The sequence below is a fragment of the Psittacula echo genome (assembly GCF_963264785.1).
Source record: "Psittacula echo genome assembly, chromosome: 8".
Classification (NCBI taxonomy): Eukaryota; Metazoa; Chordata; class Aves; order Psittaciformes; family Psittacidae; genus Psittacula; species Psittacula echo.
Genome location: NC_137744.1, coordinates 23,714,675 through 23,785,132, shown reverse-complemented (window position 1 = coordinate 23,785,132; position 70,458 = coordinate 23,714,675). Strand labels below are relative to the sequence as shown.

General features: G+C 47.9%; 2 protein-coding genes across 2 annotated transcripts; both read left to right on the top strand.

The window, feature by feature from the left end:
- Positions 1-24,942: 24,942 nt before the first annotated feature.
- SLC6A14 (solute carrier family 6 member 14) lies at positions 24,943-38,715 on the top strand (the record flags this gene model as incomplete). The annotated part of the gene is made up of 14 exons (XM_080625102.1): positions 24,943-24,990; positions 25,489-25,657; positions 27,450-27,581; positions 29,150-29,311; positions 30,110-30,245; positions 31,148-31,280; positions 33,173-33,313; positions 34,912-35,140; positions 35,225-35,350; positions 35,441-35,559; positions 36,628-36,727; positions 36,933-37,042; positions 38,072-38,239; positions 38,566-38,715. 14 exons carry the CDS (start codon positions 24,943-24,945, stop codon positions 38,713-38,715), a joined length of 1,923 nt encoding a protein of 640 aa, XP_080481228.1.
- Positions 38,716-50,040: 11,325 nt separating this feature from the next.
- Positions 50,041-54,191, top strand: LOC308224749 (protein FAM162B-like). Its single transcript, XM_080624931.1, has 4 exons — positions 50,041-50,194; positions 51,929-52,034; positions 52,560-52,668; positions 53,261-54,191. The coding sequence occupies exons 1-4, from the start codon at positions 50,056-50,058 to the stop codon at positions 53,366-53,368; spliced, it is 462 nt and encodes a 153-aa protein (XP_080481057.1). The 5' UTR covers positions 50,041-50,055; the 3' UTR covers positions 53,369-54,191.
- The last annotated feature ends 16,267 nt before the right edge of the window (positions 54,192-70,458 follow it).

Below are 70,458 nucleotides of genomic sequence, written 5' to 3'. Positions count from 1 at the left end.
TAACCCACAAGACATCCATCCATCCAACCGTCCATCCAAACATCCAACCATCCATCCATCCGTCTATCCATCCATCCAACTGTCCATCCATCCATCCATCCATCCATCCCTTCCTTCTCTCCTTCCTTCCCTTCCTCCCTCTCTGTGCCCAAGCTGTAATCCTGCCCCCTTCAGCTATCAGCCCTTACATCTGTCAAAGACCATAGATGGTGGTGTAATTCCTTCAGTTTCCAAAACCAGCTTTTCCAGCCTTGCTGTCTGCCACTGGGAGTGTTGTGGGGCAGGAAGCCAGCAGACAATTGCACAGGGCTGGCTAAAATGCTTCTGGACCTTAGTCTTGGACTGGAGAGCCCTGGGACAGGAGCAAGCCAACATCTCTCCTTGCCTCTTTCAAATGTTTACTTTCCATTTCCTCCTCAGCTGAGGCAGGATCTGGGTTTGACTGTATAAACTCTGCACAGAACTTTGTTAATCTCCAAAACATTTTACAGGGACAAAGCAGAGGGATATGGAAGTGGATGAGGGTCACAACATTAATTTCCCTGCTGTGAGATACATCCAAACTTATCCCCTCTCCCCCATGACAACCAGTAGCTTTTAGTTGAAGCAAACACAAGTCTGGGAAGCTCCAGTCCACAGCACAAGCAGTTGCAGGAAGCCTGGATCCAGGGGGAGTTTGGGATTTAAAGATGGTATATTTAAGTATTGCATTGTTTCTATAGCAGACAATCAGCAAGACCCAACCCAGTGAACTGAACAGTGCAAACGTGGCTGGTCCAACAGCACTGCCAAGTGAACAGGCAGCTGAAATGAACCAGAGGACAAGGCTGTCCCTAGGAATCAGTCACCTTGGAACATGTAGGAAATCTTTCTAGCAGGATGGGAAATGGTATAACCCTTAAAAGGGTTAATGTGTATATGATTTAATGTGTATATGAGACACAATTACCATTGAATAATGCATGAGAGAGCTTGCAGAGATTTAATGCAATGAAACGGGAAGATATCACATCCATATGATATATCCTTAAGGAAACAGAACCAGAACGTTATTATAGCTGTTCAAACTGTAAGAGTGTCTTCGGCATTCCCTAGGGATGCCTCTGAGGTTGTGCTCCGAAGCTCTCTGCCCACAAATAATGCAACTCATTCATCATGGAAGGAATTCCATGCACATGAAGGTGCTCCCTGTGCTGGAAGCAAGGGGCTGAGCTCTGAAATAACTTGGTGTGCCCTAAGCTTGCCCCCTGGTGCTTTGCTGCAGGATGGCTTCTGAGCCCTGCCCCAGGCTAGCTGGGATGCCCCCGCTAGCCTGGATGCTGTGCCAGACACAACGCACACCCTCCTCCAAGCAGCACAGCAAAACATCTGCGTTAAGCACTGGGACAGCATCCAAACATGCAGCTCTTTCGCAAGGACAGGAAGGTGAACATTCTCAATACAGCATGTGCTAGGCAGGCAGCTGTGTCAGGGCACAGTGGAAGGGATGTCTCTGGAGGAAACAAAGCACTTCATCTGCAGTCTGAAAGCTGTTGCTTCCCAAAATCTTTGATGAGGTGGTGCTTATGTGGCGTGCGGCTCTTTAGGGTCTTCGCTTGCAGGGGAAGACGGTAGGTTTCCTTTGCAGACTAGAGCTGCATTGCTGTGTGTTGTTTGACCTGCTCCAGGAGTGTTTTAAGGAGCTTCACACACAATTAAATAGATCTCACTACTCTCATGCTGCTGATGTCTTACATTAAACCTCTGACTGCAGTAAGACTCCTTCCAAAGTAAGCTCAGCGCAACCTGGCTCTCTATCCGAATCTCTCCTGTTGTGAACTCCAGGGTTTTAAAGCATCGTGAACCCCTTTCTGTCATAACACCCTTGTTTTACTGTATTAACAGTCTCCTTCTAGATGCATAGAGTGTGCAGAATTTGTTCTTCAAAGTGCTTGTGCTCTTTTGGAAGAGGATTCCTCCATGCTCAATTCAGTATGCAGCAAGTATGTTTGACAAGGATCTACTTAAGAATGTCCTTTCAGACCCAGATAGACTTTGTAATGTAATCAACATGTTTAACAGTAAAAAGATTTGGTTTTCTTTCAAATCTGTGGTGATGGACTTCTGCAGTTTGGAACACATGGGCTTCTATTAGGGAAATGATACAACCCAAAGGAGTGGTTCTCAGGGACAACTCTAGGAAAAACAGGCTTTAGAGTACGAGACTCAATGTGCTATATTAACTGAGGAGAGTCCTGTGGATGTCCCTGGCTCTCAGCCTGGGAGCTGGCAGTCTTTCATTTGATTTGATTTTGATCTCCATCCCCTGCAGGAACACAAAGAGATGTTTCTTTCACCCATGGAACACCCAAAACCAGAAGCTACCCCCGAGAGTCAGGAATAGTTACTTCCTCAGCTCCGAGTCCAGCCTGGATCTGAACCACAAGAAACCCAGATGCTTTTCTAGCTACCGGCTACTTTTGTGCTGAGATTTCACACTTTGCAGGTCACTCTCTCTAGGATGAGCTGGAAACAAAAACAGGGAACGAAAACAGGTAGGAAAGGTTCAGTGTTGGCCTACCCTGTAGCTAATGCAGATGCAAGAGTGCCCAGAGCAGACTTTATGCTGAAGGCAGGAGCAGATTTTGTTCATATTCAAGCTGGGTGGGAAATGAGATTGTTGTGGATTGCTACGGCAGCACCTGGGTTAAGCAAGACTCTCCTGAGGCATAGCATTGGGAAAGAAACTGCCGTCTGAAAACCACCAGAGGTTCCTGCAGAGCAAACAGGGTGGATTCAGCATGAGGGGCTGTCGAAAGCCTCTGAGCAACGACTGAGGAATGCCCACAGGTCTTCCTTGGGTCACAGAGCAGGTGACAGCACCGAGGGCTTGTTTTGGTGCGTTGGGACACTGGTAACACGTGCGCCTGTGAGCCAAGGTGGATGTGGCTGGAGACACGTGAAGAATTGAGAGGTTGTGCCCAGAGCTCCTTCCTGCTGTGGATCCTGTCATAAATCTCTGCTGTGCTCATGTTGCCATCCGTGCCTCTCCTATCACCTTTTACCATAACATTACTGCAGGTAGGCTTGTTAAACCAGCTGAAAATAAACCACTAAATTCATTTAACATCCTTCTTGAACAACTTTTGGTAGTGTGATGCTGACAGTTAACATCTACTGCAGTTGGACAGAGCATTTCCTCTGCCCTTGCCCCCTCTTGTGTCTCCAAGCTCTTTATAGACCCAATATTTATCTCCCCAGGGAAGTGGTGGATTCCGCAGTGTTGGACACTTTTAAGTGTCCATTCAGCTGGACAGGGTGCTGAGCCATCTTGTCTAGACTGTGCTTTTGGCAAGAAAGGTTGGACCAGATGATGCTTGAAGCCCCTTCCAACCTGGTACTCTCTAATACTATGATTTAGTGAGAGCACAGAGAGGAAATCTGTCTTCAGCTTCATGGGGACCTTAAACACTGGCTCAATAAACAAAATACTCCAAAGAAGCAGTGGAGATAAGTCAGAGGTGCAGCAGCACAGCTGGGTGAAGGACACTAAACATTTTCCTCTTCATGGGGGTGTCCATGTTCCTCCCCAGGGAAGCAGACTGTTGCAGATCACCCTTGTGCTGTGGCTCTGCAGGCTTCAGTCTCCATTCTCTGCCTTGCATGAAGCATTTACCTGCTCTGTAAACAAATTCATCCCATTTCTACTGACAGAGGAAGTTGCTGTTCAGCCATACCATGGCAAAACAGCCTTCATTTCCTCATCTGAGCTCACATAACTGCACATGTTAGCATAAAAGCACACAGCTCTAAAGGCTGAACGTGCTTGGAGGCATTTGTTTAGCACAAAGCTTATCCTGCAGAAGGACAGGGATTTTGCAATGAAGTGATTGTGCTTTCTGTGGCTGGGAAATGCTGAAAGGCAAATTAAGAACCCCTGCCCTGAAGCCATTGTGACAGAGGCTGCAGCAATGCCTCATTTCCTCCTCAGCCTCTTCAGGACTGTTAAATGCTCCAATTAAAATCTGATGTGCTGGTCTCTGCATTAGAAACCTCAATCCCATTTGGGTTTTTACATCCATGAAGGTCTCTTTAATGCTCCACGATTAGGCACAGCTTTCTGTGCAGCAAGAGGACCCACTACTCAGGTGGATGCACTCCATTCAGGGGACGAGGTGAGGCTCTGATTGCTGTTCTGGATCTCACCTGGGGAAACTTAAGCAGAGTAGAGAAAGGAGCTATTCAATCTCCACCTCCCCTTCCCTTCTGTGTACTCTGGCATCTGTAAGTTGGGTGAAGGGATGCTGTGGGTGGTTGGGGTTTGGTTTAGCAGTAAAATACTGTGTGTCCCTCCTTGGAAGCTGCTGTGTGGGTAGCACGTTGTTGAGGGCTCAGGCTGCAAGCCAAGTTACAGACACTCGATTCCATACTCTGAGTTACAGAGAATGCATTCCGGTTAGAAAGCAATGAGCTGTTTGCAATATTCATCTTCAGCCTCTCCTGGACAACGTTCTGTACATCTTACTACATGATTTTGGTGAAGTCCTCAGATGATACAAGTCAGACCTTCTCTGGAAGGAGGAAGAGGCCACCTAGTGCCCAATTACAGGCTGCTGTAGGAGCCCATTTGCTTGGAAGGTATGAAACCAGGATTTCAGGGTAATAATAATCCTATTTGTGTTTGTTTGGCTGGGTTCGTTTTAACAGACAAGTTTGATGGTGAAAATCCCATTGCACTCAGCCATGCTTTGAACAGTTCAGCATGTCTTTTTTATGAGTACATCTACTGCTTATCATGAAAGAGTGATAGTTGGCAGTCCTGAAGTGAATTTTTCTGCATTGACTTGTAAGGGAGTTTAGAGCTATTGGTATGTTTGGAGGACGGGTTAAACTTGTGGGGTTTTGACCTAATGTCCTTTTGTTGGCCTCTGGAGATGCTTGGCTTCTCATGTACTGTCTGCACAAGGAAACTGGGCTCCAAGCTGGCTGTGCTTAATCTTGCTTGGATGACTAATGCAGATGACACGAATGGCTCCCCAAGGCATGTATGGAGCATCTCTGTGAAATGTTGGTCTTGCAAGCTTTAGGTGTTCAGTCAGGCTTCCAGTGGCACCCTTGCTTTCAAAGGGAATCTGCTGTATAGAGAGTGCAGGCTCACCTGGGTATATAGAACCACTGTAGGAAAATGCCTGTGTCCACCTGGAATGAGTCTGTGTCTGTATAACATGAAACTGCTTCCCTGGGAGAAGAAAAAAACACTTTTCCATGTCCCACTCCGAGCCATGGTGGCGTCCAGAAAGATGGCTGAAACAAAGGTCTTCAGCTTTAGATTCATCCTATTTTGGTGCTTTGTTTCTTGTGTTAGTCCTGGCAGCTGGAACCTTCTCAGAGTTTAGGATTTGAGTGTTTAGTATTTGAGAATTTAGTATAAATTTCCAGATTAACCAGAAGGGAATCTTCCATCTATGATTACCCATTGATGGAATCAGCTTTTTTCTGTGTTTGAGGCATTTTGCTGCAGGCACAAATGGTATTTTCCCAGATGAGATGGGAACAGCAAATACAATAATAATAGTTTTCAAAAGCTGCGTAACTTCAGAGCAAAAGGACAAAACCCCATTTAGAGGGCTCGTTGTGACAAACTCCACAGGTATGAGTATTGCTTTATACCTAAATGAAATATTTCCTATGCTTCATGTGGCAGTTCCGTCTCTTCTGCGTATTGCAGGAGAAGTTCTAAGTCAGTCTGGTACTTATTAATGTGGGTATTAAATTAATATCAGAGCAAAGCAGTTTGTTTTCTATTTGCTGGAATCCAAGTTAGTCATAACAGGAACAGTCCCCAGTGCCTGGAGTAATGCCTTCCAGTTGTTTGGCTCACGTCAAATGTGCCCCAGGTGTGCTGTTAGCTATGTCCTCTATTCACAAACAGGACAGGGCACACAGTGTGAGCTGAGGTTTTCCTCTGTGCCTGTCTAATAGCCAAAATGCCAGGATTTCCACACCGGAGGGATGTTTATAATTGTCTGTTCCTATCTCCTTCACGGAGCCTGGTGAACTGAACCTTGCTGCAGCCAGGGCTTGTGGTTGAACTTACTCAGTGGTTTTCTACCTCTTTGGATAGAGGAATTCTGGAAAGGCATCTTATGAAAGTGCAAGCCCAAGAGAGCAGCCCGAGCAGGCTGTCAGTTTATGATTGTTCTTTGTAGATCCTTAGAAGTAGCCCACTGGTCTGCAGGGTTGTGGACAAGACTGCAAACCTCTGAGCTGCGTTTTCCAACAGACTGGAAAACTGTGATCAAATATGATCCTAACATGCTGAAAACAAGTGTGCATGTATACATATATCCAAGGGATACCCACCCAAATACCAGCATTATTTCCGAACCACTTAGGTTAATCATAGAGAAGGAGAACATCCTCTGCATGGAGCTCCTCAAAAGCTCTCAGTATTTAGGGAAATAAGGTGTTCTTTGCTGGCAATGACCTATCTGGTAGGGAATTTGGTTGGTGGTTCACAACTCTGAAGGCAGAAGCAGCCTCTATCTCTATGACCCCAGCCAAAACACAGCCTAGGAATAAAGAGTGCACTGCACTTAGAGCCTACAAAGCGGTGTGCTCACCAGTGTGCTCAGTGCAGCAGCAGTCCCTCCTCTGGGGAACGTCTGAGCTGCAGCTCAGTGGTGGGGTCCGAAATGCCTACAGTCACAAGCAGCAAACGTGCTGTGTCTGTCGCATCCTTACAAAGCGCTGCTCCCGCTGCTGTCTGAAGCAAAATGATTGCTTGAGTAAATAAACAGCACCGGGTAGGTTTATCAGGAGCTCTCTTTCCTTTCCAAGTCCTCCGGTGTTTTCTGCCTTGTGCAATAGAGGAAATGTTCACAAACCCTTCAGATAAAAGAACTGTAGGAATGCTCCAGAGCTTTTCCGATAAGCTCCAGCATTCCCAGGTAGTGTTAATGTCTTAACTTCCCAAAGCTGCAGAAACAATACAGATAACAAATTGCATACAGAATGGACATGCACAGACAAAAATGTCCTGTTTCAGCCAAGAACAAACATTCTTCTGTAGGGCTTTTTCTAAGAAGATACTGCCACATTTTTTGCCATTTCCAAGAAAAACTAAAGCTAATATTGAGAAACCTCATTCTATGCATTCGGCTCATTCTCAGCAATAGCAGCATCTGATGAAAGAGAGGAGCACCCAAAGAAGCACCAACCTCTTCCTACCTGGCTTACAGCTCCTACAGAGCTTGAGCGCTGCGTTCCCCAGAGCTGGAGTTAGGTTTTGTACCTGATTTTCCTTGTCTCTTGCCTCCTGTGCTGCGGTTGCTCTCTTCCTCCTGACCTTGGTTTCAGCAGAACTGATGAAGCTTTGGTTTTGTTCTTCTGACAGAAAAATCACGTTTTGAAGTGATTGTATTTCTGAATGCAGCAGGTTGGGTACAGTCAGCCCCAAGGGGTGCTGGTTTACATCGAGTGTCTTCCAAAGCTGGTAACCTTGTCCTCTTCATTCCCTCAAACCCCATTTCGCAAGTGACCGGAGCAGTGCTGGGATGCTCCCGGTGTATGTAACTACTACAGACCTCCGCCCAGGTATCCTGCCTTGTACTCCATTAGGTAGACCAGCACATCACCTCCTTCTGCTGTCAGAGTTTGCTGCTTGAGTTGATTTGAGGCTATGGCTTCTTTCTTTCCTTCAGCTCCTGCCTTTTTTTAGCTTCAGAAACTGAAGTTTCTTGCTGTTGGGAGTGCTTGGTAGTACCAGTAAAGACAGCAGGTCTTCTTTCAGAAGAACAAGTGTGGGTGGCCTGCCAAGGCACCCTCTACCTTTAGTAGGTATGCCTTCCAAGTAGGAATGCCTAGGAATTCCTTTAGTAGTAATGCCTTCCAAGAAGGGCTTGTAACAGAGCTTCCTCAGGGAAAAGCATCTCCTCCAAAAGACTTGCAATGGGAATTTTCTTTCTTATTGACAAATCCATTTCTCTAAACCACTGCACTGAGATAAATCCATGGAAAACCCCAATCAGCCCCCCAGGAATTATGCCTCATCCTAATGTATCCCAGGCTCTGTACTGGAGGAGACACCTCCCCTGAGGATTTCTCTTTACTTCCTCCTAATTGCGTTACTGTGTCATTAGTTTGACCACTGCCCGAGGCAGGAAGCCCGGTGGTGTTGCCCGAGACTTTTGATCCATCAGCTTTCCAGAGATCAACTGTGTTATTTAGGACCTTCTAAATGCTCTTGTGTGGGTCACAGAAAGCAATTAAATAATTGTTTAGGTATGACTCTAGGTCCATGCACAGGAACACTGCCCCAAAACTCTGCCATGAGGAACCTGTGAGGTACTTCCTGAGAAACTGGCCAAGTATCACTGCGGGCCTTGGTCTTCTGAGCAGGTTTTGCTCTGATTCTCAGCTGTGTCCTTTGGGATGCCATCAGCACAGTGACAGCGCTTCCTTTTCCTTCTCCCGCTGGCAGGTGGGAGGTTTTACTGTCACTTCTTTTATTCAATGGGAGGGAAACTGTTTCTGGGAGCACCCAAAGGGGGAAAAAAGGCTGCTGTTCTATTTACCTTTGGATGGAGGGAGGGAGAGGGACTGGCCAGTGTTTGTTGTTAACCAGGCAGCCAACGTGTTCCTGGTTTTGTTCCAATTCCTTACAAGCTTTGTCTCCTGCAACCACAAAACTCTCCCTATGGAGTAACAGCTTTGTTCCTCCTCTGGAGCAGAACTACCTTGTAAAAGTGTGCTGGGGCACAGAGAACCACAGGACAAGGGACAGCAAACCCAGCATCCACCTCGGGCTGTTCAGTGGTGGGATGTGCTGGGAGCAGCCTGGAGGGGGGATGCTCTGGTCCATGCCTGTCTGTGCTCATTCCAGCACCAGTGCAGCAGAGTAGAGCCTGCTGTGACCAAACTGGGGGTGATTCCAGACCAGGCTGCCTCTGTTCCCTGCTCCAGGCAGGCCAGTGTTGGGGCACTGCTATGTGGGAGCAGGACCTCCCATGGGATCTCAGATGCCACTGTGAAAGGAGAGCCAGTCTCTAAGCACGAGCTATCTCTGGCACACACACACTCCCCAGCAACACGCGTGAGCTGGATTTACACTGTTCATTCTGACTCGTTTCAGCACACCAAGCCGCCTGCCCCACGCTGGTAAGGGTTGTGTAACTCCATGAAGTGTGGAAAGGGAAGCGGAAAACGGGAAGTGGCTGCAGGTGCCCTGAGCAATGGAGAGAACTGAACAAAATGTTGTGGAGGCTAAACCTCATTTCCACTGAGTGTCTGAGGGCTGGAACTGGATGATCTTGAGATCCTTTCAACCCAAACCATTCTGTGATTCCATGAGTGGGAATGCCTCTTCCCAGCTACAGCTGAGTGAGCCAAAGGAGGACCCATGGGTGCTTGCTGGTTGAGCAGTCTGAGGAGGAACCTTTAAGGGAAGGATTTCCTACATAGGAGGGAAGGTCCCTGTGTTTTCTCACTGCTGCATTACAGCAGGGAGGTTACAATGTGCTGGCACTCTTGGTGCGCTCCGTACCAAACCCTGCCATGGTTTAAGACACATCAGGTGAGCTCAGTCTAGTGGAGGCAGGCCGAGGGGTTTTAACTTACCCAAGGTGCAGAGCCAGAGGGGAGCCCTGAGAGGGGGTGAATGTGATGGGACAGGGCTTGGGGAAGGAGGAGGAAGTTTCAGCCTCACCTTTACCTTCTGCTTCAGCAGAAAAACCTTTATCTTGTGGTGAAGTCTTCCCTTTCCTCCACCCTTTCAGGGAGGTCACTGTCGCTGAGGAATGTGTACATGAGTTTTAGGAGAGAGAAAAACACCCCTCTCCCACACCCAAAAATAGCCCTTGGAGCCTACACTGTCCTAACACTTAATAGCACGTCACCTGCTGGTATCATCACCATTTAATGCAAGATTAAACACTGTATGCACAGGATGCTCCACTCCTCCCCTGTCTAGTATGGGCCTGATGCCAACGACAGGGAGACTGCCGCAAGTTCAGCTCTGTTGTCTTGAAGGGCTGCAGAGTCTACAGGCTCTCTGCTTGTATGTGAACCTTGAGCAGGCATCAAGTGAGAAGCTGGCGGCTGGGCACGCTTTGCTTTCAATGTGCCCGGAGCTGACTGGGATCTGCTCCCAGCCTGGGCCTGAAATGACAGATTCCAGGGCAGACTGGGGAGGAGAGGGAAGGGGGTTAAGGAGGTGCAGGATTTGGTTGTACGATGGAGAGCATCTGCCTCTCTCCTCGCTGCTCTCAGAGGCAGGGATGTAGAAAGAGCTCTGGGCTGTGTTTGTTGAGGCACATCAGCTGTCAGGGCTGAGGAACACACACATCCGTGGGAGCAGCTTTTTGGAATCACCCCATGTAATCTTCAATACTGCACTAGTCCTGTTGATCAACCCAACAGGCTGGGGTTGCTCTGCACTACAAAACACTGCACAAAGATAATCTCAGGTTAGATTCTCCCAGTTCTAGACAGGAGGAAACAGAAAGTCTAAATCACCCTCTCGTGTGTCCGCATTCCAGGCATGTCCCAGCCTCCCACTAGCTCCCTGACAGCTGTGGGTGAGACTGAAGATGGAAGCTTGGCAGCACTGAGGCTTTGTCATACTCTGGATGAGCGCTTGTAGCTCGGAGTTCCCTGTCCTGTCCGGCAAGCTGTGTGCCTTTAAATCTATAAGATAATGCACTATAAGCCATGAGAAAGTGAAATGATGCCAGTAATTCCATTCATCTCTCTGCCTTTACAGTGGAATAAAACTACAAGAATGAGGCTGGTGGGCTCTGTCCCTCATTCTGAAGTCTCTAAGGCAAGTAATTTTTAAAGGAACATGGAATTAGGGGCATCTTTAGTGGGAAGTGCCACAGCTTCTCGTAGCAATGTGGTGAATAGAGACATCAGATTGTGGAGGACTTTGTGGAAGAACATTGAGTTCAGAGGATTGAGTTTGGCAACTGACAGCTATTTCTAGAGTAGTTTCAGAATTCACCCTTGAAACTACCATGGGCATGGCATTACCGGAGCTGCCCTTATGGGAAGGGCAGATGAGTGGTTTCTCTCCTGCAATTGCCTTGGATCCAGCCACGTGCCTGCAGGGCAAGAGCGGCTGTTTTGGTATTCCCGGTGGGAAGGCTCTGTCTTTTCCTGGAGGTGATGAAATCCCGATCCTGCAGTGCCAGTTCTGCTTGCAGCTTTCTGGTGTGTGCTTTTGTTTGCCAGCCCCTTGGCCTGAAGTCGTTTCCACTGACCCAGGCTGGATTCTGACTACGCTGGGGAATTCTCATTCTCAAGAGAACGAATGCTTTGGACCTGACAGTTATTTCTGGGTTTATTCCTTATTTCTTTCCTGGAACTCCTCACCTTGCTCTTTCCCTGACGTTGCTGTTCAGTCTGTGGTGGTCTGTGACCTCTGGAAGTATTTCCTTACCAAAAGCCAAAGCAAATTCTCCTTCCTCCTTCAGTAACAAGTTCTTCAGCCAATGCAGCACTTCAGAGTCTGCAGTGATTGTCAGCTTTGTTTTAAGCTGCTTTCTGCCCACAGCTCTGCACGTGGCTTCAGACAAGGTTCTTGGTCAAATAAGATTCCTTATCAGGTTTCCAACCTAATCACAAATCTATCCATGGGAATGCACCGTGAAGGAAAGACGGACTGAAACCAGCCCCAGGCTGTGGGTTACACTTAGGAGCTCTGGTTCTGAATTTGTCCAGTAGCTCCACTGCTTAACTTGACCTTGTTTCCTAGTTGTTCAGATGAACTGGCCGCCTTAGAACATTTCAGCCCTTCAGAGAATAAGGGAGAATACTCTTTCCTCTATGTGCAGTCCTTATGTGCTTTGGAATCCAAAGCTCAACTTTCTTTATAGTCCTGACAGCCGTCCTCATGAATCTGGACATTTATTGGAGTGCGTTCAAGATGAAAAAGGAGCACTGTGCTAAAGCAATCATAAAGTCAGTGCTCAGTAATCTTTGGAATACTGATGGATTTATCTTCTTTTACATGTTATTTAACCCCAAAAGTTATACAGATGGCCTTTAGACAATGCCAGAAGCATGGAAATACTGCTGGAGTAACAATGAGTACAAAATGTCTTCACAACATACAAATCATCACACTGCTTTACAGGAAGAGCAAGTACCTCGTGGCAAAGTACACTTTGGACTGAGAGCTGAAATATGGGCAATTAGCAGCAAGAAGATACACATAAGACCTCGGCAGAAGCATGGGCATTGCCTCACAGGAAATAAGGGGATTTCATTTATGTTTTGCACAATAGAAGGGTTTTCACAGATTGGAAATCACTGCTTGACCATTGTTCATTGTATAATGGGATGCCCAGTCCCATTTCCCAGTTTAGCTCCCTCTATCTTCAGCTAAAGTGAAATATCACTTGAAAGTTTTACTAAATCTCAGGCGTTTCCATCTGCCTTACACGTAGCAAGATTTACAAACAATATGAAGCAGTACCTTTGCATTAGAACAAGAGACTAGAATTGAAATTATGAGGAGAAGCTGGAGCCTTTGCCCATTAGGTTGATGTGATGATAGATTCCCGGTCCATAGCAAGTTGTACCTGGCTAAAGGGGCTGACCTCCATGTGCCTCATTGTAAGGTCAGGGTCTCCTGTCCCTGAGGTTTATTTCTGATGGTGTTGCTGCCAGAGTCCCAGTCGGGAAGCTGTATCTTGAGAATCCTATGGAATAACATTTGGGAGAGTTATAATTAACAGTGAACTTAATGACTAAACAAGCTTGATGGCAAAGAAAACTTCCTGATTAAGAACTCTGTAGCAGCTTATACAAGATATGTGTTTTGTTTGCATATTCTACTCTCAACAGTGTGCATGTGTCTGTCTTCTTATATGATTTTTATGGTATACTTCAGACAAACTATCTTTGTATTTCATTGACATCACATTTAAGTTCAAGTAATGCTTTCCCTTCCGTATGTACACAGAGTACGAACAAAAATCAGTGTCAGAAGCAGAAATACAACTGAAAGAGCAAACAATCAAACTCCTGTAATGATGTTGCTACATTTAGTAAGGTAAGCGCAAGGTGCATAATGACCTTGACCTGAATGCTGCAGGGATGGTGAGCACAGCAGAGGGGCAGGATCCCCTCCCTGAGCTGCTGCTCACACTCTCGGGTGCAGCCCAGCACATGGGGGGGGTTCTGGGCTCAAGCACACACTGAAGCCAGGACATATCCAGTCTTTCATCCACCAGTACCCCCAAGCCCTCCTCCTCGGGGTACCCTCAACCCCTTCATCCCCAGCCAGCTTCATGAGGCTCTGCTGGCCCCGGATCTTTGCAGTCAGATGCTGGTACCTGCTTTCTTGAACTTTTCACTGGTTGGCCTTTACTCAGGGCTGCTGCAGGTGCAGCTATGTGCTAATCCTTTTATGCTGCCTTCCTGCACACAAGACTGTGGGAGGCGAGGGTTTGATAAAGGCTTTGAGTAAGCTCCTTTTGGTAACACAGAGAAGGGAAGATTACCTTGGGTTATCTTTGTGCCTAAACTCCAGTCAACTCTATGTAAATAAATGACCTTCCTCAATGCCAGGCCAACAGCTTTAAGGAAAGTTTAAGAAATAATCCTCACACCTTTGAAACAAAGCAGACACAAAACAAAGACAGAGGCAAACAATTGATAGTATCTGGGAGTTGCCTCTTTACACAGCTCCATGACAGGTATTAAAGCCTCTTACATTTCCACCTGCCACAGCTTCAAAGCATGAGACGTGGTTCTGGGAAGCCAGGAGGGAAAAGCCAAGTGGGACACTGCAGGAAGTGTGCTGCCTGCATTTAACACCTTCCCAAGGGGGGTCTCTCTTGTTATGTGGGCTGGTGGGTATGGACAAACAGAGCTTGTGGCACAGTGAAACTCACATTTCTATCTATTCATCTGAGCTCCTTATCCCTGCATTTCCTGAGCACTTTGTGTGTGGAGGTGATAACCGTAGCTGGAATCCAGACAGGAGTTTCAGAGGAGAGGCATGGCCAAGCAAGGCAGGGATTGCATTTGGGATGCTGGATGCCATCGTTCTCCTGCCATCTCCTCCTGCCTGACAGCGCGAAGCTGGGAGCAGTGTTAAGGCCTGATGTGCCCAAATAAAAACACAGCTTTGGAGGATCACAGCCATTGCAGGTCTCTCTCACAGCATCCTTCTGGGTACAGTGTCCAGGACACCGCTAGACAAGTCCATAATACATTGGAAGAGCAATTGGCTGACGGACCAGGCTCAAAGGGTTGTAGTAAATGAGGTTACGTCAGGCTGGTGCCCATCACCTGTGGGGCTCCCCAGGGCTCAATTTTAGGGTCACATGTCTTCAATGTCTTTATAAATTCTCTGGATGCTGGGATCCGATGTAAGTTTTCATGATGTCATGTAAAGTGGGAGGAGCTGTGGACTCCTTGAGGGTACAGAAGCCTTAGAGAGAGATCTGGGTAGACCAGAGAGCTGGGCAGTCACCAAGTGTGTGGAGTTTAAGAAGTGCAAGTGCCGGGTTCTCCACCTGGGACAAGGCAGTCCTGGTTACACACAAACTGGGGGATGAGAGGCTGGAGAGCAGCCCCCTGGCAAAAGATCTGGGGTTTTGGGTTGATGGCAAGTTGAATGTGAGTCAACAGTGCATCCTGGCAGCCAAAGGGGCCAAGCATGGGGCTTAGGCTGTATTGGAATTTGATCCAGATGCTGACTTTTGTTCATAGACACAGCAACCGTGTACATGGGACTTTGTTTCAGTATCAGAACGTTGCTATTGAACAAATCCTTACTCTCAACCAACTCTGAAAATGATCCTCCCTAGAGCAAAGAGCCATTGCTCCTAACACTGAACAGTTGCCCATGTGCAGGTGCATCTTTGGCAGAGGACGTGCTCAGGAAGCTCCCTCACAAGCTGTTTCAAGTGGGATGCCCAATAAAGAAGGTCCCAGATCATTGCTGAGGTTTGAAAACTTGGCCAAGAAGAAGGAGGAAATCCTGTCATCAGGAAAACCAGCCTGATGGGTTTCAGTGCTGTTAGCACAGCTTCGTTTCTTCAGCAACTGTAAACAGAGACAACACTTCTGTATGTACAATGATACTTCTGGAAGAGGAAGAAGTAGGTAGGAAGGAATGGCTTGGAGGTCATCTGAGTGTCTTTGACCAACGTGGCTGACCCAGGCTCTGAGGCTCATCTCAGCTTTGCTAAGTTTGGCATCTCACTGGGGTGTGGGGAGTGAGGGAGTCAAACAAACAGGTTACGTTTGTTGTCCTTCCACAACCAACCTTGAACTTTGTCTCTTTCTCACCATCCTGCTGTGAAATTGGAATTTCTGTTGCGATTGCATGTGGCTTAGGTTTTGTGTATGCAGGTTAAATGGTGGCTACGTTATATCCCAGTCAGCCCCAACTGGAAGAAACAGGAGCAGATGCACAAGGACTTGGTGGAAGAGAGAAAATGAAATAGCCAGCACACACATAAACACACCTTATCTACTGCATCTGCAAATTCTTCTTCATTCATGACACAAAGTTGGCAGATGCCAATAAAGGGGAGAAATTAGATATTGTGATCTCACAAAAGATCTTCTGAAATATATTTAAATCCAATGAGGATAGATACAGCAGATTGACTCAGTTGTTCTATGTCACTGTCATTTCTTTCATCTCCAAACGCTTTTGCTTTGGTGCTGATTTTTGAAGCACTGGAATTCTTTCTGGGTTTCTCTTTCTCAGGAATCTCCCATGCATTGCCACTGCTGTGCATTGAAGTAGATCTCAGGACTTCCAGCAGGAATGTTTGCTGTAAAACCATTGAAACAGGCAACCTCTGACTGCCTCTGTTCAGCCTGGGACCACAATAAGCTATTTCTTTTGGCTAGCTTTTAAAGGAAAAACCAGTTTCAGTAGACGGGCCAGATAAAGCAAGACCTGAGCCCTTGCTTCAGCCTAGATCTCCATCCTCTTCAGTGGCACAACAGTATTCCAGCTGAGGAGTTTTACTTCATTTCATATGAGAAAAGCAAAAAGCCTGTTCACCTTCTGAGCAGGAGGCTGGGCTAGAGGTGCCTTCCAGCCTGAGCTGTTCTGTGACTCTAAATAGTGTATTGCTCAGGACAAATGCTCTGGTTAAGTTGAAAGGAAAACCAAAAGGCATTTACAACAAAATCTTAAAAGGTTTTGGAAAGAAAAGCTAATAAATTAAGTTACAATTCCCTTTTTGTTTCAAAAAAACCCCAACTTCTTCATGCGTGAGTTTTTTGCTGAATTTGACCCTTTAGTCTTTGGAAAACCAGTCCCAATGAACTGGCTGTTTAACAAAGATGTGTCCCACTTCCAGTGACTTCCTCCCGACACTTCTCTCATAAACCAGACTAATTTCAGCTCATCTTTTGCAAATACAATTTAGCTTGTTTTGTCTCTGGTGGGAAACTACCTTCAAACATTAACCAAAGAAACACGCTAATAAATACATGTATTAAAGTGTTAAAAGCCTCAGACTTACTCATTCTGCTTTATCACCCTGCTCGGATCAACAACTTTTCAAACGGCTGGAGAATGTGCCTCTTCTGTTTGGGCTCTCATGTAAACACGATGCTCAGATTGTCCTCAAAGGTTGCATCCTTGTCCTTGCTCTTTGTCCCTGCCTGTGGTTACCCATGTTCAAAGAAGCTTAATCCAGACAGGAAGAGGTGCAGAGTAGGGATGTCAGGATGAGCAGAGGAACTGAGATGTGGCTAGAGGAATTTGGTTTATTTACCTGAGAAATACCAAAGATATGCTAGGTCTCAATAGATAAGGGCAAAAAGAAAGGCAGGATGAAAGAAGGGGACAAGGGGGATAGCTGTAAAGGAAGAAAAGAAAGCTCATTAAGCACAAGTACAGTCGTTAAGTACATTTGATCTTCAGAGGTGTCAGACACGAACAATGCTCTATCTAGAGTAGCAGGGGGAAAACCTGAACTGGTTAAATTGAGGTTTGATCATTTTGGGAGGGGAATGGAATGACACTACTCTCCACAGCATATTGGATTGCAGAACCTAGATCTGCCCTTCTCAAAACTCCTGTTTTGTGTCTTCTGACACCACAGTGACCCTTCCTACTAAAGAAGCTAACTAGGATAAACCCTTCCACATCATCCATTCTAACAAATCCTTACAGGAATGTTTGCTTTTTCTTCTCCCTGACCTTGTAATAAGAATGCTTGATACCTTCTTTTGATAAAGAAGAAGACCCAAGTGCCAAGTTGGTAAATATCCATTCTATTTTGAGGCAAAGATAGTAAGTTAGCCATTTGCAGCCTGGTTTATCATTGGTGACCTCAGCATGCCTGTGAAGCCTCTGACCTTTTTCAGAGTGCCACGTGGTGAGTGCATTCTTGTGTTTGCAATCTTTATCTTTCTAAGTGAAAGGCCTAAAGCAGGTGTCTACATCACTGAACATTGTGCTTGAAACGCTCCAACTAGTGGAGATGGGACCTGGCCTTGATTTGGGCAAACAAGTAAGGACCTGACCTCAATCTTTATATTAAAAGCCAGCAGCAGAGCAGTAAATCTGAATGCAGACATGGCAGATTCAAATCTGCTCTAGGAGTGCGTGCCCATGGAGAAAGTACATCCATGGGCCAGTGAGCCTCAGGAAACAGTGGAGGTAGATGTATGGGAATTTTTGATTGAATTGGTATGACCAACAGCCTTCGAGTCTTTGATGGGAAAACATTTCTTTCACAACACCATCAACCTCCTTGTAGTCTTGTTCAGGTTTACAAATGTCTGTTTGTCCAGTGGCTCAGGCAGTTACCTCACACACACCCAGAGTAAGCACTTGGTGCATGTCACCTAAATGCAAATCAGAAGACATGATTGTCCTCTCATCAGTTAAGCAAGCAGGGAAATGCATTGCTCTTTGGCTTTATTTTCTACCATGTTTCCTCCTCTGCTTTAATTCCCCTCCACTTAGCCAGGAAGGATACTAGTAAAGGAGTTTAGACACAAAACTCTAATTTAGCCTGTAAAGCAACACTATATATTGGCAAAAGCCGGGAAATGGGAAGCCCTGAAACATCTGGAAGGCGACATTTTAGAAGGGCCTGTAGGGACAGGCCAAGGGGAATGGCTTGAACCTGCCAGAGGGGAGACTGAGATGAGCTCTTAGGCAGAAGCTCTTCCCTGTGAGGGTGCTGAGGCGCTGGCACAGGGTGCCCAGAGAAGCTGTGGCTGCCCCATCCCTGGCAGTGCTCAAGGCCAGGTTGGACACAGGGGCTTGGAGCAAGCTGCTCCAGTGGAAGGGGTCCCTGCCCGTGGCAGGGGTTGGAGCTGGAGGAGCTTTAAGGTCCCTTCAACACAAACCAGTCTGGGATTCTATGGTTGATTGTACAGCCATCGCAGCCAGATTCTCACTATAAAGCAGAGCATTTCTCACAGCTAGTCTGCTATGGATCAGCATTTGCCATCCATCACAGATGAGATGATAACTTGCCAATCCCCTTTTCTCAGCAGCTGCTGCTGCTGTGATGTGTCGTGGTGTTCCCTGCCAGGTGCGTAAGTGCAGGTTCCTGTCTCTTGCTTCATCGGATGGGAAGGACGTCAGTGCAGTTTCTTCCTTTGCATTCCTGCACTCCTGTGCAAACTTACTTGCCAGTCAAGGAGAGGTTTGCAATGAGGAGTATGGGACATTACAGGATTGCCATACCAAGATTATGCAAAGTTTGCAAAGCTTCACAATCCATGAGTACCTGGCTGTGTGCCACCCAACGGCCATACCTGCCCCATCTTGAAGGCAAAAAATGTGCCTTCATAATACTTTTTTTCACTTGATCATTAAAACCAGCAATGGGAAATGTGGGTTCTTTGGGAATAAAAAGAAATAACAGTGTAAAACTCATGATGTTATAAAGAAAACTAAACCCCTTCAGCTCCGAGGAAAGTGGACTGTATTGTTTCATCCTCTACAGTAAGACATTTGTCGCAGTAGGCATCCTTTACACCGCAGAGCAGCAGTGGAAGCAGGTTGTTCACAATGGGTATACCAATACTTTCAGCAGTTCTGCAGAGCAGAAGGCAACAGCATCCTTGTAGGCTTCTCCCCAAAGTTAGGAATAGGAGATGTTTTGTAGCAGAACTTCATCTTTCAATCTCTTCTTAAAGCTGAAGTAAAAACAAAGCAGCTTTCTCTGTTCATTGGGCAGTGTTGCTGGACATGAAGGGAGAAAAACTGTTCCCTCTGCAGCCCTGATCCCACATAAATCATAGACATTAAAATTATTAAATGAGACATAAATGCATTGAGCTACCAGGAAAGATGAGTTTTTACTCTGCATAACTAATAGCAAAGTGTCTTCTGAGACATTCCTTTCAGATGCACACTTGCACTGAGACCTCACATTAGGACCATACTCAGTCCCTTACCTTTCCGTACTGAGACTCCTTGAAGTCTGATGGAGACTTTGGCCCTTCCCCAAGATGAATGACCAGCCCAGAGTGGCGATTAGGTGGAACTGTAATCCAAAACTGTAATAATCCTCGAAGGCTCACGCTTGGATGCTCCCTGGCCCTAACATTGAAACACTGGGAGCCCTGGGGCATCAGGCAGCCTGGAAGACCCTGAGGTTCCTCAGTGATGGCAGCTGTGAGTGGCTTGATTAAAACCAGTCTCTCCTCAGAGAACGGCACCAATTTGGCTGCTGGGGCAGGTGCTCTGGGGGCACGTGAAGAGGATGAACCTCCAAGCACGTGTTGCCAATGCCACCTTACTAAAGGCATGGTCATGTGATGGGATATCCCTTCATATCCCTTTCACCCAGGCAAGGCAAAGCTCTTTCACTTGGCTGTTCCTGATGCTGTTGGATAAGAGGAGGTGCTGGAGGGGGATGATGGGCTGCTCATAGGAGCCTAAACCAGAGGGAGAGAGCCCCAGAGCCTGGAAGAGGCCAGGTTTGTGTCAACCAGGGTGTGCATTGTGGGTGTTAATGGATGGTGTTTCTAGTTGAAGGTTTTCCTAATCAGTTAGGGATTGACTGGGGAGTGGTCAGCTCTCCTCTCGGCTGGAGGGGAATAGAAATGCACTCCCTGGATTATAGAGGGGAGAAGGTCCTGTGGCGAGGATAAGGGAAACGATGGCTTCTGGGATTCATGGGGTCCACTGCAGTTCACGTGTTTTCTGCTAAAGAGGTGCTGCATGCAACAGTTGAGCAACCTCACCTCTGCTCTCCTTTTCGGGAAAAGACCAGTTTCTGTTATAAAGCCTTTTTAAGCCTACTGATGGAAAGAGCTGTGGAAGAACTGGATAGCAGAATCATAGAATCATCAAAGAACGGTTTGAGTTGGAAGGGACTTCAAAGCTCTTCCAGTTCCAACCCCCTGCCACAGGCAGGGACACCTTCCATTAGAGCAGGCTGCTCAAATAGTATTTATTATATTATTCCAGTTGTAGTAGGAATAATAATAGCACCCATATCATTTGTATTTTAGAATGTTTTGGTGTTGTTTTATTAAATTCTGAGCATGTACAATGAGCTAATTGTTGTTCCAGTGTCCCTGTAACACTGATTGCTTGGGGGCATGGAGAAGTGCTATATTGTGGTGGATATTAATGTCTGAATCCTGCTTTTTCCTTTTAGACTTAGAATTGTGTTCTTGTAGCAGGTACTTTAGGGGTGTTATTGCTGCATATGGGGTTGCTTTTGCTTACATGAGAAATCCCTTTGGATGGGCTATTTCTGAGAGTAATTGCTAACCTGCAGGAGCAGGTATTACACAAAGGAAAGGGTTTATGGAGGTATTTCCCTCCCTAAATGTCAGGAACAGCTAACAGCCTTTTATCCTGTTGCAGGAGCTCAATCACAGGGATAGTTCTGTCTTAGGGATCACGTAGCAGGGACTGCCTGTTAGAATGTAGAACTACCTAAAGGAAAAGTGGACTGGGCTGAAAGGTCTCCTTTCTGCTGCATGGTCGTTATTGCCTGTGTTTCAGAGCCTTACTGTTAGGCAGAAGCTTCTCAAGAATATGCATTTCCTTTATCTCCTGTGAAAAGCTCTTTGTGTGTATCTAGAAGAAAAATCCCCACAAACCAAAGTAAATACACACAAACCCAACAGAACAGAACAGCCCCTTCCTGCCCCTCCTGGCTTTGCTGAACTCCACAGATATTGCCTTTTGATACTGGCATTGCTGAGCTCAGTTCAGCACATTGGAAAATTAGAATTGTACTCATTCCTAGGCTTGATTTTACTCAATTAAAAATGAGTCCTTAGTTTCTACTGGCCACACCTCTGAGAGGTTTCCCAATAGGCGAATCATTACACCCTGACACCTCTGTGCTCCTCAATCATCAAGCTGTGATAATCGCACGCTCCCAAGTTTTGGCTCTCCTGTTCTTTATCTCTTCCCTTTTATTAGTTGTACCTGTTGTTATGATACTTCCATGATACAACACCTGGGGTTTTGCATTTACAGTGTTTCAGTTGCTCAAAGCAAAGTTGACCGTGTTTGGAGCATCCTGAGCCTCTTCTCAGGTTGTTTTCAATTAAAGCTCAGAAGCAATGACATCAGCTAACATCGAGACCAGTGTACCATTGACACATCTTCCCTGGATGGGAGAAAACTTGATTTTAGGTTCATGACTGGTTTTTTTCCAGGACTTGTGCATGTTCATAGAACCATAGAATCACTGGTTTGTGTTGGAAGGGACCTTAAAACTCCTCCAGCTCCAGCCACGGGCAGGGACCCCTTCCACTGGAGCAGCTTGCTCCAAGCCCCTGTGTCCAACCTGGCCTTGAGCACTGCCAGGGATGGGGCAGCCACAGCTTCTCTGGGCACCCTGTGCCAGCGCCTCAGCACCCTCACAGGGAAGAGCTTCTGCCTAAGAGCTCATCTCAGTCTCCCCTCTGGCAGGTCTTTAGCTCCTGCTGGTTGGGAATGGGCGAGGTACAGGAGCCCTGGCTGTGCTGCTGGATCAGTTTTGGATGTGTGTGCCAGGTGCTGCTGTTTGTAAGCACTGCTGTGGCAGAAGATCCACATGAAGAAAGGGAATTTACTCAGTGTATGCTTAAATTAGCACAACCAAACCCATCTATTTCATCGCCATAGCTGTGTTTGTGTTAGCTAAGGGCAATACCCAGCATGTGATAATGGCACTAGTGCAACCAAAAGGCAGACATAAGTATCTCACTGCTCCTAGGATATGGTAGAATTGTTTGCTGTGTTGTCAGCATGTTAAGGTTATCATTAATGGCTGTGTGTTCCCCCCTCCACTGGATTAAGAGCGTTCAGTTAGTGGAATTCGTAGTAATCCAGGGATGCTGTCCAAAGACAAAAGGTTACTTGGCTAGCTTAGTTATGCTGCTGGTCAGGAGATGGGATATCTCATCTATGGGAGAGCCAAGCTGGCTTTGGTTTGCTGGTTGTTATCTCTGTGCGTTTGGCAGAGGCATTCCAGCAGTAACAGGCTCCCAGGGTGCGCAGTGATGGGTGGCCATTCGGGCTGTGAGGAGCCAGCCTTCAGGGATGAACCTGATGGGCTCAGCTGAGCTGCTGTGCTGTTATTCAGTTGTGTAGCTAGCCCAGAGGCAAAACCAAGCCCTGCTCCAGACGATTCTCTCCTTAAGGATGCTTATCTCTCCACTGATCACCCTGGGAATTCTGGCTGTGCTGTGATTTTCATTCTTCCTCCTTTAACACAGGAAAATGCGTTAGAAATACAACTTTCCCATGGTCAGAAACAGAACACATCCCAGGAGTGCTGCCTCCAGTATAGTTCTACTTTTAGTCATCTTCAGTTACAGAGAGAGAATGCCACAGCCAGTGACTTCACAACGTTACAACATGCACTTAATCCTAATAAAGAGGGAGAGGCTGTGGCTAACAGGTTGTTTTTCATCTCGGCTCATTTCTAAACAAGCTGATAATGAGTTCTGAATCATGAGTTTGAAAGAGAACTCGGGGCTTTTGTCAGGCCCAGCACTGTTTACAGGACAGTTCTGTTTCCCCCTGGGGACACAATGACCCACAGGTACCGAGATCATCCAGGATCCAACCCAGAACCACGCTCCCTTGTTTCACCTCAAACACATAACTGACGTCAGGATGGTCAAAAAGGTTCATTTACTTTATGGACCGTTCAGGGGGGCTCTGGAGGAATACTGACTGGGGTCTTGGTGTGCCCCTGGTGTGGGGCGCAGAACCAGCCTGAAGGGCTGCGTCTGGCGCCGTGCTTTGACCACTTGTATCCAGGCTCACAGGGAGCCTGTGGAGTCTTCCCTTGAGTTTTTGCTCATTTACTGTCCCCAAAGCCTGTGTCCTGCCCGAGCACTGCACTTGCCCTTGGTTCTTGTTCCAAAGAGAGTGTGCTGGCCCCCTGCCAGCTCCTGCGATGGAACTCACCAACAGAACTTGCTGCACAGGGTGATAAAACACAGCCTGATATCTTCTTCCCACCTTTCAGGCGCTGTCGGACACACTGCTCACTTCTGGGATACCCCTTAGTCCTGGCTGGGTCGAGTCATACTGGGCACGGCTTTACCCAGCACAGAAGTCCCACTGAGGACAGAAAGTGTCACAGCGTGCATCCCAAAGAGCCATGGAAATAACAGTTAGAAATGGAGGAGGGCAGCTAAGGAGCCAGTGAAGCAGTGTCCCCTTGTGCCTGTACCTGAAGCATCCTTTGTGTCTTCCTGCATGTCCTGAGGGGATGCCTGGGGAAGGTCATTTTGGTGGGTGAAGCAGGGGAATGCTTCAGAAAAGGTCCTTCAGTCATTGCTCGTTAAATTCCTCCTCTGGCAGTGGCTTTGCTTTTATGACCTGCCCTTCTGTACCTGGCTCTATGTGAAAGGTGTGTTGAGAAGCTGAAATTTCCATACTGCTTAACCCCTTGGTGCCCTTTGCTTCTGGGCATCCCCTGAGCCTCCACTCCAGCACGGAGCACATTGAGAAGGAATGAAAGGAAGGTATGGAAGCTTGGGGAAGGAGCCATGAGCAGGGTCTGGGGGACTGAGGGTAGGGGAGGGAGGTGGACAGTGGCTCTGTGGGGAGGAGCAGGGCTGTAGTGGGTCAGCTCTTCAGGCAGTGCGTGGTGCTCAGGAAAGGGTCTGTGTGTGATGGGGAGTCAGCAGCTCTGTAGGTAGAAGACAAGGATGTGGATATGTGCTGGCAGAGGGGGAATAATCACAGAATCCCAGCCTGGTTTGGGTTGGGATCTTAAAGCTCCTCCAGCTCCAACCCCTGCCACGGGCAGGGACCCCTTCCACTGGAGCAGCTTGCTCCAAGCCCCTGTGTCCAACCTGGCCTTGAGCACTGCCAGGGATGGGGCAGCCACAGCTTCTCTGGGCACCCTGTGCCAGCGCCTCAGCACCCTCACAGGGAAGAGCTTCTGCCTAAGAGCTCATCTCAGTCTCCCCTCTGGCAGGTTCAAGCCATTCCCCTTGGCCTGTCCCTACAGGCCCTTGTCCCAAGCCCCTCTCCAGGTTTCCTGCAGCCCCTTTAGGCACTGGAGCTGCTCTCAGGTCTCCCCTTCAGGAGCCTTCTCTTCTCCAGGCTGCCCCAGCCCAGCTCTCTCAGCCTGGCTCCAGAGCAGAGCTGCTCCAGCCCTCGCAGCATGGCCATGGCCTCCTCTGCACTCGCTCCAGCAGCTCCACGTCCCTCTTGTGCTGCTGCCCCAGAGCTGGATCAGGACTGCAGGGGGGGTCTCCCCCTCCCTTGCCCTGTGTTGAGGCTGAGGAGCAGGGGAAGTGGTCCCGGGTTGAGGTGAGCAGAGCAGGGCAGGGGGCGGTGAGGATGGGAAGTGGTCAGGGGTGTTCCCGAGGAAGTGGAGCAGGGTCAGCGGGGCGGGAAAGCGGGGCGGGACGTGGCTGCGGGGCAGCCCAGACCCGAGGTTTCCCGATGAGGGCGGGCAGGAGGGAAGGAACCAGCTCTTAAATAGGGCAGAGCTGCGGGCGGTGCGGGCAGAGCGGAGCGGCTCCGGAGGCGCGGCCATGGGGATGCTCAGCCTGCCGGGATTCCTCTCCTGCGGGAAGAAGAAGGTGAGGAGGATGGGGATGGGGTAGGGTGCTCCCAGGGATGCATCTACTTGGGCATCTCCGTGCCCAAGTACCACTCAGTCAACAGGGTGCTGGTACCTTGGATCACTGAGGAGGTGAGGTTATGGTGATATGGAGTTGTGTGGGCAAAGGGAGATCTAGACAGGAAATGGAAGCACTGAGAGGGATGAGCACCCAGACAGGGGTTTTTAGAGCGGGCACACAAGTATGTCCTGAGCAGGGCATCTCTTGGATGTACTGTCCCCAGGAGCTGAGAGCACAGGGGACTACAGTAGGAGCAGAGCAAAACTGGCCATAGAGCTTGTTTTGGCTCTCTGGTGGGACCCTCTCACCCAGGTCCATGCTGTCCTGCTAGGGATGAGGTGGACAAGCAGCCCACCCAGTGATGCCAAGGTGCTGCTGTGGACAGAGGAATGAGGATATGACTATGCTGCTCGCCTATGGGGTGATCCTGAGCCTGCCTTCTCCTTCTCTTCCAAGAACTTCAGCTTGTCCAATGAAAAAGATGCCCACATTGGTGACAGTGATGAGAACCTGGAGCGTGGCAACTGGTCGAACAAAGGCGACTACCTGCTCTCCATGGTGGGCTACGCTGTGGGCCTGGGCAACGTCTGGAGGTTTCCCTACCTCACCTACCAGAACGGCGGAGGTACCTGTGTGGAATGGCTGTGTTGGGTGGGCACATCCTGCTGTCCTCAAGAGAGAGCAGGGCCCTGAGGCTGGGCATGTCCTCTCAAAGCTGGATGTGAGCATCACCCTCAGAACCGGCCTAGTATCTGCTGATAGGAATGGGACTAGGACCAAGAAGCATCTCTGCTTTTTTGGGTACCAGCTGAGGAGAGAAATAGTGGTTCTGCGCAACCTCATTTAGTTGAAGAACATCCCTGCTCATTGCAGGGGGGTTGGACTAGATGAGCTTTGAAGGTCCCTTCCAACTATTCTATGAGTCTATGATTTGGTTTTAATTGTTTTAATTGCAAACTTCCACCTGCAAATTCCAGAATGCTTCTGATTTACTCGTGACCGAATGCATCTTTTTGCCAATGTGCTAATATCCTCTACGTACCTAACTAGCTGTTCTCCCTCCCCCGTGCTTACCTCCCTGATATGTTTATAGAGAGCAATAGACTCCCCCCTGCACCTTTGTTTTGCCAGGCAAACAAGCTGAGCTGGAGTAATTATCCAAGCTCAATAATTACCTCATCAGATACTCGGGAAGTGTGAGGCACAGAAAGCCTCTACCTCCTTACACAATGAACTAGTGGCAAAGCCAAATGGAGGCACTGGCTTCCTTGGCTGCTATTCCAGAGCTTTGTCTACTTGCCATGCAACCACTAATAATTAAAGACAACGTAAACACCAAGTAACTGCAGAGGACTTACTTGTATGTACTTATTTTCTCTGCGTAACAGACATTGGAAGTCAAATCCTGGACTGTAAGCGCAGCACAGCATGTATAACACCCAGAAGCATTCTTGGTGCAGAAGTTGCATTACTTACCGTTTGCTAAAGAAAATCATGAAACCAAACGAAGTTGTGACATTGGCCCTTGCACTTCTCTGCTGGAGCAGAAAGACTTGCATTTGAAGCATATTTGTGCTGCTGCTCCTATCCTGCTCTGTGCCCCACAACTGATAAAGACGATTGCTCCATCCTCATTTTGAAACCCGAGGAGTAACCCAGTTAATTCTGTGGGACTATTTGCTGCCTTACATGACAGCAGGTGCTTGCAGTTCCCCCCACAACTGGGTCCTCAGTTGCTTTAAGCTCAGTGAAGAGCACAGGTTTCTGTGGGGATATCAGGTTGTGTTTAGGAAACCTGTGCTCTCACTTGCCCCCTCTTTTGCGCGCACACAAAGACGTGCCAGTCCCTCTGGCAGAACAGGGCTCTCATTGCTATCAGGTTAATGTACACTTTAAAATGGACATGAACAAAAGCCACGCTGGGATCCTGTTTGACACAGGAGTCAGCCAGCCGTAGACAATGATCTTTGTGCTTTGATATTCAGTAGCTCCTCGAGCAGGGCAGTTGCAAATCACAGTGAAGCCCAGGAAGGAATGGTTCTGTTCCTTTTTAAATGGAAAGCTGGAAGATACAGTGGGATCTGGTGGGGTCTGCAGCTGAGCAGTGTTCCTGCTTGTATGACAGCAGTCTGACTTTGAGAGTTGGTGTGAAATCCTTTTGATTCTGTCAGAGAAGCCATCCCATGTAAATCACTGGTTCTGGTGATCTGTGTCTCTTCATCACAGGTGCTGTTTAATCTGATAGAAAAAGGGAGTTAGTGACAAATCTTCTCCATTCTGCAAGCAGAAAAGAACCCACAGTGAGATATTTGAAGCAGGGGCAAAGTGGGATATAAAATGTGGTGGAACTGGGGTAAATACTGAAAAATTCATTGTTTTCCCTGTGTGTTTGTGTTTTCCCCCCTCTCTCCCCTCAGGTGCTTTTCTCATCCCATACACCCTGATGTTGGCCTTAGCTGGTTTGCCCTTATTTTTCATGGAATGTTCCCTTGGGCAGTTTGCCAGCCTGGGGCCAATTTCCATCTGGAGAATACTACCGCTGTTTCAAGGTTGGTATTGTTATGTTTTCTTTAGCTCTTTTTATTCGAGTAATAAACAGATAGGAATTAATGATTTCTTCACTAAGTTACCAATTATGAGAAGCCAGTTTACTTGTAGAGAATATTCCCAATGTCACAAGATCAGCTTTATGCAGCGGGTTGGACCAGATGAGCTTTGAAGGTCCCTCCCAACCCAAACTATTCCATGAGTTCCCAGGTAGATGTTCCAGCCCTCACCATTCCGTGTTTCTGTGATCTTACTTATTCAATTAATCAGGAAGTGGGGATTAAAGATCTTCCTCCAAAGGCTGTCTATCGTAGGATGTTTTATCAGTGATTCTCCTGGTGTTATGCAGCACTCCACCTGAACTGCATGTGTCCAGGCAGGAGGAAAGCACCCTGTTAGCTGGGGGAGGGAAAACCTCAGTTAAACACCCGGCACCATGTGCAATAGATTGAAAATCGTTTTCAGAGGTTCATTTTATTGCTGTTTCTTCATACATCACATCCTGTGTAGCTTCCAAGGCAGTACCATGTTGGGTGGACTAATTCTGTACCCAGCTACCAGCACTGGCACAGGCACTTGGATCTGATTGTTTTATGCAATGCTGGGCACATATTCACCCAACTCATTGCCTGGAAGGCATCTGCTGGTGTGATAAAATAGGCTAGGCTGGTTCATAAGGTGAGGTGCCTCTTGTGATAAGCGTTGCACTCTGTAGCGGTAGTTTGCCTGTCTCTGAGGGTTGGAATTTCCTAGGGAGATGTATGTGTTTGGAGACAAGCCACCATGTGCTTTACTTACTTCTGTCCATCCAGGCCCTGTACTGATGGGTGTAAAGGAGTGTGCAGTTGATCTTGTTTGAGCTCTATTTACCAGAGGAATTAATGTAGGAACAAGGAAGTTTTCCTGATGCAATAGGAATTTTTACTTTCCACCTTCAACAGAAAACAAAGGGATCACAGCCTGTGGGGTGGCCTGAACACTTATCCTTGTTAGTCTCTGTTCTGCAGCACAAGCAACCTTTCATGAGAGCGCTGCATTTAACGTCAAGAAAAAGTCTATAGACACTGGAAACCTTTTATGTGTCTGTGAAGATACAAACCTTAAATATAGTCTATAGGATGAGTGGGACAGCTTGGCAGGCTTTCCCAAACTCACAGAGCGAAGTTCGTTTTAACAAAGGAAGAAAGCAGCATTATCAGCACAGATTTACTCTTCCGTATTGCTTCTCATTTACTGGCAAAACCATTCATTACAGTGAGATCTTTGAAATGGCTTGGCCAGCCCTAGTGTAGTTTCATTTTACTAAGCAATCCAAGCTTCCAAATGAACCGGGAGGGAACTGCTTGGACTTAGCAACTAGTCTAGTTTCTCTGTGGTCCTGATTCAAACTCTGCATCAAAACCCTTTCCAGTTTGGTTGCTGTTAAACATGATTTAAAACCCAAACAAAACTAAGCTCAGCTTCTTCCCAAATAGTCCTTTAAAAGTCAAGTAAAGGCCATTCTTTTTTCCGTGATATTTCCAACCCAAGTCTGGGGTATGAAGACTTTGTGTGTGTGTCTCTTTCCTAGGAGTGGGCATCACCATGGTCATCATCTCCACATTCGTGGCGATCTACTACAACGTCATCATTGCTTATGCGCTCTACTACTTATTTGCCTCCTTTCAAAAAGTGCTGCCGTGGTCAGACTGCTTCTCCTGGGCAGATGAGTTCTGCAGCAAAACACGATTAGGTACCATACTTAATATTGCCTGTTATCATATATTAATTAATATTACTGATAGACCTTCATATTACTATCTCGGATACTCTGTACTGTTTTCTGGGAGAAATTACAGGGGGAAGACAGCTCCCCATGCCTTGAAAAGTCCTTCTAGAATTTTGCGTCTGAACACATGGGAGTGATGCTCACCTGCTTCCCTGCCACCAGTTCTGGGTGCTTTGGGAATATACAAAGAGCTGAGCTGAAAAAACCACCTTGTTAGATCCTTTTTCTCTTTGGAAATCTAAGGTTTCTTCTAGCACATGCAGTCCCTGGAAATACTGCATTCCCATTTCATCAGGCTTCATGGCAAAGCACGTACCTTCCTTGAGAGTACCAGCATAGTTTCATTGCCCCTCACCTACCCTGCAGCTATGGTAATCCTAAGCAGCAGTGAGGCACTGGTTTCACGCTTTATTAACCCTTAAGAGCATACCTCCTTGCTATTGTTCTTGATGTTTGGCAGCAGATCTGTGGCCAAACACTTGTTATCTCAACATTTTCCATCTCAGAACCAGTTTAAGGCAAAGGTGAAGCAAGTGAGATAATTAATAGCTGGAAATGTGTTGCCAGATGTTAAGGTAATTGTAACTCTCTTTAGCCATATATCTGAACATCTCTTCTAAGATTCATAGGATTCATAAAATGAACGTGAGATGCTTGATTTAACCGAAAGTTGATGCTAGCTCAAAACCTGTAAGTGCTATAACAGTGAATTTCTAACAGTCATCACTGTGTCAGTGATCCCTTGTGCTTGCTTCCTTTCAGTAAGTGACTGCAATGCAACCTTTGATGGAAATATCATTCATGCAAACTACTCGTTCATCACAAGCAACAACCTCACCTGTATTAATGGCACCATAAACTACAAACCAGTGCAATTCCCCACTGAGCAATACTGGAAGTAAGTAAAGGATTTAAAGAAGTTGCTAAAAATGCAACTTAAACTTCAAATTGAATTGATGAGGCTGGGCCCTTAAAAGAAAGCAAATGAACCTGCAGCAAACTGAAAATACTCCAGCTTAATGAAGCGCTCCTCTCTGGAGTCCTGGGAGGGACCGCTTAGCATCCTGTAGAATATACTTCTTTATTTAGGAGTTACTGTGCAAAATGTATTCACTTTATTCTGAATCTAGGCCTGCTGTGAAATTGCCATCTCTTTAGCCTCAATTTGCCTCATATTCCCTGGGTTCCTGCAAACTGATTCTTCTTATAGGCTCTTCTCTTGCCATCAGAATGTCATGGCTAACATTAAAGAGCTGAGGCAAACCTGATGGGAGATGTATGGCAAGCTGAGGGCTGGTAGATTTTAAAAAGAGTGGGAAAATGCAGTTAAATATTCAGGTTTTCACAGAATCCCAGCCTGGTTTGGTTTGGTAGGAACCTTAAAGCTCCTCCAGCTCCAACCCCTGCTACGGGCAGGGACACCTTTCACTAGAGCAGCTTGCTCCAAGCCCCGTTCAACCTGGCCTTGAACACTGCCAGCAATGGGGCATATGTGGCGATTACATATACACCTATACTGGATATTACTGTTGTTATCCTTCAGAGGAAATACTCTAAAGAGTAAATATGTTGTTCAGCAACTGAGAAGCAGTGATCTTAATGCTAACCATCAACCTCCATCTTCCTTTAAAGTATCATCTAGTTTGGATTTTGCTTGTGTTTCAATGCCAACCATGCAGTTCTAACTGGAAGCAGCTGCAGGCTCTTGTGATGTCATTAGAAACCTTTCCTTCAGGCAGCAGCTGAAGAGGATGAGTGCTGCTGTTACCCTCTTCTCATGGCAGCGTTTTGTGCTTGCAGTAAAGTGGCTCTTCAGCGCTCGAGTGGGTTGAACGAGACCGGTAACATCGTGTGGTACCTGGCTCTCTGCCTCCTCCTGTCTTGGATGATTGTGGGAGCTGCGCTGTTTAAGGGAATAAAATCTTCTGGTAAGGTAAGTGGGGAAGAGCAAGTAGCAGGCTTTTGGCCTGGTTTGTGTTGAAGGGACCTTAAAGCTCCTCCAGCTCCAACCCCTGCCACGGGCAGGGACCCCTTCCACTGGAGCAGCTTGCTCCAAGCCCCTGTGTCCAACCTGGCCTTGAGCACTGCCAGGGATGGGGCAGCCACAGCTTCTCTGGGCACCCTGGGCCAGCGCCTCAGCACCCTCACAGGGAAGAGCTTCTGCCTAAGATCTAATCTCACCTCTTAGTTTAAAGCCATTCCTCTTTGTTCTGTCACCACATTCCTTAGTAAAAAGCCCCTCTCCAGGTTTCTTGTAGGCATCCTTTAGGTGCTGGAATCCTACCCTTCAATGTCAGTTGGACTCGGGGATGGTCAGCACAAGGCAGGAATCAGTCCAAACCCCCTCCCCTTTGCTGGACTCAGCATCAGACCTTCTTTCTGAGCCTTGGCTTTGTAACTGGTACATAAAATAGGAGTAAGGTGCTGATTACACAGCAATTACTTAATCCATGGGTCCCAGCTCCACCAGAGCCGCCGTGTGTGTGGGGATCTTGCTGTCGTGCAGGTGGTTCCAGCTGGGTTTTGGCAGTCCCTGATGGGCCTGTGCCCATGACGGCACATGCACACACACCCTGGGAACACCCGGCAATTACTTGCACCTCCAGACTGGTTGAGATGCAGGTCACATCCTGCGAGCACACATGGGTGTGCGGGTTCCTGCCAGGTTGGGAAATGTTTGGACTCCAGATCTCGAGCTGCTTTTAGGAACCAGGTCCATAGGTGCTGATGTTCAAACTCTGGCTCTGCTGAGCCTCCATTTCCACGTGCTGGAGCACAGCTGTCTGGAGCTTCCCTTGGGCTAGGCCCGCTCCTCTCCAGACCTCAGGCAGGCTGAATCTCATTCTTTCCTTCCTGCAGCCCCTTTCCTGGTTTAGCTCCTTCGTCCCCATGCTGCTTGCTTACCTCTGTGCTGCTTCATTCTGTGCATCTTCATTCTCTTGCCTTCATTCTTTCTTTCACCCTCTCTGCACTGTTTTTCTCACTGTTGCTGGTTTTGGTTTCCTTTATATTCCTTCAGCCATTGTGGATTTCCATGGGTCCTCACTGCCTGCCTTCCTTTGCTCAGTCTGATGTCTCCTCCTGCTCTGCTTTCTCTTTGGAGCTGTCAGCCCTGCAGGGTGGAGCATCTCTGCTTTTCCGGCCACGGTTCTGCTGCGTGGCTCCTCTTCAACTCGCATTCTTTGGGTTCCTGGCAATTGGCTCTTCCTGTTGTCACCTCTCCTCTGGCACAAAGGTAAGCCTCTGAGGAGCAAGCTAAGACTGAGAAGAATCTAGCTGGGCAGGAACAAGGCAAGGATGAAAAGCGGTGAGAATTGACTATTCAAGACATACAGAGGAGGTCTTCAGGAATAGCACTCACCGTATGATGGTGTAATGCTACGGCTTGGTGTAAACAGCAGCCCTGGGTCAATTACCTGGCTGCGTAACACTGAAGCTGAGGAACAAGAGTACTGTTGAATGTTGCTTGCAGGAGATCATTCCACCCTGGCCACCCAATCTGAACCAGCTTTCAGTTAGCATTTGCTTGAAGCCTGGCAAGAGGGCTCTGGGGTGGTTAAGTCCAGGCCAGTAAATCATGTCAGAAAACACATCTGTGGAACTGGTCAAGTGCTATCTGAGAAGTGGGTATGTGGCTCGGGCCTTGTGCTTCCTGCTGGAATGCGGCTCCAGAACCGGCTAATCCAGATGCTTTAGTGGCTGGCATGTGTTCACTTCTCTGGTCACCTGGTTTTGAGTTGTGCCAGCAGACCTTAGCTAAAGCCTGGCCGTTCTTCCTGCACAGAGGTCTGTGTGTCCCCTCACGTCTGACGTGTGTCCCTGCAGGTTGTGTACTTCACTGCACTCTTCCCGTACGTCATCCTGCTCATCTTGCTGGTGCGAGGTGCCACCCTGGAGGGTGCTTTGGACGGCATCGAATACTACATTGGGAGACAGTCCAACATCACCAAGCTGATGGAGGCAGAGGTGAGAGGTGGTGACAGCTCCGGAAGCATGACACGCTTCTGTGGTTCTGCGGGCTTGTCACTTACAGAGCAACTTGGGCTTTTATCTGGTCAGGTTCTTCTCCATGAGCTGCTCTGCATTTTGTGTCTGCAGTGGGTTCTGTGCTTTCAGCAACCCCTCTGAAGGAGGGGGCTTCTAAAGTCATAGAATCAAAGAATCATGGAGTGGTTTGTGTTGGAAGGGACCTTGAAGCTCCTCCAGCTCCAACCCCTGCCACGGGCAGGGACCCCTTCCACTGGAGCAGCTTGCTCCAAGCCCCTGTGTCCAACCTGGCCTTGAGCACTGCCAGGGATGGGGCAGCCACAGCTTCTCTGGGCACCCTGTGCCAGCGCCTCAGCACCCTCACAGGGAAGAGCTTCTGCCTAAGAGCTCAGCTCAGCCTCCCCTCGGGCAGGTTCAAGCCATTCCCCTTGGCCTGTCCCTACAGGCCCTTGTCCCAAGCCCCTCTCCAGGTTTCCTGCAGCCCCTTTAGGCACTGGAGCTGCTCTCAGGTCTCCCCTTCAGGAGCCTTCTCTTCTCCAGGCTGCCCCAGCCCAGCTCTCTCAGCCTGGCTCCAGAGCAGAGCTGCTCCAGCCCTCGCAGCATGGCCATGGCCTCCTCTGCACTCGCTCCAGCAGCTCCACGTCCCTCTTGTGCTGCTGCCCCAGAGCTGGATCAGGGCTGCAGGGGGAGTCTCCCCAGAGAGCAGCAGGGGGACTGAATCACAGGACATCTCTATTGGAAGTCCAAACCCCTGCTGTAGCTACTCTCAATCTAAACAGCTAGCCACCTTCTGCCCTTTCCCTGCCATGCCAGACAGTGACCACAGCCATGGTATTGTCTCTGAGCAGCTCTCAGGGATCATGCTGGAGTTTCATCCGCAGCAGAGGCAGATGTGGTTTGTCTGGGTCATGGTGTGAGGAACACAAGTGGGAGAACACATGGAAGTTTCCACTTCTGCAACCACGTCCTGGTTTTCCTTATTTGTTGGCACTGTGACAAGATTGATATCTTGACAGCCCACATCTGTGAATCATAGAATCATAGAATAGTTTGGGTTGGAAAGCACCTTAAGATCATCCAGTTCCAACTCCTGCCATGGGCAGGGACACCTCACACTAAACCATGTCACCCAAGGCTCTGTCCAACCTGGCCTTGAACCCCGCCCTGGATGGATCATTCACAATTTCCTTGGGCAACCCATTCCAGTGCCTCACCACCCTCATAGTAAAGAATTTCTTCCTTAGATCCAATCTAAACTTCCCCTGTTTCAGTTTGAACCCATTACCCCTTGTCCTATCACTACAGCCCCTAATTGAACCTCTTCTGGAAAGGATGTGACCTTCGGAGATAATAGAGGATATTGTTTTATTGTTTGTACTGGAAACTGCAAGTCACCAGCGTGCTATAGCTCACATCTTCTAAAATGCATATGAAATGGAATTAGACATTCAGGCTAAATACAAGAAAACCAAACCCTAAACCAAGCAAAACCCTGGAACTTCAACAGAGACAAACTCAAAAGCTTATGACACGTACCTTAAGTTGTACAGTAACTCCCATGTTCTTATTTCTGGCAGGTTTGGAAAGATGCAGCCACCCAGATATTCTACTCCCTTTCCGTGGCATGGGGTGGGCTTGTCGCTTTGTCTTCATATAATAAGTTCCACAACAACTGCTACTCAGATGCTATTTTAGTTTGTGTGACCAACTGTGTCACCAGCGTCTTCGCCGGGTTTGCGATATTCTCCATCCTGGGACATATGGCATTCGTGTCTGAGAGGCCTGTCTCGGAGGTCGTGGACTCAGGTAGGCTGATCGTCATGCTGCTGGTGGGGGCACTTGCTCTGGTCAAGGCATGGCAATAACCCCCTTCCTTCCACTGCCTTCCAGGATTTGACCTGGCATTTGTAGCCTACCCAGAGGCTCTCTCCAAACTACCCGTTTCTCCACTGTGGTCCTTCTTGTTTTATTTCATGCTCCTGCTCTTGGGCCTTGACTCTCAGTTTGCCACCGTAGGTGAGTGGGGTTTTAAATGAGCCATGGCTTGCAAATTACCACTACCTTTCTTAACCATGCTGCTCAAAGCCCACGCTTCTTCCTTTGCAGAAACACTTACAACCACCATACAAGATATATATCCTCAAGTAATGAAGAAGTTAAGACTGCCCATAACCCTGGGTGTGTGCATATTGCTCTTCCTCCTTGGTCTGATCTGTGTTAGTCAGGTAAGGCATTACATTCTTTTCTGGCAATGGGTTTAGTGACGCTGCAAGTGATGAACTCAAGTCAAAGTATCCTTTCCAACTGTTTCTGTTTGCATGGATTGATCTGAGAGATCTTGAATTCTGCCAGCATGCCTGGACACGCCAATAAGAAATTCCCAGAAGGAAGCTTGAAGAACCTGAGGTTTTCTGTGATTATTGAACTGAGATGTGCTTTTAAATAGAAGGCTGTACAGACCCTGTGAACCATTACCCTGATTTATTCCTCCTCAGTTCAGGAGATTATTTATGTCATCTTAAGCATGCGCATACAGTGTGTTTGCAGTGCTGTGGGTACTGCTACTAGATGCTGATGGGATCTTTTTGTTCAGAACTGACTGCCAAACGGACAGGATTGAGAAATGGCCTATTCATGTAATAAAAATCCCCTATTAGCTCACAAGCATCTGGAGGTTGTACGGTTACTTCTCCTGCATGTGTATACATACATACATAAAAGGAATTTGAAGTATATTGTGTAAAAGTTCTCGAGGTGATTACTTTTAAGGATATAAAGGTTCACTGCAATTACTCCATCTAGAAATGGAGATTTATGTATGTAATTAGGCTGAGAATGTGAAGAAGGTAATTGTGGTGAGCAGACAGTTGTGTGGTCAGGTAAAGCATGGAAGTTATGAAACATGATGGCAAGGAAGCTTTCAAAGGACTTGGTACACAAGGGTGTGAAATGGCTCGCTTCCTGCTCTCTGATCCTGCTATTGCATGCTGGTGTGTAAAGCTGCATATATATATATATATCTATATCTATCTATATATCTTGTTACGTGTATACAGGTCTGCAGTATTTTGTCAGATGTGCTTTTCAGCTTTACGAAGAGATATTTAAACAAAACCCCCCAAACAATTCTGTGATTCAATGAAAATCACATCCCAAATGTGTGCTTAACCTGGAGAACTGGGAATTGCACTCAGACTACTGATGAGTTAACCTGGCTTGAACAGTGCTACTTACTTTATCTTCATAAAGACATTACTACTCAAATTTTCATTTCCTTATTGTTTGTTTTACAGGCAGGGATTTATTGGGTTAACCTCATAGATCACTTCTGTGCTGGATGGGGAATCCTTATTGCAGCCGTCCTGGAGATAATAGGCATCATTTACATTTACGGTAAGTTATTTGCATTCAAGATCCATGATTTGACTATGCCATCTGGAGCACCGTGCACATAAAATGTTAATTACCACAGTAAAGCATTTATAATTCAACTGTTACCATGGAACTGGAGAAACTATCCTTGATCGTTGCCCTTCTTTTATCACTTCTGGATCACCACACCTGCTTTACAGAGCACCCTACCATTGTCTTCCAACAGGAGGAAACAGGTTCATTGAAGACATTGAAATGATGATTGGAAAGAAGAGCTGTTGGTTTTGGATGTGGTGGAGGATGTGCTGGTTTTTTGTCACTCCTTTGCTGTTAATGGTAAGTGGAGATGACTGGATGTGTTAATGTGACACCATTTAGTCTCCTGGTGTTGGGGAGGTTTCCACGTGAAGATTCAAGGCTGAATGCGCAGGCTCTGTGTATGGACATGGGGTATGGCTGTGCTACTGAAGCAAACCGTATGCTATCTATGCCTTCTGATACATTCCCCTCCTCCTTGGGTCCTCTCCAGGAGAGGCTGGACCTTCAGATCAGTTGCTAGTGAGCTGGGTCTACACTCCTGAAGAGTAACAGAGAGCCAGGACCAGGTTGTCCATTTTAGCAGCTGGATTATCTAGATTTCAGACTGAGGAATGTTTGGAAAACCTGGAATTTTTTCTCCCCTTTTGAGGTAAATCCCATTTGCAGGACAGATCCCTAGCTTGGGCTTGCTCTTTGGATATCCAGCTCTCCCCCTCTCTAACTGAGATTTCTCATGTCCTGTCACCTTCTCAGTTTTTCATTACTCCTGATCGTGAGTGTAGATGGTTGGATTATGTTCGTGTGAGATTGTTTATTAACATCCCAAACCCAGGAGCAGTGACAAGTCATGTCCAGCACAGAACCTTTAATCTGTCCAGATTACAGTTTAGAAAATGCTGCTTACAAATATCTTGTTTCTGCAGCAATATTTGCCAATGTTTAATCTTGGATTCTATCCCATATTCCTGTAAAATGGTGGAACATGGGAATATATAAAGCATACAGAAAAAGGTACTGGGTTTATCCAGTAATATAGATATCCTACAACATAAGATTTCAACAGCACACAGAGATCAAGTTCTGTTTAAATATAGATGTGCTTGAAGTGTTAGGGTGCATATCATTGTTGTCTTTCAGTCCATCCTTTAGTCTTATGTTTCTTGACTGAACACCAGACCTGCACAACCATTCTGGCACAGGGAAGGCAAGAGGGAACTGCAGAATTTGTAGTTATTAATCTTTAACAACTTGGGAATAAGCTGCAAGTTCAAGTTAGCTGTAAATCTGCTTTTCTTTCTTAATCTTTTTGCCTTTTGTTTTTAATAGGCAATTTTGGTCTGGTCTTTGGTCACATTTTCACCTCCCACTTATGGCTCAGTGGTGTATCCAGCTTGGGGAACTGCTGTTGGCTGGTGCATGATCGTCTTCTGTGTCATCTGGATCCCCATCGTCGCTATTGTAAAAGTAGTTAAAGCTGAAGGAAACCTTTGTCAGGTAAAGGCACAAAAAAAGCTGTCATGGTCTCACATCCTGCTTTCCTTGGTGTTACCAGGAACGCCTCTGCTTTCTTCAGCAACACAAACCCAGTACCTTGAGGTGTTCATGAACGGGATTTCTATAGCAAAACACACCTCTGGTAGTTGCATCAGGGGCAAATTTACCAACCCAGGCTCTGGTTTATGATTTGGATTACTTTAAAACGCCTTGGTGGTGTGTTTGCCACGTGTTGGTAGCTCCAGGGCACATCAGGAGTTTCAGCTTTACTGAACTTTAACAATAGCCTGGTAAGAGATTAAATGCCTCTTGTTTTTCCTTTCCAGCGCATTGTAAGCTGCTGCAGGCCCACTGCAAACTGGGGTCCCTATCTGGAATGTCACCGAGGAGAAAGATACGGCCATGTTGTAGATCCCAAAAAGGAAAAGGAACATGAGATTCCTACTGTGTCTGGCTTCGTATGCACCCAACAATGAGATGGCCGTTTGGATGATGACTTTTTAACATATGTGTGGGGGTCTTTTTCTTTAGTTATTAGAATGTGATAATGCAAAACAACAACAACAAGCAAATCAAGCCCCTGCCCTACAAAACCCAGCCCCCAGATGGAACCGAGCCATGTTATTTGTTTTCAGTGCTGTATGTTTGGGGAAGAAGAGGTAAATCAGGCACTGAGATGTCCCCAGACGTTTAGGGTGAGAGGGCAGGAAGATGTGCTGCAGCCTCCCCACGCTGATAGACTGGGCATGCTTCACCCCATCCACCCAGTATCCAGCTGGACTGCAGATACAGGGGTGGAAGAGAACAAAGACACATCCTGATGCTGCACAGCTACAGGGAATTTGAGCCAAGAGGTGCTGTGCCTGCATGCCCTGATGTGCTATGGGCAGTCACTGCCTTCTGCTGTGCTTTGCCATCCCCGGTGCCATGCAGTCAGCAGGAGGTGGATGGGTGCGCTGCTGCTGGCGCTGCAGCTCAGGGAACAGGAACCATTCCTCTCCCTAAGCCTTGCTCAGTGCTGTGAGGCTGCTCAGGATTTGATGTTGACCTACAGTATGTGTGTGTGGATTTTGTCTGTGCAACTAAATATTGAGTGGCAAAACAAGGAAGCAAGGCCTCAATCTGGTGAAGAGCAGGTTTCTTTCTATTTCTTGTTTTTCCCCTTGGGGTCTCCAAAGAGCCACTTTCTGTGTCATGCTCAGCATTCATCTGCCTGTAATTCAAAGACCCCGTGTTTCCATATGCAGAATGCAATAGTAACCATTGAATTCTGGTGCATCTGCTCTCCTCCACTCACCAAGGCATTACCTACTGGTTTGTTCTCTGCATCTTTCACTCAGACTTGGGTTTTCCTTTCCAAAGAAGACTTGAAATGTGATTCAAACAGTGTTATCAGGGTTGTGGTAGAGCTGAAAGAAGCAGAATTTACCCCAAGTGAAGGTTACAACTGCCTTGTCGTGCTGTTTCTTCTAAATTGGCTGAAATCATGAGATTACTGAAGAGTCAGGAAGCCTGTCATGCATTTGGGAGCACAGATTTGCGTTCCTACCTAGGCAGGAGGGGGCCAGGTTAAGAGAACCTGACTTTACCTGTAGTACAGCTGAATTCCTGGTAACAGACCTGTGGATTGAATGAATACATTTTATGTGCTGTGGATCATCTCTTTTACTGTGATAATGGTTCCTTGGGAACAATGCAGCAGGGTTTCCAGCTGTCACTTCCTCTCAGGGCTTCATCAAGTGTTTCTGGACATGAAGGAGCGCAGATAGTGGCTTGTTGCCCAAGCTGCATACCTTGGTCTATGTTTTATACCGGGGGTTTTGTGTCAAATCAACACTTCATGCCAAATAAAATGTGATTTTCTGTTTTTAATGGGTTTGGAGCTGGAAAATGAGATTTTGTATGGAGTTGGGGGGGGGCAGTTGGTGAGAAGCAAAGTACCAGCAACTCTTCTATGATCCTAAGCCTTTGGGATATTGAACTTGCAAGATTCAACCTTCAGGAAGCCTTTTCTTATAGAAATTAGGATCTAGTGCAATAGCTCTGTAATTGTGTGGGAAATCATAAAGAAGTGTGTGGGATTAGGGTTGAGAGGAGCCCTTTCCTGCATTCCAGCTGCTTTAGGGTCTTGGTCCGTCAGGAACCAGCAGAAAACAGTGCTGTCACTGGCCCTGAGGTATGGAGAGGCTGGGAGCAGGAGGGAGGCTGATCTGCAAAGCTGGGTGCTCATCCCCCATGTACCATCCATTTGAGCTGTCACAGCAGGCAGCAGCTCATACCTGGGAAGGAATGGGCTCTGGGTTGGTGGGAAATAGGCTGCCAAGCCAGCGTCAGAAAGAATCTGGGAAAAATTGGGAAGAAAAGATGCTGCAGGCTAATACCGGCCATCCATTGCCCTTGGGGGAGGCACTGCTACTGCACATAGGGCTCCTCTGAGGCTTCTTCTGCTCTAGATCTGTCTTACAGGCTTCTGGGAGCTGCTTTCATGATGTTGCACTATCAAAGCCTCCCAGAAGAGCAGCAGAAGACAGTTTTCCAAGGGCTGGGGATTCAGTTTTAGTGCTCTCTCCTTTCTCCAAGGTAAGAAAATTCCTTCAGTTCCAAAGGCAAGGTTTGCTTTCCTGGGATCCCTCTCTGTGTGTGCATGTCTGACATCTTCCTGGTACATCGCTCCTGTTGCTCTCTTTGGGTGAGTTGATTTCCTCCTCATGTTGCCGACTGCTGGCGTCTGCTGAGGAGTCCCAAAGAGTATTTAGGAGTTGGCATTCATATTCCTCACCTGTCATAGCCCTGGCCCAGCAGCAAGGGTTGCTCTGTACCCCTGAGGGCTACCTGAAGCAGTGGTGCTGCTCTGGAGGCAGGCTGGACCCAGCAGACCTGGGCATATTGCTCACCCACACGGGCTGGTGCCCAGCATGCTGGTGTTTGCTGGGTTGAAACAACCCTAAAAGCTTGAGATTATTGAAAAGTGATGAGCCGGTTTCTTTCTATTTCTCATTTTTTCCCCTTGGGGTCCCCAAAGAGCTGCTTTCTGTGTCCTGTCCCGTGCTCCCTGTGCTTCATCGCTGTTTCTGGACATGAAGGGGTGTGGATAGTGCAAGCAGTACAGCGTTCCTGACAAGGGAGGATGCTCCGTGCTGAGAGGTGGGAAAAGCGCCCAGGGTTTGGGGTTTTCACTTTGAGGGCTGGAAAGCTAATAGTTTTGCTTTGGATCCTGCTACACAGAAGGGAAAGGAAAACTGTTGGATAGCAAAAAGCAGAAGTGCTGAAGAAGTATGTTCACTGTGAAGTGGCTCAAAATGCAAGTGTTTCAGTCCAGAAAGAGAACAGAGACATGTGCAGTACCAAAAGCTACACCTGTCACAGGGAAACGTTTCAGAAGAGGTATTTCAACTGGCATTTGTATATGTATGCAAAGCTATACATAAAAGCTGTACATAAAGCTAAAGTTAGGGGGCCAAGCTTATGAAAGCAAACGTAACCCCCAAAGTGATGTCTATTGCAGAGACTGTTCATAAGCATGAAGTCAGACGTAAGGAAGGTATTTAAGTTCATTTCCACCCCATCCCTGTTTGCCTCCAGCGGGGCTGCGTGGCACTGTGCTAACCAGCAGAGAGCAGCCTGCGCTCGTGTCTTCTGATCATGTCCATGCAGTGGGGGCCTGCGAGGGATGGGCATGAACCGCGGCTCGCCCCTGAGTGCTCCAGTGCTGCTCTGGGGCCCTGGACGCGCCGTTATGAAGCCGAGTCCTTTGGCACTCGCTTCTGCCTGGCTAGCGGCTCTCGAAGTGTCTGAGCTCCAAATTAGACCGGCTGCAGTGAAAGGTCTTTTGTATCCAGTGCCAGATGCACTAAAAGGACACAGGATCACAGGCTGGTTTGGGTGAGAAGGAACCTTCAAAGCTCATCCAGTCCAACCCCTGCAACGAGCAGGGACATCTTCAGCCAGAGCAGGTTTCTCAGAGCCACATCCAGCCTGACCTGCAATGTCTCCAGGGATGGGGCATCCACCACCTCTCTGGACATCCTGTGCCAGGATTTTACCACTGTCACTCCACAAAGTTTCTTCCTCACGTTCAGCCTCAGTCTCCCTCTTTTAGTTTAAACCCATCACCCCTCGTCCTGCTGCAACAGCCCCTGCTGAAAAGTCTCTCCCCATCCTTATTATAGGCTCCTTTTAAGAACTGAAAGGCTGCAATAAGGTCTCCCCAGTGTCCTCTCTTCTCCAGGCTGTACTGCTTCATGGCTTCTAGCCAAGCACTCCAGTACCCCTAGGGCTGCCCTGTTAATGCCACCCTGGCCTCTGCAGGCTGGAATTGACCATGGATTACCTTGGCAAACCAGTTGTCCCAGCAAGTGGAACTTTCCAGCCCCACATCGCAATTCTGTGACACTTGGAGCACCCTCACTGCCCAGTCTGCAGAGTTCAGATGAGCCTCACCCTGTTCTCATTCACTCTCCATGCCTGAGGAGGAGATGCCACTTCTGGTGCAGGAGGCTTTGAGAACGCCAGGAGAGCAGGTCTGCAGTGTGTGCATTGCTCTTACACCCTTCCCTGGGTGTCTACGCCAGGCTGCTGTCGGGGACAAGATGCTAACCTGTACCTTTGGTTTGATCTCACACCCCTCTCCTGGAGAGCAAACCTTGAACTACTCAATTCGCATTTGCAAACTTTAACTCATGTACAAGCAAATACAGATGGTTGCCAAGAGAAACCTATTCAATTTCCCCTCTTGTTCATGCCTTGCCAGGCACAAACAGATACGTGTTCAATGGAGCCTGAATGCAGTTTCATCCAGACATCTCTCTCTAGTGCACCATCTCCTGAGCTCCAGACTTACTTTATTTCTCCTCAAGCAACCAGAAGAGAACTTCTGGCACAGAGCTTTTAGTATGTTATGGGTAGCCTGAGTTCCACAAGGTGAAATAAGCAACAAGCACCCCTGCCAACCAGCTTCCTGCCCCAGAAGGGATGGCTGTTCACCACTATTAATAAAAAAAAGGTAAAAGAACATAACTCACTTTGAAAGAGTCTCTGGCTGGTGGGAGCACTGCAGGTATGGAAGGAACTAGGTGCAGTTGCATTGATGGTGCATGGTACAGCTTCAAAGCTTATACTTTAATGAAATATGAATGCATGTTCAACTTCTCCTTTATTTCACCTCCCTGAGAGCCACTGATGATGATGCTTGCAATGTGCCTTGTCTCTGTGTGTGTGTGTGTGCTGGATTTTCACCAGTGTGGATGAAGGAGCAAACCAGCCCTGTTCTCTGTGGCTTTCTACAGCAGTCTGGGCTGCAGGCGTTCAGGTCACTGCTCGGCGCACTGCTGTGCACATCGCTGCGGGATCAGGGGTTCCTCTGCTCTTGCTAAGCCCCAGCACTGCTTCTCAGTATTCCTGCTCTCCCAGCATTGGGAATTATGTTTTCCTTCAGTCAGTTTTAGTCTTTTAAAGAACCCACAATCCATTTTCTTCCTTTGGGCCAAGACATTATCTTCAATACAAGACATTTCTATACCTAAATTCCATCACAGCCACAGGGTCACACTGACTCCAGCTACCGACGCCAGCATTGCTTAATGGCTCCAGTGCAAGCAGAGATCCAGGCACACACTTCAGAGCTGGTTGCAACAATGGAGTCACCTTTTCATTCTGGATGTGATGAATGGTTTAGGCGTGGTAGGCAGGAAAATGAAACCTGTCACTGGAAGACAGATGAGGGCAGCATTGCCCTGCAATGTCAGGACATGCTTGCTCCTTCTCTCTGAATAAGTTTTCACCTTACCTTGGCTGTTAGTGTCTAAACTCCTTCCAGAGGAGCCTTGCCAAATGTTCTTGTTCTTCGTATGAAATCTGGGGGCCACGTTGCTTGGGAGGTATGCGGAAAGTATAGAAAAACAGAGGTAGTTTTTGCAACTCAGAACTCATTTATGTGACGGAGGTTTCTCCCCTTTTCTAATGGATCCTTTGGCATCACTTGGGGTTTTGTGGGGTTTTTTTGTTTGGTTGGTTTGCTGTTGGTTTTGTATTACAGTGTACAGTGAATGGTATATTTGCTGTTTTCCTGTTTTTTAAAGGGAGGAATGGCCACAGTAGCCAGTGGAGAACTGTGTGGATGAAATGAAGGTGCACAGAAGCAGGCAAAGGTCCTGCTACTGTGTTCTTCTGTGTTGATGCTGTTGCCTCTTTCTCTGTTGACGTCTTCCTTGTGTCATGACCAGGTTGAGGGTGGTATTTAACTGCCAGGACAGTCTGGGAGTCTCCAGCTGATACTGTTGGTCCTTGAAGTCTTTCCCTAAAGAGCCAGCTCTGGCTTTTGCACATATTGGACTTGATGATCTTAAAGGTCTTTTCCAGCCTAGTTGATTCTCTGATTCTATATCACCAGTGCATGCAGACCCACTGTTATCCTTGGGATGCTTAACGTTCTGTTCACCTGCCTTGGCCAGATGGGAGCCACAGTGTTCCCACAGGCAGGGTTGCTCTGTAAGACCAAGCCAGCAGTGGGTAAACCCCTTTTCTCATGTCACTGCAGTGCAGTGGATGAGTTCATATTGTACCTGTTGGATTGCTAGCTGAGAGCTGGATTCTCTGGTCCTGCTTAGCATGTGGCAGCACCGAGCCGCACTCCTCCCGCTCATCCAGAGCGCTAGGATTCATTAGCCTGCATTTATCAGCTATTGCTAGGGAAATAGTGAATAATGAGGCCTGGTTCAGGTAATGAAATGATCTCCCTCTCACATCCAATTACACTGCTGCTTATTATTTCCTTGGTGTGTAATTTTGCTTCCCTGGAAACTTGTTTTCTAAACACTAATGACTGTGCAGTTATGGCCCAAAGCTGAACCTGCCCAGCAGCACTGCAGGAGCCTGGTGAGCTCTGTGTGGTACCACATGTGCTTCATTAGCTAATGGATGGATGGAGACAGCCCCTGCCCTTTTGCTGGAAGTTACAAGGAACAACACCAGGAAAGGTGCAGCCCTTGGCATCCATTATGAGCAGCTTATCCCCTTCAGGTGTATCGATACTGTGATTCTGCCAAGCTAATTGCCCTTCTTCTCTGGCATTGAGTTTCTCAGAGAGATATCTACCATGATTCCTCTTCATTTGTAGTTTGTTGGCCAAGAAAAAGACATATTCCTCTCATTTCTTCCTTTATTTCTTTTCTTCTTCAGTACCTTTCCTGATAACCAGAGCAGTGCAGACTATTCCAGATGCCTTATATGGGAATACTGGAACTTCTCTCTAGAATTTCATCTGCTTTTTCCATGGCAACCTGCATTTGGTAGCCTGAGGTCACCCTGAGTGAAGGAAATGTGGCCAGAAATGAGCTTTTGGGACCCTTCCCACCCAAATCAGTCCATGATTCTATGATTGTCAAGACAGGAGGCACCTGGCTCTGTTATGGACTCCTGTGGTGTGCATTGCTGGGACAAACTGTCCCCGTAGTAGTGCCTCTCCCTGTGTTGCCCAGGATACATTTGCTTCTGTATTGATTGCATACATATACAGATAGTCACTAAAAGGGGAAATCTGACCACACAGTGCAGGGGCTGCAAACCGTCCCAGGAGGCTTATTGGCCTGATTGATGGTACATGGCTTCTCCCCAGCAGCTGAGCAGAATGTAAGTCATCCTTATATGAAAATAAGTGTGGGGAAAAGACATTTCTGCAGAGAATCGTTCAGTCTTTTCAAATTAGGTTTCTTTTTTTACCTAAACTATTGACTAATGGGCTGAAAAATTCCTAAATGTGCTGGTTTTTGCAGACAATGCCATTTTTCTCAGGAAAGAAAATCATTAAGTGACAAGTGAATGAGTGTGTCCTTGTCAGTGTGTTTCTCAGGCTTAGCTGGGGAAACAGATGTGGAAAAGGTTTAAATTAAATGGTTTTCCAAGCTCTGAGTCAAAATGTAAATTGTCAGAATTTGTTTTCCTTTCAGGGCTTTGCACATCTTTGCTCTATGCTCCAGTTGTGCATTACTGCAGAAGTCAGGGGCCTGGTGCCAAGCTTCTCAATGCACTCATTTCCCAAGCTGTATTTCATCCCAATAGCCTGAACACCTTGGAGGAATTCCCGTGGGTCCTGGGAGCTTTGTTGCTTGCATCTGGCTGCTCCTCCATGGTGAAGCGGGACTTGGGCAGCCACCCCGTGCTTCAGCCCATTGGTAGGCATGTGACTGGTCACGCTGTGTTGGAGGGGAGATGCCATTTCATTGCCTCTCTAGGATCATCCCAAACCCTGGGAAAGGTCCTAAGGGGCTTTACCAGAGCAATGACCTAGTTTTGTTTTGCTGCCATGAGCTCTGCCCTTCTGGCACAGCTGCTGTAAACCCTGCCCTTTCTACCCAGGGCAAGTCAGACCCATCCCAAGTCCCCCTTTTAGTCTTTGCTTGCAGAGATTTGCAGCTCCAGATGCAGCTCAAGCTCCGCTGAATTTGGCTCCTATTAAGACAATTCATAACTGCATTCCCAAAAAATATTCTACTGCATCTTAGCTAAAAACCTGGAGTCAAGGGAATGAAGCAAGTGTGGTTTATGGGTCCTCTTGCTAACAGCAGTGTTGCAGTGTCCCTTGTTTGTAGGCATTTCCATTTCCATCAGGACATGTAGGACTGGGTTGTGCAATCTTATGAAAAATAGCCAGGAGATGTAAAGAAGATGTGCAGGAACCTTGGGCTTCTGAAGCAATAAAGTCTTTCATTCCTGTGGCTGTTGAGAGCAGAAAAGGAAGAGCTGATGATGGTCAGAACTGAGGTACTGGGAAGGACAGTATAAAGCCAGCCAGAAATCAAAAAGCAGTGGATTTTATACTGTGGCCTTTTGGTTCCAGTTCTGCAAAGGGCTTTGTGTGCATCCAGGGAGGGGAGCGTGACTGGCTGCTAGTCCTGGTGTCAGAGTCAGCTGCAGGAGTGGAGCCCGAGGTGGCAGAAGGGGTGTGAAGATGCTGCAGAGGTGGGATGCAGCCCTGTGAGGTTTTGTGGTTTCCATCCTCAGCATTGGTACCAGTGTGCAGCGAGTGTTACAGCTGCGTACTGCTGTCACACAGCAAACAGAGATGTCAGAGTCTGCACCACCGCCCCCACAGCCACAGGGACCATCCTCAGCTCTCTGTGAGCTAAGCTGCTCCTTCGTAACTCCAAGTCCTTCAGATCTGTGCTCTCTCCCTGCAGTGAGGGTCAGAGGAAGCCTGGGGATGTCGGTACTGCCCACAGTCTGTGTGAGTTGTTCTCTGTGCTGTGCAGGGCTTGCTGAGGAGCTGGGGTCCTGCTCTCCTCCTGGCAGGAGGCTGTGGGAGGAGGGTAAGATGGTGCTTCAAGCCTCGATTTCTGCATCTCCGAACAAGTTGTTGCTGCTCTACAATAAATTCCCTGCCTATGAGCTTAATGGTTATGAAATCACAGATGCATTCTGCTAATGAGTCGCTGGTGGTTATCAAGCGATGGCTGGTGAGGGGGGTGAATGGATGAGGCTTATGTTTTGTAACCTGGGCCAGGGGGGTTATGCATGTACTGGGCTAGGCAGAAAACACCTCTAAGGAGGGACTAAGGCCATTAGCTTGCACACAAGGCTACCTTGGTCCAAGAGTATTCTGCATCTCTCTGCTGTTCAGGAAGGGATTCAAGATGCTCTGGGCCAGAGAGAGATCCACCGTATTCAAGGGAAGGCTTGATCTCCTAATGCAGTGGTGTATACAGCTTTTTATTAGCTTTCATGTGCTGCAGTAAAAGTCACCCTGGCATTAAGCATTTATGGTGCTGAGAAACATCTAAAATTCAGGAACAGGCTACTGCCTCTGTGGTTTCAGGAGGACTTCTGTGTCTTTGCACTTCTACATGCTGGCATAATAAATCCTGAAGTGCTTTCTTTCCTCATGCAGATGTGGATAATACAGCTGTCAGCTGGTGTGTCTTCTATAGGAAACAATTGGCAACCCTGAGGTGGATAAGGGCTGGAGGCCTGGAAATCCCTTTAAATCCAGAATCAGACACAACGTAAAGACAGTCGCTTTTGCAATAAGCATTTTAGAGAGTGCCTGTTAAAGTGCAAATGCTGGAGCCCCTGTGGGGTTGGGTGCCTTCAAGAGCAATGTGAGCATTGCAGCAGCTCGCCTCATCCATCGCTCCCCAGCCCCTCCTGCCCACCCTGCCCACCATGTATTTCCTCTGTGGGTTCCTGATCTGGAAATGGATCTACTTTGCTTTACCAAATGGCAAGGGAATTAAGCTAAACACATTAAGTTACGTCTGGATGCATTGTGCAGCTTCCATGAAAGAGGAAAACCCGTGTTTGTCATTGCTGGGAGTTTCTTCTTTCCCCAGGATCAACAACTCTGTGTTCTCAGAAAATATGAAACATCTCTATGAATGGTAGAGTTTTAGCTTTAGGCCAGGAGCCTGGTACCTGGAGCTGCCTCTGTCTCACATCCTTCATCCTCCCAGCCCTTAAGAATATCCTTGCCAGCATCCCAAGCTCTGTTCCCTTGCAGTTCTCCCCTTTGCTCTTAGAGACGCTTTGATTCTCTGCAATATTGCATTTGATAGTATAACTAAATGGTTCTGAATATTTTCCTTTTGGCAACTGCGTCTTCCCTTTCAAATGGAACTTATTTCCCTGTTGTAAATCAGCTTTAGAGCCTTGTATGTCTGAGGAGAGGCTCCAAATGAAGCCAGTATTCTGCATTTCCATTTCTTAACCCAGCCGGTAGAATTCTGTGGCAAAACGCAGGAGAAATTTCACAGAGATAAAAGAGCATTGGGTTTGGTTCATCCTCAGCTTAGAGCAGCTGATGTTATGGAAAACATCCAGACTTCCCCGCGATTGAATTCAAAGAGGGTAAATACCTTATGGGTACTGCTACATTTCAGTGACAATTTTACTGACTACGGCAACATCACCTGAGGGTTTTGATACAGTTTCTTAGTTTCAAACCTTGAAATACAGCGGAAAAACATTTCTTTGCTGGGAAGGTCTGCAGTCTGGGTGCGGGATGAACTTCCCAAGTGCACTGAAAGGAAACTTTGGCTTTACTTTCCTTCCACCAAACCACATTTATTCTGAGGAGGGGGAACGCCCCTGCTCTTCAGACAGCCCATTGAACACTGATGTGCTGTAAGAGCGGGGCTGGGTCAGCCTGGAGAAGGCTCCTTAAGTGGAGACCTGAGAGCAGCTCCAGTGCCTAAAAAGGGGCTGCAGGAAACCTGGAGAGGGGCTTGGGACAAGGGCCTGTAGGGACAGGCCAAGGGGAATGGCTTGAACCTGCCAGAGGGGAGACTGAGATGAGCTCTTAGGCAGAAGCTCTTCCCTGTGAGGGTGCTGAGGCGCTGGCCCAGGGTGCCCAGAGAAGCTGTGGCTGCCCCATCCCTGGCAGTGCTCAAGGCCAGGTTGGACACAGGGGCTTGGAGCAAGCTGCTCCAGTGGAAGGGGTCCCTGCCCGTGGCAGGGGTTGGAGCTGGAGGAGCTTTAAGGTCCCTTCCAACACAAACCGGGCTGGGGTTCTCTGATGTGATTCTATGAGCTCTCACAGTGTAACTGGCTGTGAAAACAGCAGAAAGCGCTGGAAATGCCCCTGGCTGTGCTGAGCCGAGCCCTGTCCGCCTGCTCTGCAGCCGCAGCCCGGTCCCCGCTGGTCTCAGTTCAGCCTCGTCACCGTGACGCAGGCGGAGGCTGCTGGCAGCAGAGCTGGCAGCGCCGGCTGCTCCCTGCTGACAGGAAGGGGAAGTTGGGCGGCCATAACTGCTGGCAGCGGCCTTCCGTGCCGCGGCCGCCCCGCTGCGTGCTCCGGGCCGGAGGGCAGGCGCTGGGCCGTAGGGGGGATGCTGCGGGTGCTGGGGGGGATGCTGGGGCTCAGCCGCGGGCTGTGGCGGGGGGCTCGGCCCGGCCTGCACCCCACCAGAGCCAGCGGCGGCAGAGCCAAGGGCGCTGAGGACAAGACCCTGCAGACGGCTGAGCCAGGTGGGTGGGGAGGGTTCGGGCGCTGTTTCCCGCTGCAGCGCGGGGGGAGAAAGGATATTCCCGGGAAAGGGGGAGTGAGTGAGGCTGGTCCTGCCCTGGGGCTGGTGCTGCCGCTGCCCTGCGCCCTGGGTCAGAAACACTCCCGAGCCGTGGAGCGGGCAGGCAGCTCTGAGAGCACAGTGCGCAGGGATGGGTTGTGTGCTCAATCCTGCTTCTACGGCAGCAAATACAAGCCGTACTTCCATCTTTTGTTATTGTTTTTATCTATAACACGGAGCTGCTGCGAGGGCTGGAGCAGCTCTGCTCTGGAGCCAGGCTGAGAGAGCTGGGCTGGGGCAGCCTGGAGAAGAGAAGGCTCCTGAAGGGGAGACCTGAGAGCAGCTCCAGTGCCTAAAGGGGCTGCAGGAAACCTGGAGAGGGGCTTGGGACAAGGGCCTGTAGGGACAGGCCAAGGGGAATGGCTTGAACCTGCCAGAGGGGAGACTGAGATGAGCTCTTAGGCAGAAGCTCTTCCCTGTGAGGGTGCTGAGGCGCTGGCACAGGGTGCCCAGAGAAGCTGTGGCTGCCCCATCCCTGGCAGTGTTCAAGGCCATTGCTGGCTGCAGGACCAGTTCAGCCCCTTGCTGATGTTCCAGACGCAGCTCTCAGCCTCACTGGCATCCTCTGTCAGAGAAACACAAGAAGCAGGAAATCAAATTTACCTGGAGTCTGGGCACCAGGATTTACCCCCGGGATTTCCCAGCACTTCACAAGCCCTGGCACGCATGAGCAGGCCAAGGGCTAGGGAGCCTAATGTAATTTCATGAGCACTGTCAGGAAGAGATGTTCCTTCTGATCTATTCTGTAGGAGCAGTGATTTCCTTTCAGCCCAGCACCACCAACCAGGGAGTGCAGGACACTGAGGCTGGGGCCATCGTTATGTCCCTGCATGCCCTGGTCTCCCATGGGGCATTTCTGAACACCAGTCCCACACTTGCAAGCACGGGGTGCTGTAACCAGAGCGGTCTCCTGCGATGGCCATTGTACAGGGGTGCAATGTAGTAGCCAGGATTTGAGCTAGCCATGGCTGTTTTTTCAGGGTCACCCTACCACTGCCCTTGTCATGGCCTGTCATTGGGCTTGTTTCCACCAAGAGGAGCCAGAGTCCCTTTCTCGTTCTGCTCAGGGTGACAGCATGCTAATGGCTTCACTGTAGTAGTCTGGTGGGATGCAATGTATCATCATTAGAGTACAGTAATGTGGTACCCAACTTGCATAGGAATGACTGCCAGCCTCCCACCAGGCTGTGTTTTAACAGACCTCATCTCTCCATCAGTGCTTGCAGAAGGAGATGCTGTCGAGGAGTTGTTAATGGTGCTGGCAGGTTGCTTAACTCACTAGTTGGGCCGTTTAAAAGCAAGATGCTTTCAGGGTAAGAGCAATGCTGCAGGCTTGGGTGGCTTCAGCCCCACATCCTTTCCCCCTTCATCAGGAAGGTTAGAAGAGAGTTTTAGTTTAAAACCTACCTAAACTGAAGCAGCAACAAAAAAAGCACAAAATGAAATAAGCTGCAAATGTAAGAAGCCTCTCACCCCAACTGTTGGCTCCTTCTGACAGGAGAAAGCACATTTGGCTCTCACAGAATAGAGAAGTGCTGCTCTGAACTTGCACTCCTTTTCCTACCAAATGACAGCTTTTTTTCTCCTCCCTTCTTTAAGCTCAGCTCATTGTTTTCTTCTATAAAATGTCCTGCAGGTTACAAGACTTTCCAACATGACAGAAAGCCTACAAACTTTGATAAGAAGGTGTTAGTGTGGGCAGGACGCTTTAAAAGGGAGGAGGACATCCCCAAGCACATATCGTAAGTAGACCTGTCTGAATGGCGCTTTTGAATGTGGACATACAGGTTGAGCTCCCAGTCAGCATTACCCAGAGTGCTGCTCATGTGGTGGGGTTCGCGCTCCTCTGTGCTGATGGGCCCTGCTGCTGGTGAACCTGAATTGTTGGGGAGCATAAACTTTTGTCATGCCCTGTGAAGGAAACTGTTTCAGATAACGATATATTTCAGACTAAGCCGGAGCATCTTTTGCAAGGCAAGTGGCTTTATATCTAATATGCAGTTTGTTGAGCAGGATTCATTATTCCTGTTGTTACTGATGACTGTTGGGAGCAGCAATACCCTGCCTGTGTGGGAGGGTGACTAAATCTTTCCCCTATAAGCTAATTTTTTGAGTCCTCCTCTAAGAACTTGCAGAAAGAGGAAGCTGAAACACATTGTACATTAATAAGTAGTTGCTGGAAGGCTTGAGGATTCATTACTCGGCTCCCCATGGTCTCATGTCACACATGCTGCTGCAGGATGGAAACTCTGCTCTGTCCTCCACAGGTCTGAGCTCCTCGAAGCAGCAAGGAGCAATGTCAGGATAAAGGTTTGCTACATCATGATTGCGCTGACCGTGCTGGGCTGTTTGGCCATGGTTATCACAGGCAAAGACGTGAGTATTGTTTCTTGATGAACCAACCCACCTAATGTATGGTCTGTGTATGCTCTTTTTGTAAATAAGTACGTGGGAAGCACAACTGGTTAATATGCCGATTAATGTGTTCCTTCTGACCCACTTTGCCGTGAACCTGTGCAGAACAGTGCTCTCTATCATAGTATCTCAGCAAGAGGCTGGTCCAAAGGTTGTGGAGTACCTTAGACAGTGTCAATAGTGCCTGGTCTTGCCCTGCATCTGGGACCAGGAGGCTCCCTTGGTCCTGCCTGCCTAGCCTGTACCACTACAGCCACCAAGAGCTGTGGCATTCACTTCTTCCCATCCCAGTGGTGGGCAAGGAGGGTCTGCAGCCTGATTTGCATGCCCCAGTGTACCCATAAACAGTTATCAATGTGATTTTCCTGAGAATCAGAGCTGCAAATGGTGAAAAATTGGTAAAACAAGCAAACACATCAACTTCTGTCACTGCAAAGTAGCAAAAGGGACAGTGGGGTGTGAAAGCCAGTGGTGCAAATGCGGGGAAACTCAGTGGTGGGGAATGTGTGTGTGTGTGTGTGTGTGTTCAATGATTTAACCATTTCCTTTCAAGGCTGCTAAAAAGGATCAAACTCTGGTGCGGATGAACTTGGAAAAGAAAGCCAAATGGAGAGCTGAGGTGGAGAAAGAGCAGGAGGCAGCTGTTGGGAAGGCACAATGATCGGCAACAGATTTAATTTGGCAGCAGAAGATAAGTGGTTTGCACACGTGGCATATGTACCTGTCTTCATTTAACCCTTCTGAGCCTTTTCACTGAAACTCTTTCAGAGCAAAGACTTCACTGCTCAAAACCTGCTCCATAGCAACTGAGAAACTCCTATGGAAACTCCAAGAGCTGCTTTCTGTGGCCTCTGGTCATTGGCACCGAGTTCAGCCGAAGCACAGACATCTTTTCTAAAGTGGGAAGTGTGGAAAGGACAAATGCAGGACTCCTCAGCTCAGGGTCAGCTTTTTGTGGTACCACTGATGCTCAGCATGGCCTTGGTGCTGTCACCTCACAGCCAGGAAGGATGCAGCCCTAAATCAGAGGGCATCCCATTCCCTGCAGTGCCTCTAGGGCAGACAGCCTTGGCCAAAAGAGACTGAGGGCATGGGGAAGAAGAGTCTGGAATATGTTTTGAAACCACCAAGAGGTCCATCATCTCTACCTCTGAGCCTGCTGTCATCACTATCCCCTCTCCCTCCCCAGCCCTTTGTGGGATCCCATGGCTGAGGGAACCCATGCCTGGTACATGAGTCTGGCCTGGAGGCACCCTTTGTCCTTTGAACCTCACTGGTTTTGCTTTATCATCTTCTGCTTCCAGTTGTTGCCATGAAAGTTACCTAGCACTTGTTTAGTTGTGACTTTAGTTAGGAGTAATTGTTAATACATGGTTTGCTAAAACTGGTTCTTTTTAATCTTCATAGTTCATTAATTCATAATAAAACAGCTGTCCAATTACATCTGAAACAAAGACATCTCTTCACAGTTTCTTTTAAAGCGTCACCAGACTCTGAGATGATGTTTAACAGATGGGAGATGCTAATGAAGTATTGAAAGTTACATTTTCATTAAGTGATTAAACTTCAAGACAGGCTTTAGTTCATGCTTCTGGGTGCTGACAGTCTGAGCTCCCCTGTAATACCTGAAGACCTGTAAGACAGACTGGGTGTGCTGCATGGGACATGGGGTGACAGAACCCAGCCAGCTCACCCCAGCTGCCATAGGAGATGGCCAGTGCTGTATCCAGCCTCAGCCTTTCTGCAGCATCCTGAGCATCACACCAGGGCTTGGCCTTTGCAGGGTTTATTACTGAGAGCAATTGCACTCATGCTCCCAGAGAGTCTGGAAGCTCCTGCTCAGGTGTCTGAGGTTTGTTGTGTTAAAAATCAGGTCCTGTTACTGCTGGTGTGTCATGACATGAACAGGCTGCTGGCAAGGACAGGAAGGGGCATCAGCAGGTGGTCAGCCGCTCTTGGGCTCTGGGTCTCCAGCTCCTGTGATCACTGGGCAGCTTTGTCTCCTCCTGTGCTGCTTAGGAGCACTTTCTCCACGTTGCACCCCTGTTTAGGATGAGGATCATATGTGAGGGGGAATGTTACCTCTGTCACAGCTCAGTGTGTGCAGTCCTTGTTTCCAACTCACAGCCCTATGCAGTACAACTCACCAAAAGTCATGTCTGCTCCCTGTAGTATTCCTCACAAAGCACAACTCAGGAAAGTGAAAATAATGGTCTACGACAAGTGCAGAGTGAACAAGTCTCTGCTGGGAAGGCGCTTCTGGCTGCACAGGTAATGTGGGCTTTTTCATTTTACATGACCTGGTTTTCTAGGTTAGTGCAATAAGCCTCAAGAACTACCTCAAAGTTAATGTTCATTTGGGGACAAAGTGAACCAGCTCTGGCCAGTCTCTTAGATTTAGATGTAGTTTTTTAATTCTTAAAGGGCCCGAGCAGCCTGGTCCAGTGGAAGGTATCCCTGCCCATGGCAGGGGCTTGGAACTGGATGAGCTTTAAGGTACCTTCCAACCTAAACCAGTCTTTTATTGTATGATTCTATGGCTTTCATGTGCCCTTTCTAAGAAGGCACATAAAACAGTTAAAGGAACCCATTTCACAAATCCACATCCATGTTCTGAGCTTCCCTGACTTAAGCAGGGAATGAGATGACCATAACCCTATTTAAAGAACAAGCAAATCAATTGTGACTTGTTCCGCTCTCTGCTGTGTGCTTCCCTCTGCCTGGGAAAAGACAAAAAGCCTGTTGTCATTAAGGAAAGGTGAATTCCTCCTCCCTGAGCCACTGGTGACGGGCCACTTCTGAGCAATCAGATGACCCAGTGGTTTTGAGCTCTCACAAAGAGCTCTGACTGTTTTGGAGGGAATAATCCTTTACCAGTCCTGGCTGCATCATTATTCGTTTGAATATCATGAAATACCTCAGAAAATCAATCAGGCTAATCACTGGCTTGCACTCTGGCAGCGGCAGGTGGCTGCTGGTGTAGTGCAGCCTTGGTTGGAGCTGTACCCTGTCATACTGGAGTCACCAGCACAGGACATTGCACTGCTGATGCCTCTCCAGTGCTGGGACTTACCACTGCTTGTTAAAATCAGCTTCCATCTGGGTTTGCAAAGTCCTTTAACCCTTCTCTTGAAAAGCTTCTAATTATCAGGGCTCCCTGAGTGTGTGATTGCTAATCCTCACCACCCCATGTTGTGTTGTTTGCTTTGATTTCCTCTCCCATCTATACTACTTCAGTGTCACACCTGACCCACAGGTCGTTTAAAAAAGGGGCTGAGGGTTGTTATTAGGTAGGAGTGAGTGTTTCCTTTTTAACAACATGCTCTGTATTTTCTCAGCTTGCTCCTTAGCACCATGTGGGAGGCTAGATGCTTCCTGAGGCAGGGAATGATGCTGGAGAATGTGCTGTTTTGCCGTGATGCTTAGGGAAATCAAGGGTGAGTCCTTTCAACTCACATCTCATTTACTGCTCTGTACCAGGAGGAAAGAATGCTTCTTCCCCTGCAGGATTTTTGCCATTTTAATGAACTTATATGTGCCGGTGGCTGGTGCCATAGAGATTTGCATTATAATAACAGTTATTAGGGAAGATTTTCCCTGGTAGCTGGAGCTGATCTAATTCTGTTTCCATTAAAGTCAGTGCTGCAGTTTCTCCTGGCTGTGGATTAAGGTTATCACCCACCACTTCTTGAAGTTCCAGGGATTTTCAGAGATTTGGCTGCCCCAGGGAGCGAGGCTGCTGTGGGGCAGAGCTGTGCGTACTGAGCTTGCCAATGTGGTGAGATCGAGCTCCTGTGGAAGGCTCTGCACTGAGCATCCCAGTGCCTCCAAGGACATGTGTGACATTGGAAAGCCTGAGCTCAGGAGATCTCAGTCTCTTCCTTACTCATTTTACCTCTGGTTGTCACCTGCTCAGGGGGTTTCTAGTGGTTGATTTCTTTCCATCTATTGACTATGTGCAGCATTTCTGAGATGCAGTGAGGCTGATGTGATCCTGCACTTGCAAAGGGCTTTTCCCCTGGATGCAGGCAAAATCTTGCCAAAAGAAAGATCTCTTTTTATAGACTGCTCTGTTCTTTCAGCGTTTAATCTCTCACCAAGCTGGGAAACTGCCTCTTGTTTTGAGGCTGAAAGCACCCAGTTTCAGCTCCCAGGCACTGGATGTTGTCTTCAATCTGGGGTATAAAATATCTCATCTCAGCTTTTTCCTGTGTGTAAGTAGTCACCCCTCAACTCTTGTTGGCAGCTGAATTCCTACTATGTTTAAACACCTGTAGTTCCTAACCATTGCTTGGTGGGTATCACTGCCTTACTGGCCAGTTAAGTGATTGACGCTATCATGAATTTATTCGTGTATCAAGTGATTTACTACATTAGTAACCGCTTTGTAAGAAATCCAAATTGATTTTTTTTGTTTGCTTTAGCATAAAATCAATAATCTGGTACCTTTGCAGAAGAAAAAGATGTAAAAGCTTTCCAGACTTCACTGCCTACCCTGGGAAATTCAACAGCACAGTGGTTAAGCATCAGAAACTTGCTCTCCTCTGTCTGCACCCTGTGGGAGAAGCATGGCCAGCCAGCCACAGATCTGCTTTTGCTCCTAGAATTGCCAAGGGACAGTTCAGTGGAACTTCAAGGTTGAAGGTACCCTCTGGGTGAGATGCAGTTACGGTTTGGCTCTCCAAAGGGACCTGCTCCCTCTTACCACAAAGATCTTTCCAGCTTGGAGCAGCCCTATGCTTTCTCATATGCTCAGGAGCATCACATTGAATAAGTGCTGGTGGCTGCTGGCCTGCAGGTTCCTGGGGTCCTTGTGCCCATCATCCTTTCAGAGAGGGCTTAAGCATCACTCTTCTACGTGGGTTTGGACATAGTCATTCTAGCCTAGCAGTGAAGCAAGGCCAGTAATATGAAGGTTCAGTAATATGAATTAATTAATGGATTATCATTAATGCAGTGAGGTAGCATTGAAGCAATTTTCCATGGTTAAATAGTCTGATGATCATTAGTGCTGTATGATTTATTGTAGAACCTCTGTGACAGTGATAGTGAAGCTGTCCTGTCACACTGACAGTTCAGGAAGAGGTAGCCCCTGAAGGGCTCTGAAAGGACCTGACCATTTAATTTCTTTGCTCTATAAAGGATCCCAACGCAAACCCCAACACTATATTAGTGTAGCTGTCTCCGTACCTTGTCTGTGCAAGAGACAGCTTTCCACATGGACACCTAAAGCTGGGATGTGACTTTTCCCTCACTGTGCTCCTCTATTTGGGCAGAGGCTGCTGTGGGGACGAGGTCAGTCTGGGACAGGGTTTCATAGGGAAGAATTGGGCTTACTCATGGCTTATTTATGCTCTGCAGCATGAGCAGTTATTGGAAGCTGCTGGTGAGATTAGGCCAGCGAATTGAGGTGTTTCCATGCTGGTCTGTAATATATTTCTCCCAGATGATGTATGGTCCTGGGACTTTTTCCTAAATGAAATGGAAACCAGAATAGCCCAATGAATTAGTCATGTGCTAATCACAGTCATTCCCAATGGTTCATGTTTGTTTCTGCAGAAGGTATGAATGCAAACCCCACTCGTGTGGTGTGCTCTGCATGGTGCCATCACCATGCACTGCTGGCTCCCCTGTAGCTATTTTAACATAAGCATTGACCTTTCACTGTGCTTTTTGCAAGCAGATTTGCCTATCCCACATTGGCCTTTTTAGTCATCAGCGCGCTTGTAGTAGATGTGGGTAAAGCCCTTCCCAAATCTTTGTTCACAAAGTCAAGCCATGATGATGATGATGTCCTGCAACAGATTTTTAACAGCAGGGCTATAATCTTTACCAAGGACATCCGTTAGAGCTCTAAAGATGTCATTAGAGCCATGCTGCACCAGGGGGGATGGAACAGTATCCAGAATGGTTTCAGACTGCACTAAGAGGCTGGAGCAGACCTTGAAAGACAGTCGAATATCACAGCGTTTCAGTGCTCTGAGCCCCGCGAGAGAGCAATTTCACTTGACAAACCAACCTTAATGCAAAGCAAAAATACAACCATTGCATGTTGCTGTCTCCCTTTGTTTCCTTTCCCTTCTCCTGAGAGCCCTTGTGCAGGCGGCCCAGGGGATGCTGAGCCAGGCACCTACTGCGGTGGCAGGAGCCTGAGGAAGGGGCTGTGGAGTGACTGCCTTAGAGGCAGTCCTGGTTGTCCCGGGGAAGAGCAAGGACAGTGTGCTCAGCAGAGCCACTTGAGCATGAATATTTTATTTGCTTCAAGTAGCCAGAGAGGAACTGATAATGATTAAAAGACAAACTCCTGGCAGGAGTGTGCCTGCGCAGGAGCTCGAGTCAGCCATCTCCACATCCACACACATCCCTTTCCTGCACACCGAGCTAAGCACCAGCCTTCAAATTAGCTGCAATATCCCGCGGGTTTTTTCCTTTACCCATATATTTGCATAAAGGAAAGCAAAATCTCTGCAGCCTACCTTTATCTCCAAAGTAGGCTTCCCTTGAGACACGGTACAGGAGCGTGGCTGTCTCGTCTGAAGGAGGAGTGATGCAAATTCTACTTTCAGCCCTGTGGAAAGAAGCTGGAAGTTTTGCACAGGGAAGAGGCAGCCAAGAATCTGCTTTAACTACTGCTGGGGGATCAATCCCTGCCTTCAGCAGCTCCTGAAGCACACCGCAAAGCAGCCAGTGCCATGTTGTCCCTTTCAGAGGTGAGCAAATCTGCACCCCTAGGAGCAGGGCTGCCCTGAGAGAAGGCAAGAGCAAGTGTGGGCTGGCACAGGCATCACCCCTTTATAGGCTTCTTTTGCTTTTAGAGCTGAGCACTTAGGATGACAGAGGTTTAAGGGCTGAGGTTTGGGGTGCTGGAAAGGAATCCCCATCACAGAGGGGCCTGGAAATGCTGCAGAGCTCTGCCTAAGACCCCACTTGTTGGCCAGCCCCTGAGAGTGTCACTGGTGAATGATGATCTGTAATACAGAAAAGAGGCAAATGTGACACGAGAGAAAGGAGGGCTTTACCCGCTCTCCATCTGACTCCTTCCGCCCTGTTAACAATGTCTTTATCAAGAAGGAAAAGTGATTTGAGTCACTTTTCCCCCTCAACCAGGGATCATGACCTGGGAATGAAGGCAGGCTCCCATCTGCACTTCCCAGCACTCTCGTAGGGGCTTGGCTGGAATCTGAATGCTCTCACACAGCAGTTGGTGCAAGCTCAGCGCTTCCCAGCTAATGTGCTCCCTTGCTGCTCTGTATGCAGGCATACTTCTATAAACAGCACTAAAACCATCCACTTAACCAATAAAACAGGCATAGGAGCTCTGACATCCAGGCAGCAGAGCTGAGACAGCGGCTCTTTTGGAAGCTAATGCTCTGCGTAGGCTGAGCAGTTGTGATTCTAACTATAGCTATTATCCTCCATGCTCCCACCCGCTGTCTCCCTGCCCTCACCACGCTGTGGCTGTGTAGATGCTGTCTTTCAGCCGCTGATGAGGGTCCCTGACTCCACAGCACCGATCCCCCTGGATGCTTTGTGATTGGGGCAGCTTGGGTGCTCAGCAGCTTGCAGTGTTTGGATGGGTGTCACTATTATTCACTGAGATTGTGCATGAGGTGAGCTCCGTTTGCAGCCTGGCAAACCCAGTTCCCCCAGCGAAGGGATCGGCGCTGTGTGTGCTGCTCATCAGGATGCTGCTGTGCACCAGGACTAACGACATCCCACCGCCTGGCTTAGGTATTGCCTGAGAAGGCATGTTGCTGAAGGGGAAACCTATCTGCCTGGTGTAAAATGGTGTGTTTAGGAGAACTGTGTGATGTGTATCTGCTCCATAAACATGGGAGCAGTTTTACAGCCCTGGTCTTCCAAAAATGCAGGCTTTGCTCTGGAGAGGCGGCGGAGGAGGGAACAGCTCATGGTATGAGAAACAAGTGCGTACAAAGAGCCCTGCTAAGAAGTGCAAACTATGGAGCCAGGCTGAGAGAGCTGGGCTGGGGCAGCCTGGAGAAGAGAAGGCTCCTGAAGGGGAGACCTTAGAGCAGCTCCAGTGCCTAAAGGGGCTGCAGGAAACCTGGAGAGGGGCTTGGGACAAGGGCCTGTAGGGACAGGCCAAGGGGAATGGCTTTAACCCTGCAGGGGCTGGAGCTGGATGAGCTCTAAAGTCCATTCCAATACAAACCAGGCTGGGATTCTGTGATTTAAAACCGGAAACAACAGCCTGGCATCTGTGGAGGAGTGCAAGAGCCACTTTAGAGCTTTTAGATTTTAATTGACTGCAGAACAGCTTTTAGCCTGGGTTGAAACTCGAGGCAGATTTGCATAACAATTGATTTAAAAGCTCCACTACTCCCCACAGCCAGACCATGGAAACCCGTTTCTGCTCGGGTTTATGTTTTAAGTGCTTCTAACAACGGAGCACTTCAGTGTTTCAGCCCAATTTGCAGGCTCTACCCCAACAGCCTCCTGCAGAGAAAACTCCTGGCATTGCCTCAGTCCCGCTTGGAGGCCTGAGCACTTTTGAGTTCACACTTCTCTCCCTTTACCTTCCCCTTCGTTCAGGTTTTTGTTTAACACCGAAATACCTCCAGAATGTGCTGGTTTAATGTCGTGTTTTAGAAAAAGCCATTAAGCCCTGATTCACCTCCATGAGCAAAATAGCTTTTATTAATGCCTTTAGCTGTGATGAGTGAAAGCTCCGAGCTGTCAGCTCGAGCTGCAGGAGGAGTCCTGGTGCTGCGCTCAGGTTTTGTATTAAAAAAGGATGAGGAACAGCACATCAACATGGCAGAGAGCAGCCGGGAAGGTGAGAACACACAGAACATTGCTTATTAATGTTGTGGTTCGGTCAGGATGGGAAAGCTGTCAAGTGAGGAGGAGAAAGCGGGGCCTGAGTTTCTGTCCACTCAGTCCCTGTTTGCCCACGTTTTCCCCTCTTTCACCTTTCCAAGCAGGAAGCTCAGGGTCCAGCCAAGCCCCCGTTCATTTACCTCTCTGCACCAGCAGGTATCAGTGCCTCCCTCGGATCTCCTCCTGCCCTGAGGAAATCTCTCCAGGCTCTTCTGTGCTTTACTGGCAACCTCCCCCAGCAGGTCACAGATCCCAGTTCCTGGGTGTGGAAAGGGACTCGCTGAGCAGGGCTATGCATAGAAATTCAGGTCTCCTTTTTGCTCTCCCAAGGAGCCCCATCTCAGCAGAGATGTGGTTGTGATGCCTGGGTACAGATCAGGTAGTTCACACCTTCAGACAAACATGATCGCTTGTTTTAAGGAAGCCTTCCTGTGCCAAGACTCTGCCCGCAAGTTTCAGCAGGGTGTGTGAAATCAGAGCCCAAAGATTTCCCCGCTGCTGTAAGTTCAGTGGCACAACCTTTCCTTTCAGCCTGTTCAGCAGCCAGGCTGCCACTCAACACAACTTGTCTCGAATCAAGCATTTTGACCTTCATTTATTCTACACCAGTGGGTGGAATCTTGTAGCCATTAGAGGCGGTTCATCCAGTACCCAAGGAGCAGGCAGGTATCATTAGAAATACTATCACCTTTGGGGCACCAGTGAGGGTCCTGAGAAGCAGCAGTGCACCCAGGTGGCTTTCAGAGGGAGGCTGGGAGCTTAGGAGTCGCGCTCAGAAGTGCTCCTGCCTTCATTGCCAGTCAGCATCATTCTGATTAATCACGTTTAAAGTTCAACGAATCCATGCTCTTGCTGGGCAAAGATAAAGCAAAGCTGCTCTGAGCAAAGGGCAGTGAGTGGCCTCTGAGGGTAGGACTTGCTCCCACTTTAAACAGGTCCTTTGTTGGTGCAAAACTGAGCTCATGTAGGACCCATCAGTGTCTCTGGTTCTCCTTCCCTTGGCCTTTTTCCCTTTGAAGGAAGGCAATTTCTTCAGTTTTTTTACTGCTCTTGCCTTTCAGTGAGTTTGGAAACGAGGGATGGTTTCCTTCTCTTTCCAGCAGGGACATGTATGGGGTGAAGGCAGAAAAAGATCTTAGGAGGACAGGAGGGCTCTGCTCCTCACCTGCCTGCCCTGCCTCATCCGTCCTGGACACCAGCATCAGCTCTGCAAGGCAATATCTGCCCTTTCACTGGCACAGTGTTCTGAGTGCCGGAGTGACACAAACCGGAGCTGTAGTTATGGTGAACAACAGGTATGAAAGGAAAGAATTCACCCCTTTGCACTTTCTTCTACGAGTAAATTGCAACGCTTCAAACCCAGCATCCTTAAACTGTCCAGGAAAAACGGGAGCTCATATAAAGACACGTTGATTCCTGCTTCTGCATGGACCGGGCCCACCAAAATGACTCTTTCTCTAGCATCAGCTCCTCCATCACCAGCGGAGTGCGGCCAAGAGTCAAAAGTAGCCAAGGAAGCATCTGCCTCTTTTTTATCCTTACCAGACGCCATGACCTGCACTGGGGAGTTCCCAGCACTTCTGAACAGTTGATTGAAGGTCCAATTTATTTCCTGTCAGACGTTTGTGTGCTTCAATGTGCTGAGCACAGCCCTGCAAGCTGAGCAGCTCTGCTCGCCCAGAGCCAGCATCCGTGGTGCAATGTGTGCCCTGCCTGTGCGAGCTGCTCTGCACCATGATCTCCTCACCCATGTCCAAATCCCTGCTCACCAAACATGCTGCTGCCCTCACCCTTGGATGGTTATTGGGCTATTGAGCTTTAACTGCTCATACAATGTGTGCAGTTCTTATCATAGAATCCCAGCCTGGTTTGTGTTGGAAGGGACCTTAAAGCTCCTCCAGCTCCAACCCCTGCCATGGGCAGGGACACCTTCCACTGGAGCAGCTTGCTCCAAGCCATCTGCCAGTAGTTTCAGCTATGAATCAAAACACACTCTCTAAGACATGGTTGAGTCCTTACTTCCACAGTGGTTATGGATGGAGGTGTATGTGTTTATTTTTTTTTAAATTACTGGATGTGATAAAGTTCTAATTTTTAATGGTTGAATCATGCATTTTGAAAGGCAGATTTTTCCTCTTCTTTTGCCACTGATATAACATCATTATGTTGTTTGTAGGAATTACGGTTTTTATCTTCCTGTCAACAAAATATGCATGCAAATAGACTTGGATTATTTATAGAGCAACATCAAATTAAACTGCTTGTATAATGACTTAAAACTGGTTATCGCCATCCTGCATAATATCTGTTTAAACACACCACTTGCAACAAGCTTTCCTAATCAAAGGAGGAAACAAAAACACAATGTCCCTAATTTTATGCATGCCATAATGTGCTGTTCAGCTCAGCATCGCAGCCCTGCGCAGTGCAGGAGAGGGATGCTGGTTTTACCCATATGCACTTCATACGAGCATGTTAGGGGCAGCACTTCTCAGGTTTTACATCTCTGGTTTGAGTCCGTGAGGAAGCACGGAGTCTCCCATCAGTTACTATACACAAACCTAAAAGGCAGCTCCTTGACTCGGGTAGACCCTCCATTTGCTGCCATCTTGATCAGGTTTTTTTCTCGTCTCATATAAATTTTCTCTGCTTCTTGGTGCTGTTTTTAAAACAGGAAATTTCAATGCAAAATAAGTCCCTAATAAGGAACTAAATGAATGAAGGTTGAGCAGCACAGGAGCTCAAGCCGGCTCCAGACAGAGAGCTGCCCAAAGGAAGAAGTCAGCAGGAATAGCAGGAGGTGGATTTTTAACTTGCTTCTAGCTTTTGCAAGGAATGGTCTTAGAAACGTGGAATAACAGATAATTAATCCAAGCGAGTTTGAGTCCCAGGCTTTTTATTGCTAGTCTTCCAAGGGGGAAAAGCCTGATGCCCACCTTATTGGTGCTGATTGTGTAACGCTCCATGCAAGGCAGCAGATCTGGCACACAGCACCACGGCTCGTGTGGAAACCTTGCCCTACATCCATTAAACCAGATTTTCCCAAAGAGCAGCACCCACCGCGCTGGCAGCAGGCCTGGGCAGGCTCCATGTCCTCCTGGAGCAAGGACGTGCTCCCAGGCTGGTAAACAGCAGCACTGTCTCCTCTGTGCTTCACTGAGCACATTTGGGTACAGATGCTCCAGCCCTGGCACAGTGGAGAATTAAAGACAGCAAAACCCACACCCCAGCCTTCATTTTGGGAGTCCTGTGTAGGATAAGGCTTGGAAGGCTTTGGTGGATGGATGTCAGGACTTGGGAAGGAGTCAAAACACTCGAAGGCAAAGGGAGAAACAAAACACAGGGAACTGAAGCAATGGAGAGTGCATGATTCTATGATCTCTGCACAAGCCCAGCGCAGGAAGGATTTACCCCAGCTTTGAAAAGGGCAGAGAGTGAAATGCAAGGATGCTGCCTCTATAGAGCACTCTTCACCTGAAACCACAGCCCAAAGAGGCTTTGATGTGCTTTCCGCCATCGCAGGATCTTCTGATGTTTGTCATAGCCAGTCCACACGATATCTTTCCAAACCCACAGATTATCAGTGCAAATCCCATTGGCTCAAGTTCTTCGTGCCAGATGTAGACTTGGTTTTGATTAGAAAGGAGAATTTCACATCAGAGAAAACTGTAGCTTCAAATCTGATGTGCAAAGAGCTGAGTGACTACAAAAGGACTAGATCCTGTGAAACAACACTCACCTGCTTGAATTGCCATGCAGCTGGGTTAAGCCTTGCCTCATTATGATACCATTAGGTGCATTAATACTTTCTGACATTAAAATGTGGATTGATCTTGGGGTGCTGTGGAGACCATGCTGGCTTTCCAGAGTGCCTGGAAATGTTTTGTGTCTTGATGTGAAAAGTGATGAAAGGAATAAGAGTCTATTAGACAGGTGTTCTGTGTGGTACTGTGAAATCTGGTATCTCCTGGCTTAATAGAGGGATTTGACATGGAGCATGGTATGATAGAAGGAGTCCATAGCCAGGATAAGTCAGGATATAGCAGCAGTAAGACAAAAGATATATAAAATGAAAAGCTGCAAGTTCAAGTGGCTTTGGGGTTTTAATGGAGGATCTTTATCTTTGTAAAGAGCCCGAAGTCTAGAAGTGAAGGGTGTGGGTACCACTAATTTCAACAGTTGGCTGTTCTCCTGCATCCATACACCTAACATGAATACTGAAAACTGGTGTCTCCCAGTAACTGTGTGCACCAGAAATGTTCCCTGTGTTGTTCATATTGGCATGTCCTTACTGGCTGGAATTTAGCCAATGGAGCAGTCAGCTTTGCCTAGGACAGGGTAGGCCTGGAAATGAGGGGAAGCTCAGCTCTGCCTGGGAGTTACGGAGGTTAATTCAAAACGCTGAAGTCACATACAGCAAAGAACTATTCCTTTCAAGTGTGCTGATTTGGAAAGGGAGGGCAGATCACTTGAACCTTTTTTTATGTATCTCTAACTTTCAGTTAGAGAAAGATGAGCTTGAAATCAGCCTGATTGCCACCGTGGGGGATTAAGGGACAGGCTCCTTGATTCCTTGACTTGAAGATGTTTTGTTCTTGGCTCCACTGTATGATCAGCAGTGACTGAGCTTTAAGAGTACCTGTGAGTGGGTTTTAGCTCTCTTGACTTAGCCAAGGGAAGCCAACAAGGACTCAGCCTGTGTTTTAATTACCACAGCATGAGAAGCGTGCAGCAGTGATTGGTGGTTCAGATGAGATGGATCTGGTGTTTGATGGAGTCCATGACTTGTTCCTCACTGTTGTGCACAAAGCAGCTCTCTCCTCTCATGCTGAGAACACTGCCTGTACCCTCACTTCATCCCTATTACTCACCTAGAAGCACTTTGTTAGCTGTTGCTTAGGGATGTAACTAAACCTCATCTTCATACAGTGACTGAATGATGTCCTTTCAAGTGTGATTTCTCATTGCAAAAGCTCCTTGACTGGGAAGAGTTTTCCCTTGTGCTCTGTACCAGCTCAGAGCATCATTTGGGTTTCCTCCTTTACAGCTGTGAAACCTAATTCAGGTGCCTTCAGCATATTATTTACATCACTGAGCACTCTGTTCAGTTTTGGGGAGAGGAGAGAAAATAAATCACTTCCCCTCATAATCTTTGCTCCATTTCATCTTTAAAAATCTACACAACCAGCTGGGATCAAGGCAAGGATATTTCTAACATCTTTTCCTCCCATCAAGCAAAATCAAAGCTGCAGAACTCCACAGGGCTGGCTGCTGATTGAAGTGCGACCGCTTGTAATCACTGCAGCCTGTGGGTGATTGGCTTCTGGAAGCCAATGGCCAAAGCTGACCACAGGGCAGGGTGAAAGACCCTAATGGAGATGAGAACCAGGTGGCTTTGGCCGTCTGGCTCAGGAAGATAAGCAGGAAAATGCAAGCAGCAGCTGAAGGACTGAGGGAGGAGCTGCAAGGAACCAATTAATATGAGCCTCGGGCACAGTGAGAAATAATGGTTGATGCTGGTAGGCAGGAGCTGGAGCATGTAGGAGGGGACTGAGGCTGGAAAGGTAAGTGAGAAACAAGGGTGAAAAGAGAGATGCACAACAGGATCCCCTTTCCTGGGGAGGTGAAGGGGTCAGCTCTTTCTGAGGTTATTTACTCTGCATGAATCAGCAGCTGTCTGAGGTGCTGCTGGGTTTGCTCTATGCTTTTGGCTTCAGGATGAGCTTGAAGCACCCTTGGTTTAGGGAAGAGGACTTTTCCTTGAAGCAAAACTCCGCAGCCCCAAAATCACTGCCTTTCCCTTTGCTACCTCCTGGCATTGATTCAGGAAGGAGAAGGGGAAAGTGTCTGCTTCTAGGCCCCCTTTGCTCCAGCTCTGTGCCAGGCAGAGGTTTGCTGTGCTTGAACCCCATAGCCCTTAGGTCCTGGAGATGGGCAGGGACCTGGTGCCCCTCTAGGGAAGGCAGTGTCCAGTCTTGTGGTGGTGAAGTGCATGGGTTTGGTGCAGGCAGGGAAGCTGGCGCTGGAGGGCAGCCTCCTTCGGAGGAGAATTAGCTCCTATTAGAACTAAGCTTCAACTTAATTATTTTAGCTACACTGGGATAATTTCAATTAGCTCCACACATCTGATGCTATCGCTCCTGTTTTGCTTAGGCAGCATTTGCCCTGGGTTGTATTTTGCTCGTGTGCTGGAGTTTGCCATGAATTAAGGTCTCGCCTGGTTTCGAGGTGCTTTGTATTCATGCTCTGAGTCTCATTGTTTATCAGATTGTTCAGGATATTGAAACAACCTATTGGAAGCAGCTTCTTTTTGATTAAACCTCATCTGTGGTGTGCAGGTTGGGTTCATTTCTCTGCCTCTCTTATTGAACCAGTATCAACCCTCAGCCTGTGCAGCCTCTCAGATGGTTACAAATGTTCTTTTAAGTTCCTGTGCCTACCTACCCCTCTGGTTCTCACTTAGCAACTGCATAGCTCTCATGTCACACATGTGATGGAGCTTACGTGCAGGCAATATCTCTTCGTTTGGAGGAGAAAACATGCTTTGAGAAGAAAGAAGGTAAACTGATCTGGTTGAAGATGTCCTTGCTTGTTGCAGGGGGTTGGACCAGATGAGCTTTGAAGGTCCCTTCCCACCCAAACTGTTCTGTGATTCTTTAAGTAGAGAAAATGAGCTCTGTGGCCTATTGGTGGCAGTGACTTGTTCCCCTGGGGTAGGACATGGTTAAAATCCTCACCCAGAAGTCTTTGGGGTTGTCTTGTGCCAGTGATGATGATGAGCCTCCTCTTGAGCAGGTCACAGTCCCAGGAGGGCCCTGCGGGTCTGTTCTCTGTTCAGGAATGGGGCTGCTGACTCCTCACCCCCTGCTTTGTGCTAAGGTTAAAAGGAAAACTAAACCCAACAACCAAACAACTGTGTTTTGTGTCCCTTCCCCACACCCTCTGCAGCTCTGGGGTGGCTTTGTCTTCTTTCCTTTATTTCTCCCATTTCCAGGCTGATGTGCGATGCTCTCTTATTTCTTTCCTTTTTTCTTATTTCTCAACATGCATTAGCTGTATAATTACATGATTTCAGCCTCTGCCGTTCCTTCCTGCTCTGAGGGGCCAGTTGCTACGCAGATGGCTGTGACTTCACTCCCCAGAAGGCTGCTGTGCAGCAGCATCTGCTCTGATCTTCCACCAAGGACAGGAGCAATGCCTGTGTCAGGCTGGAGACCTCTACTCACTTGTAGTTATTCTCGGTTGGTTTTAGCCTAACCAGTGTGCCAGGCGATTGGACATGTCAGAGATGTGATGGTGTCATCTGAAGGATTGCCTCTGGTCAATAGCAAAGTAAACTTGTGGTTGTCTTGTAATAATTAAAACCAGCTCAGCCAATCGGTACGGCTCAGTTTAGCTCCTGCTTGAGTTCAGGCTTTCTCTTTAATTAAACTTGCTTCAGTGACCTTTTCTTCCTTTGTCTGCATCAGTAATGCCACCTGTTTGCATATATAAATGCAGTAGGAAGGATGCACTCAAGCCAGCCGCATGGGAAATCTTGATTAAACAGTTTGATGAGGAAAAGGCAGATTTGCCAGGAAGGTTCCTGATGCATTTTCAAGAGGAAGGCAGGCTCAGCTGCGAGAAACCAGTTCAGCCCCTCCACAGGAAGGGGAAGGATGCTGGCAATGAGTGGTGTGAGTTCTGGTGCTGTGAATCCTCTGGTGATCTTCCCTAGCACCTCCATTTGTTTGCTCCACAGCAGATGCTCGTCTGTTATGGACTCAGCAGGGATCCCCGTTTACTGTAAGTCTTGCTCTAGCTCTACAGGCAGACCCCATAGGATTAAAGCTAAGCAGGTACATATCCAAAACCACAGAATAGTTTCAATACCACATGGAAGGTGACCTACCAGATCAGCAGCCTGCTCTGATGTGCCCCTTCTGATGCCTCTGGGAACTGCCTGCATTTCCAGATGGTGGATTTGTCATTTGTTAATTCTTTGCCCTGTGTGACACTGGATCAATGGGGAAACCCTGTGCTATGACTGTAGCGAAGTTGTGTGTTAAATGCTTCCATGGTGAGAAGCTGAGTAATACAGATGACATTTAGCCTGGCTCTGGATTTGCAGCCTCTCTTGATGCACGCCATCCTGAGATCTCTTGGCATCACAGAGACGTACTGATTCAGCTGTCTTACTTCCTCTGCCCCAGTAAACACAGGATAATCTTTCTGGAATGCACAGCTGGAAAATTTCTAATGGAAATAGGTCTGCTTTGTGGGAGCCAGTCCACAAACCCCAGCCCTGCACCGTGACCCAGTAATGGGATGTGAAACCTTTGAGGGTCTTAATAGAACCCCAGGCTGGTTTGTGTTGAAGGGACCTTAAAGCTCCTCCAGCTCCAACCCCTGCCACGGGCAGGGACACCTTCCACTGGAGCAGCTTGCTCCAAGCCCCTGTGTCCAACCTGGCCTTGAGCACTGCCAGGGATGGGGCAGCCACAGCTTCTCTGGGCACCCTGTGCCAGCGCCTCAGCACCCTCACAGGGAAGAGCTTCTGCCTAAGAGCTCATCTCAGCCTCCCCTCGGGCAGGTTCAAGCCATTCCCCTTGGCCTGTCCCTACAGGCCCTTGTCCCAAGCCCCTCTCCAGGTTTCCTGCAGCCCCTTTAGGTACTGGGGAGCTTCTCTTCACCCAACACCCCCAAGTCCTCCTCTGAGCTGCTCTTGTATCCATAGGTAACGAGTCCCTGTGCTGCACTGATGATTACAGTGTGAGCACAAGCTGAAAACTGCACTGATTTAGCTGAGTTGAAACCTGAAACAAGGTAAATGGATCTTGGCTACTCTGAAAGCAAAAAGGAGCCTCTGTTTCGCATCCCTCTGGGCTGGGCTCCTCTCTGCTGTTAAGCTGCCCTCATAAATACCACACA

Bases quoted from the DNA above. Each gene is read 5' to 3' on its own strand.
- LOC308224749 (XM_080624931.1), top strand. From the start codon at position 50,056: ATGCTGCGGGTGCTGGGGGGGATGCTGGGGCTCAGCCGCGGGCTGTGG. The intron at 50,195-51,928 runs GTGGGTGGGGAG...AATGTCCTGCAG, and splicing joins CCTGCAGACGGCTGAGCCAG to GTTACAAGACTTTCCAACAT. The intron at 52,035-52,559 runs GTAAGTAGACCT...TGTCCTCCACAG, and splicing joins GACATCCCCAAGCACATATC to GTCTGAGCTCCTCGAAGCAG.